Consider the following 72089-nt stretch of genomic DNA (forward strand, 5'->3'; position numbering starts at 1 on the left):
GAGGCTGTAGAAACTGCCCCAGCAACTGAGTGAGATGATATATTCAGGGGTCTTTCATAGACCGTAAATCTCTTCAGCCACACTGTGTGTTTTCATGATGATGATGATAAATACGGCTGCTAAGTGCATTCAGTGGATAATTAGTCCCAGATGATGTCCCTTGGAAAAAAAAATCTGTATGGTCAGAAAGAGTGAAGCTCTGTTAAAAACATAGGCTGCCATCTCACTCAGACTCAATGCCTTACCATGGTCCAATATGAGCAGTCTGGCCACGTCTCCAGTTCTTGCACTGCTATTCTTTTTTTTTTTTTTTTAAGATTTTATTTATTTATTTGAGAAGTAGCGTTACAGACAGAGAGGGAGAGAGAGAGAGAGAAGTCTTCCATTCTCTGGCTCACTCCCCAAATGGCCGCAATGCCTGGAGCTGGGCTGATCCAAAGCCAGGAACCAGGTCTCCTACTGCCAGTCTTAAGGCCCTCTGCCAGTGCCATGCTGGCCTTCCTGCTGAGCCTGGATTGCATCAGTCTTACGGTTCACTCTCAGAGCATCCTTCATGTAAAATCCACATGGGTCATCCAAGAAAAGATGCTCAGTTTCACCAATCATAAGGGAAATGCACGCCCAAACCTTGAGAGACACCTGCCACATCCAGCAGGAAGGCCATCTTCAAAGGAAACATAAAATAACAAGTGTTGGTAAAGATGTAGAGAAATTGGCTGATGGGGATGTGGGCTGACAGGGCTGCTATGGGAAACAGCAATATGGCAGCTCCTCAAAATTGTACGAACGATCTAGCAACTACACTTCTGGCACATCCCAAAGCACTGAAAGCCGGCGACCCGACAGATACTTGCATAACCTTGTTCACAGCAGTGTTATTCACAAGAGTCAAAGGCAGAAAGCCACCCAAGTGTCCAACGACGGATGAACAGAGCGTGCCATGTAGACGCGTTTGATGGAGTGCTACTCAGCCTTAAAAGGGAAGGGAATTCTGACCCATTCCACACCACAGGAGAACCTCGGAGACGTGCTGTGAGAAACGAGCCAGCCACACACAGACAACATTCGTGTGATGCCACTTACACGCAGTAAGTCCCAAGACAGAAAGTGGAAAGGTGCTTGCCAAGGGGCTGTGAAATGGAGGAGAATGGGGAGTTCATGCTTAGTGGGTGTGGAGTCTCGGCTCTACAAAGACAGGAGAGTTCTGGGGATGGATGATGGCCATGGTTGCACAACAATGTGAGTGAGTTTAATTTCCCAGGACTGCACGCTTAGAAATGGCTAAAATGGAACATTTTATGTTTTATATATATATATGTATAACATAAATGTTATATATGATGTATAATATATATGTATATGTATATGATCACAATTTTTGGAAAAGACCAAGGGGAAGCTGAGGATTCAGCCGGTCTCTGGTTTGCTGGCAGTCCCAGAAGAGCAGCTTTTTGGGAACTCTGAGCTGTGGGGCCACTGCTGAGGCCGCGCTGAGCAGGCTGCCCCCAAGGGTCAGACACCAGTTACCAGGATTCCCTCACCAAACTGTCAGGGTGTGTGACTGAATGAACTCAGAACCGACAGATTGTTTGCTGGTGTTTAGACAAAACTAATACTACTAGAAATAACGAGAGTGGCCTGGTGGGGAGTGTCGGTTCATGAATCACAGAAGTCAACGATGTCTTCACCGTGTGGCCAGAAACACCTCCCGCTGGATTAGAAGGAAGGAACTACTGATAAGCACGAAAACACGGATGAGTCTGAGAGGCACTTCACCGTGTGAAAGCCGTCAGGCCCCGGAGCCCTTGCTCAGCGGTCCCGTTCAGAGGAGGCTCAGGTGAAGCCAATCTGTGCTGAGAAAAATGAGAATGGTGGATGGTGGCAAAGGGGATGAAGGATGGGGGTGGGGACCTAGGAAGGACCATGAGGAAACCCCCAGAGGTAAGGGAAATATTTTGTATTCCCCCCACACATACATGTTATTATTTATTTATTTATTTGGCACATAGAAATACAGAGTTCCATTCTGGGGGCTCATTCTCCAAAGGCCCACAATGACAGGAACTGGGTTGGGCTAAAGCTGGGAGCCAGGAACTCAGCCCAAGTCTCCCCTGTGGGTGGTAGGAAGCCAGTTGGTTGAGGCTAGGGTATGCACTAACAGGAAGCTGGAGTCAGTAGCACTTCTGAACCCAAGTGCTTCCATGTGGGATGTGGATATCCTAACCGATGTCAGAACCGCTCATCTGAACAGCATCCCTGAAAATCTTTTGTATCTTGATGAGGGTGTGGGCTACGTGATTGCATTTTTTTATATTCATCTGACCTGACGATAGATCTACTCACTTCACTATATGAAATTGGAGCTGCAAAAGAGAACCACCAGAAAATATTGACCTGGATGAGGGTACTTCAAAAAACTCATGCAGGGGTGGGTGTTGTGGGGCAGCTGTTAAGCCTGAGAGCCTGGTTCAAATCCTGGCGACTCTGCTTGCAATTCAGCTTCTGGCTTATAGGCATTCTGGGAAGCAACACAGGATGGCTCAGGTTCTTAGGTCCCTGCCACCCATGTGGGAGACCCAGATGGAATTCCTGGCTCCTCGCTTCAGCCTGGCTCAGTCCTGGGTGTTGTAGGCATTTGGGGAGTGAACCAGCAGATGAAAGAGCTGTATCTTTCTATTTCTCTCTCTTTCTGCCATTCGTTCAATAAGTGAATGTTTGTAGAACTCATGGAAAATGAAATTAAATGACCAGTCTCTTTTCATGCAAAAAACTTTTGAACTCCATACATAGCTTTGTCATAATATACTTTTTCTATTAACTTTCTGAATACCACTCATACATATGGATTTCAAAAAAATGTTGCACCAAAACTGTCGCTCCCCGTCTTCGTGGGGGAACGACACAGGACCCTGCGCTGTTCTTTCGTCTGCTCGGCCCTCCCTGGGTTTGCTGCTGGTTCTTCCCGGGTTGGCTACTATCCCTTCCACCTCCGTGGAAGGGCAGTTCCCCCTGGCCACATTCCCCACTTCCGCAGGGGAGCGGCACACCGCCGGCCGGCTCTTCTCGGGGGCTGCACAGGTGTTCCTTCAGCTAGATGTTCCCCCTAGATGTTCCCGGTGCATGCCGTCTCTCTCCTCCTTTATAGTCCTCCTCCGCCAATCCTAACTCGGCTGCCCACACGCCGAGTACGCTGCTCTCCAATCAGGAGCAAGTCCTACAGTTTATTGGTTGAACTGGAGGCAGCTGTGCGGAAGCTGTTTACTTCTCTCCCAGCGCCATATTGTGGGAGAGCAGATGCATAGAATAAGTCCTAATTCCAGTAACTCAGTCCAGTCCGGTTGCTCCCCACACAAAACAAACTTACCTTTTGATTCCATCTCCTCAAAGGTTTTGAAGTACCCTCATAGCTAGTGTTTGACATGTATGCTGAAGTATTATAGGTAAAATGTGTTGATGTCTGCAACTTACTTTGAAACCAATCTAAAAATAAAATGGGGAGCAGCTGTGGGCAGTTAACCCAGCAGCTAAGATGCTAGTGAAGAAACTAGCCTCCCACATCAGAGTAATCGGGTTCAATATCCATTATGACTTCTGACTACTGCTTCCTGTGAATGCAAACCCTGGGAGGCAGTGGTGATGGCTCAAGTAGTTTTGTGCTGCAACCCTCATGGGAGACCTGAATTGAGTCCCCAGCACCCAGCTTCAACCTAGAAAAAACCAGCCATTCTGGGCATTTGGAGAGTCAACCAGTGAATGGGAAATCTTTCTGTGTGTCTGTCTCTCTCCGTCATTCTGCCTCATAAATAAAGAATTCCTGATAGCATTGCAAGACCAGACAGAATATTAAAGCTGAATGGCCATTTGATAGTGCCTAGAACAATTGCTCTCGAACTGGGTTCACCAGAAGTGTGTTGGGAACCAGCTCTGCTCCAGACAAAATAGCTCTCCTTTAATACCTTTTATATGTTGAGGTTCTGTGTACGATTTTTATTTGAAAAAAGGTGTTTTTATATTTAAGAAAATTGGTGTTTCTCATTGCCATGATATCTACACGTGTGACTAGTAGGTCTTTCAAGACTGTCCCTCTAACTGCTATACATTGGCATCTCTGATCTTCAACTACTAAAAGCCAGCAGCACCTCCACCATCATTATAACAATTTTAAATGCCTCCACCCCACTGATTTGCCCATAGTCACTCTGGAGTTAGTATCAAACCTAGTAACACAGCTCAATAGCTAGCTCTTCCCTGGGGTGGAGACAGTTTTCCTGCAATGTTATAGCACCTGAATTTCTTCTTGATGAGTACATATGATAAAGGGATGGGGCAAGTGTTTGGCAGAGTAGTGAAGATACCACTTAGGATGCCCACATGCCCTATTGGAGCACCTGCTTCTGAGTCTCAGACCTGTTTCTGATTCTAGCTTCTGCTAATGTGCACCTGAATGGGTAAGCTAATGATGGCTCCACTGGTTGGGTTCTTGCCAACCCATGCGGGAGACCTGGATTGAGTTCTTAGTTCCTGACTTTGGCTTGACCCAGTCGTGGTTGTTGTGGGAATTTGAGGAGTGAACCAGCAAGATAGGAATTGTGTGTGTGTGTGTGTGTGTGTCCTTTTCTGTCTCTGTGTCTTTCAAATAAATAAACAAATAAAAATTTTAAATGTTAAAGCAAACACTAGGAGACGAGTCTTCACCATTTAAGTACAGTTCATTTGTTATGGAGTCTCTCCCAAATTTCCAGACCTGAGAAGGTGCTTTCTCTTGGTGAATTAATAACCTCCAGATATGTCTTGGATACCCATACATCTTAACCTTGGGAAAAAAAAGAATGGCTGTGGTGATCATGCCGACATTTGTACATTTGGCCTGCATGAAAATTATAGTTTCTTTTCTCTCTTTTTTTAAGATGTGTTCATTTATTTGAGAGAGAGAGAGAGAGAGAAAGAGAGAGAGACCTTCCATCCGCTGCTGGCTCACTCCTTAAATGGCCACAATAGCCAGGTCTGGGCCAAGCCAAAACCAGGAGCCACGAGCTTCTTTCAGGTCTCCCCTGTGGGTACAGGAGCCCAAACAGTTGGGCATCCTCTGCCGCTTTTCCAAGGCCATTAGCAGAGAGCTGGATCGAAGTGGAGCAGCTGCGACACATACCAGAGCCCATACAGGATGCTGGTGCTGCAGGCGGTGGCTGTTCTACGCGCTCACTACACCACAGCACCGGTCCTCTACTTTCTATTATAAATGACTAAGTTGGCACTCTGATATTTTAAAAAGCCCTTTTACTAAAAGCTCACAGTGTTTAACATCCATAATGAAACTCAAGCAGAAGACTGAATGCTATGGGACATCCCTGAGTTACACCTTTGACTCACACCCTTGTTGGGGCAATCTCATGAGATAAGGGCAAGGGTCGGGCGTCACCCCCTACTCTCCCTGACAAACTGCAGTCACACCGTTTTCTTGTAAGAATGTGCAAATGGAAAATGAGTGGAAAGCAAGCCGGAACAGATGTCTAACATCATTAGAGCTGGCTCCAAAAGAATCCAGATCTCAGTTTGGTATATTAATGCTCTATTTATCTTTAAGCGCAGATGGATATTTTTATTGGTATTACTTTGTTTATCTGGTTTCAAGGAAGGTTAGTCCAGGGGGCAGATGCCTCTGTTATGAGAGCACATTCCTGTGAGGGAGTTGGGAGAGAGGGAGGCTTTTCAGTAGAACTTTAATTAGGAAAGCCCACTTTATAGATGTTGGCACTGCCTGCTGATCTAATGAGGCCAGTTGCAACAACAAACAGAAAGACAAATAGGACATTGGCAAGCTTGGGCTTTCCCATCTCTCCTCCTCACCCACCAAACAGCAAAACATACCAACACCTCATTCCCAGAAAAAATACTCCATGACAGAGCCCAGATTCTCAACACAGAGATGCTGTCTAAGCAGCTGGTTGTCACCTAAGGTATCCAGAGCAACAGGTCTGTACCTACTGTCCTAGTTATGAGCATGTGGGCCTTCCAGAAGCTTTTGAGCAAAGCAATTTCCATGCAGTGTATGGATTTGATGGCTTCTATTATGGGATAACTTAAGATCCTGGCGGCAATGCACAGGGTCTGTCCACCATAGTTCCCACTAAAGTTTGCGTTTCACTCAAATTGATTGCTAATGAAGTTTCTCTTTTTGGAGGAGTTAATTAGGATTATAGACCCACATGCACAGGAAATTCCTTCCTGGATTGGATTGGGGAGTTCATTGGCCTAATGATTTCCCCCAGGAATAACTGTCAATATGGACCCAGTGTGTGTGTGTGCTGTCTTCATGAGTAACCCATCACTTTGTTATTCCTCTTTGTGTTGGTTCTTTTTGCTGTCATCTTCTCTATACCTCTCCACACATGCAAGTGAATGTAGAAAAGGAAACCAACAGAGTGTTCTGAAGCCCAGAAATCTGGGCGGGAGAGTCAGTTCTACCTTCGTGACTAGGAGAACACACTCGCCTGCTCTCTGTCACAATCTTCCTACCTATAGAATGAAAATCAACAGTTTTTTTTTTTTTTTTTGACAGGTAGAGTTATAGACAGAGACACAGAGAGAAAGGTCTTCCTTCCATTGGTTCACTCCCCAAATGGCCGCTACGGCTGGCGCTGCGCCTATCCAAAGCCAGGAGCCAGGTGCTTCTTCCTGGTCTCCCATGCGGGTGCAGGGCCCAGGCACTTGGGCCATCCTCCACTGCACTCCCGGGCCACAGCAGAGAGCTGGACTGGAAGAGGAGCAGCTGAGACTACAACCCGGCACCCATATGGGATTAATCAAGTGAGCCACAGAGCCGGCCCCGAAAATCAACATTTCTAATGCACTCTCCTTACAAACTGATTTTGAGCACATGAATTCATCATGTCTTCGCCAGTCACTCAGCCTCTGATTACTCGTCCTCCCCCTCCCTGAGTGCTCATGTTGAGGTCCTAGTTCCCTCTTGCCCTCACTCCCAGGGTCTATCCACTGTCTCTCACAGACTCAACATGTTCTCTATCCTGAACGCCTCCTCTTCAATCTCAGGACCTGGACTTCCTGCTATTGCAGAGACATCCCCTGTTCCACCTGCCAGGGTTGTGTCTCCTATTGATCTGACATGCGCTGATCCAGGTGCAGCTACCTGATTTAAAGAAAAGAAATTTTCTCATTGCCATGGCTTTTAAGGGCTCCAACTGAGTTCCAGCTGTGGAACACTTTGCTGCATTGATCTTAACCCACTGGTTCAGGATTCCCCACATGGAGCTTCTGCCCTCACCTTTTCCTCTATAATGTTCCCAGACATTCCCCTTTGAACAACGTATGCAGGGCAGGCATTTGGACTAGCAGTTAAGACACCAGTTAAGATGCTGGATCCCATATCACAGAGCCTGGATTTGCTACTAGTTCCAGCTCCTGACTCCAGTTTCCTTCTAATGTACACTCTGGGAGGCATCAGTGATGGCTCAAGTAGTTGGGTCCCTGACATCCATTTGGAAGACCTGGATTGAGTTCCTGATGGCTCAAGTAGTTGGGTCCCTGACATCTTGAGTTCCAGGCTCTTGACTTTGATTTTGGCTTAGTCCCAGCTGTTATGGGCATGTAGGGGAATGAACCAGTGAATGAGCGAACAGTATCTATCTCTGTCTCTGTCTCTATCTCTCCCTTTCCCCTTTCATCCCACCACCTTTCTTCCTGGAATATATGATCAACCCACTATCTCCACAAGCGCATTTCCTCTTAAATTACACGTCCCATACAGCCTCCATGAAGCCATGCCTGTTCAGCTTTGCAGGAAGTCACTCTCCTGGTGAGTTCCGTTGTCTCTGCGTCTCATTACACATATCTCTCTCATTCACACAGATTTTTACTTCCTCTATCATTTATTTGTTGACTGCATGCTTTCTAATATAATAAAGTCCTTGAGGGTAAGACAACAGCACCAACAGTCCCTAGCACAGAGAAGCCCTTTGATAAGTAGACCTTTGTTATCAGGATGGGGTATTCTGAGCTGATCAGGTACCCAGGACTGGGAGCCCAGCATGTCTGGCCATGTCTTCCCCATGCCAGTTTGCAAAAGGAGTCGAGGAGCCCTTGGGAAAACAACCCATCCTAAGGGAGAGAAGGTGAGGCAGCAAAGGTTGGCCTCATCACAAAGCCTCAGTCATGGTGGCTGGAGCTTGTTTTTGAGTGGAGAATAATGTTTGCCTTTCAGCTTTGTCTGCCCTCCCCAGGGCTATTTACTAAAAAAAAAATCTAGAAGGTACTGGAACACAAACAGCACAATTTTAAAATCCCTGTGAAAACACAGGGAGTGGAGAGGAAAGCCTGCTGACTGCACAGAATGTGAAACACGGCTGATGCTCCAAGGGCTCCGGAGGACACGGGGGGCTGTCACATTGGTGCCTTAAAGGACACAAGCTCACTGAAACCCTGCTTGGAGTGGCAGAGACGAAGAAAAATAATGCAGGTGCTCTGTGAGACACATAGGAGGGACCTCTGGAGACATACACACACACACACACACACACTCAGAAGTAATTTGTGGAGAGCAGGGAATTGTGGAGTCTTGAGATCCTGCACCAGCAGGTGCAGACAAGAGCAGAGGAAAGGCAGATAACACACTGCAGGAATGAGGAGATAAGAGAATGAAGGGGTGTATACAAAAGAGTTTGTTAAAGCCCATACAGCTCCCAGGTTCAAGTTGTTATGATTAATTGGCTCTGTGGGTTTCTTGTGGTTATATAAACACAGTCTCACAATCTTTGAGTCTTGTCACGCCAGGATTAAACTGTCTCTCAGGACTTCCATTCCTGCTTACATTAAATTCTCTCTCGCTCTTGTTCTCTCGCTCTCTCATCTTCTCCCCCTTACGTGTTACATCTGTTTGCATCACCTCCTCTAGGGCTGCTATAAATAAGTCTATTGAGCTGGGGGAACCCAAGTGACCAGCCACAAAGACCTTTTGTTTGTCATTGCAAATATCAGCTATCAGATGCAAGCAAAGGGGAAAGTATGATGTATGTCTCTGGAGTTTGGGGACTGATGGAAATGGTGGTAGGAGAGAGGGAGCAGGGTTGCAAAGACAGACTGCCCGGCCTAACCGCTCCTCATTGCTCATGCCTCATGGTTATTAATTACTTTCATGCATTGCTACAATTTGCTAGTTTTCTGAGTAGGCGAATTACGCTTAGTCATCTTGGCGTTTTTAAATGTAAATGAAAAATCACCCAGCGCTCCGAGCCAGAAGCGAGAAAGATAAATAACGCCAGGAAACTGGTCGTTGCCCGTCTGTCATAAAATTTCATTAGTTTTGACAGCCTGTATAACACAAGCAATGAATGGATGCTAACTGTACTTCCTCGTTGGTCCGCCTCCCATAAGTCACCCGGGGTTGCACAGGCCGAAGAAAAGACGTCTGAAGACAGGGTGTCAGGATCAAGCACATCACGGTACATGGTATATGGTGACCCACAAGGAGAATCCTACAGAGACTGGGAATGGGAGCAGGCTGGGATGAGGCCAAGTGTGGTTGATTGAAGCCATGTCTATCACCCACATGCCCTGGGGGCCCAGAGCAGCCCTGTCCACGTGGGACAGCCCCACCCACCTGTGCTCTCCTCTAAGAGTCCTTCACAAAGCAAATGCTTTGTGGTCTTTTCCAGGTGCCAAAGACAGCACTGAGCGCTGGAGTGCTGGACAGGTAAGAATCCATGCAACAAATACACAATCAGATGGGGATCTATGCTGGGGAGGAAGACACGGCAGGCGTAGGAGACGAGGTCTCTGCCACGGCTGGGTAAAAGGCAGCATCGAGTTTTTTAGTTGCCCATGGAGCTAGGGAGCATGCAAGTTCTAGGAATTGGGGACAGCTTGGGAGTCCAGGGTCTGTTGTGGGGGACTAACCCAAATAAAGACAAGCAGCGGTGTTCCCACTTCTGCTTCCTTTCTCTTCCTTTCCTGAGCAATTCAACCTTTAGTCTATTGAGTGGATCAGGAAAAGAGACGGACATCATCCTCTCACCAATGGTAATATCCAAAATGTAAGGATTAGTTGTAAATTCTGTCCAAGAAAATCCAAAAATAACCATGGCTTAAGGCAAATATGAAAGGTCAGCACTGTGGCATAGTGGGTAAAGCCACCATCATGGGCACCCGTTCAAGACCCAGCTACTCCTCTTCTGATCCAGCTCCCTGCTAATGCACCTAGGAGGGCAGCAGAAGATGGCCCAAGTCCTTGGGCCCCTACACCTATGTGGGAGACCTGGAGGAAGCTCCTGGCTCCTGGCTTCAGCCTGATCCAATGCTGGCTGTTTCAGCCATCTGAGGAGTGAAGCATCAGATGGAAGCTTGCTCTCTCTCTCTCTCTCTCTCTCTCACTCTGACTTTCAAATCAGTAAGTAAATATTAAAAAAAAAGACAAATCCAAATGCAAATCCATGACTAGAGCCATAAGCAGTTCTTCTAACCCATCAGTATGACTAGTCTTTCCCTGTTGATTTGGGAATACATATTTGTAGCTCTTTTTAATTGAATCGGGTATGTTTTCCTACAACTTTCTAACCCATTATGACTTTAGTAAATCTAGAACGACACGTGGAAAGGGACCAATAGCCTCAGCTAATCATTAAAATGTGATTTTCATATTCCCTTCCAAGAAAGTAATACGGTGATGAGGCTGTCAGGGTAAAATAAAACAGAGAAGCATCTCCGTGCAAAGAGGTTTCATCTGAGAATAAGCAAAGCTAGGATCATGATCCGATACATACACACACAGTGTGCCATGATAGCCTCTGATATGTCTGAAGAACAACGAAATGGATGGGAGTTTTGGAGAGGACAGAGAGAAGCTATATAAGGTGTTTTCAAAGAAAGCTCATTGCTTCTCGTGGCTTTATGGGAGACCTGGCAAGTCTGACTAATGAATGGCTGCGGTGTTGAGCTAGAACTAGGCTGAAGACACAGCAAGTGGATCTACTGGGTTGGACTTATGAGACAGTGTGAGTGGCAGGTGTTCTGGGCATAAGTGATAGCATTCCTCATGCTAACTGCCCTTGTGTGACTCACGCAATGAGCTGTGGTCTGGGAAATTCTCCTGTGACCATGTGTGTAGCGACTCATTGCACCTGAGATCCCTCCCTTCAGGGCTTTCCCCAGCTCTGTTCTCTGGATTTTGACACTGCAGCTCCATTTCAGACCTAAGAACTTTCACAAAGCGATAATTTAAAAATTCCACTGCCTCTCAAAAATAATCAGGATAAACCACATAGACACGTATATTAGCTTATTTCTGAAAATCATAGATCTTATAAACAACATAAAGCTTATATTAAGTACAGGGAATCTCTGCTTCAAGAATCATCTTGGGGGGGAGCTGGTGCTGTGGCATGGTAGACTAAGCCTCTGCCTGCAGTGCTGGCATCCAACAAGGGCGCTAGTTCATGTCCCGGCTGCTCCTCTTCCAATCCAGCTCTCTGTTATGACCTGGGAAAGCAGTGGAAAATGGCCCAAGTGCTTGGGCCCCTGCTCCCACGTGGGAGACCAGGGAGAAGCTCCTGGCTCCTGGTTTCAGATCGGCCCAGCTCCTTGCAGTCATTTGGGGAGTGAATCAACGGATGGAAGACCTTTCTCTCTGTCTCTCCCTCTCTCTGTCTGTAACTCTACCTCTCAAATAAATAAAAAAATCTTTTAAAACGATAGTTTAAAAAATCATCTTAGGTTAATAGCATACAACGCATGCTCTTACCATTTAAAAATGCAAAGAAAAAGAAATGTGGAAAAATGTTCAGCATGTTTTAGGAAGATTCCTATATCTCTGCAGGTCAGAGATGTGCCCCATGTAGATGACCGGGTTTTCCTAAGGCATCCATGGGCAGAAACACGACTCCCGGGAGAAGAGCCCTGCTCAGTCCACCCAGCCCTGTCCCAAGGCGAGACGTCTCTCCTGCTTGAAATGAGAAGAGACGAGATGAAATGAGATGATCTGGGCTTTTTACACTCACCTCAAACATTTTCCCAAACCAGTCTGGGCTAATCACTGTTAAAGCATTGTCTTGTTTTTCTATCCAGTATTTTCCACTCGTACAGTGATAGTTTTGTAAATTTTCGAATGTAACACACACACACACACACACACACACCCTGAAGGAGGATATAAAAGAAAAGAGAACCAATACGAAACCACAGAATTTGGGGCTAACATTCTGTATAGTAATTAAGATGCCACTTGGGAAACTCACATACAATATCAGAATCTCTGGGTTCAAGTTCCGGCTCTGTTTCCAATTCCAACTCTCTACAGGTGAATACCTCAGGAGGCAGCAGGGTGATGACTCAAGTATTTCGGTCCCTGCCACCTATAAGGGAAACTTTCAAAAAAATTTTAATTTAATTTTTAAAATGTGTGTAGGACAAATTCCCCCATTCTGTCTTCTGAACAAAACTAGAAGCATGGCACCACAACAGCAAAGTGCATGGAGCTCCCAAATCCTGATTTCTAAAAGCCATTGTCCCTTACTAGAAACCATGGATCCTTAGAGAAGTGGTCAGAGTAGAGCACCTACAATGTGAACCAGCAAAGTCCTGCCATGTCAGAAAGCAAAGAAGTGTTCCAGTTTCTGGAACTGCGTTAAAATACTTTGTAAAGTTCTTGACAATGCCCCAAGTGGCCATATTTTGGGCGATTTGAGCACCGGAAAGAATAATTGCACTTGAATAAGTAAAAATTCATGATCCCCTAGTAATAATAGTAGAAAAAGGAAAGGAAAATTTTTTTTGGTGTAGATGAAAAAAACATGAAGAAAAGCTAACTAACAAAAACAACAATAACAACAAAAAAAATGAGTATTGTGAAAATCAAGATAGCAGCTATCCATAAGAAAAGGAAAACACAGCTGTCTGGTGGTTAATACAATTCACTTTATCTACATGTTTTATGGAAGTTTCCATAGGTATCTCCATTTTTAAGATAAAAACACCAACAAATTAAATCTGCCACAAAATAAATAAGCCATCCAAAAGGGCTAGGAAGAAGAATGGTCAAAATCCCATCATTGGTGGAATTTGGATGATTTTCAGTCCTCATACTTTTGCTTTTCTTTTTTCTAATTGTGTATGATGAATATGTATTAATTCAGTACGAAGAAGGAAATGAAGCTATAATGTAATATAGTATAATGCACATGAGACTGGCAGATTCCACATAGGATACCAGGAATTACATTTCCATCACTCTTTAATGATTTAATTATATGCACCTCTGTTTTTCTCTTACATCTTTCTTTCTCTTTCTTTCTATCAGAGACATACAGCAGAGGCAGAAATTTAGACACAGATGGCTAGATTAGTCACAACTCTGATTAATAACTTTCTACAGGTCTGAGTTTCATCTCTGAAGCAATATAAGAAAAGCAGGTATGAAAATGTATGAGATTGGGCTGTAAAATAATAACATTTAAATTTTTCCAATATCAAAATAGATCTAGGTCTCCTGCTAAGTTCTTCAGAGTTGATGGCACACTTCTTAAGAACCTTCAATAGCATAAATCTTCCACTTTGAGGGTGAAATTCATTTTTAGAAACAACCAAAAATCATCCAAGGCCAAGGCTAATGAATAATGTGGTTGATCAGGCAGGAAACTACCTTTTGGTTAAAAATGAGGCGCAATTTTAGGATGATGAGCTAGAAAATATAAAGTAGCTCAGAAGTCATTTCCAAGTAGAAAGCGAAGCATCTTGGGGCTCTTTGGTGAGGGTGGAGGGGAATGGACAGCCTCCCCCAGCTGAGTTTCTCTTAACCAATTTCTCTTAACCATTTCTCTTAACCAATGAGGACATAACGGCCTCCGATCCCATACCTCTTGAGGTCACCACTGATTCCCCCAAATCCTCACTTGGCACAGCAGTGTGCTCTCTGCCATCCTAGGAAATCATTTGAAAAATCTCTGTTTTCTCTCCAAGCTGTGGAGTCCAACCACCTATGAACACCTACTCTGCACTCAATGCAGGGTGAGTCTCTAGAGTTCCTTATATAGGATTTTTAGCAATTATCCCAACATCTTCAATGTTTTTTTTTTCTTTAAAATAAAACCAATCTGTTGCTCCCCCTCTTCATGGAGGAACGACACTAAACCCTGCCTAGGCTTCATATCCGAGTCACGGCACCATTATGTCACTCCCCGTCTTCGTGGAGGAACGACACAGGACCCTGCGATGTTCTTTTGTCTGCTCGGCCCTCCCCGGGTTTGCTGCTGGTTCTTCCCGGGTTGGCTACCATCCCTTCCACCCCCGCGGAAGTGGGGAAAGTGGCAGGGGGAACCGCCCTTCCACGGAGGTGGAAGGGATGGTAGCCAACCCGGGAAGAACCAGCAGCAAACCCGGGGAGGGCCGAGCAGACAAAAGAACAGCGCAGGGTCCTGTGTCGTTCCTCCACGAAGACGGGGAGCGACACCAATCAAAAGAGATTTTGTAGAAAGTCTCTTGGTTGGGTTAACCTGTTCCTGAAATCACTGTTCCTGAGGTCAGTTTTACCTACAATCTTCTCCCTGCAGAGCTGAACCTGGGGCCAGCAACACTCATGTTGGAATGAATGATTCTTTCCAACTTTTGATGCTGAGCAGTAATTGTTTTGCATCAGGGATCCTGGCCGCCAACGTCCCATGAATGCTTTCTGACTGGTTGCTGAGACAGAAATGGGAGACATTAATAGAAATCCAGCAGTCCTGGTCCCACAGACTTTTAGACTCTCTAACAAGGAAAGAGACCAGTGCCCTGGAGTATGATTGACCCCAAAAGGCTAAGATAAGTCTAGTATTGAGAATCTACTCTCTCCTTTCAGAATATCACATCAACAACAAACAAGCACCAAACAGGTAAATCCCAGCCTGAGCATCCATTTGGTGCTTTTTTAAAATAATAATAATAATAATGTTTCATGAAATGAAATATGTAGGATGGGTGAAGAGTACAAGACTGTCAAAGCCACCCTGACTGTGCGTTTTCTACACCAGACTGAGTATGCACTATTGACTGAACTTGGTTCTAGTTTCAGCAAACAGTATTCACTTCAAAGGCTCCCTTTGTTGTCAAGCTAAGTTTATAAACACAGCTATTTGCTAATAAAAGCGACCTTCACACAGCACTGCTCTAAGCACAGACACAGTCTGTGTACAGGAGGCTGCAGGGAGAGCGGAAGAGAGGGAATGCCTGCAGAAAAGCCCTGACGGAACCCGGCACAGGCTCTGCTCACTCACTCAGTCCTTAAACATTGGACGGCCCATTTCTTCCTCAAACTAAACTTCGCTCATTCTTCCACTTATTCAACATGCGTCTTTCTTAGTAATATCTGGAGTATCTGGTATGCATGCTAGGTGAATAAAGATACAACGCAGCATTAAGACATTCACACAAACAGTACTGCCCATGGCTGCATTGGAGCAGTGTGGTGTGTAAGGCAGCTGGATGAAGTCAGACTTCGAAGGGGAAGACCCACAGCTCATTCCATCTCATCCACGATGGGACAGATGGGAAGGCTTTGAAGACGGTGACATTTGAGATGGCCCTGGAAAGGACAGTTGTTATTTGAAGAGGAAGTAGATTGACGTTTCTAAGAACCCAAAGTACCCTACTACTTTCTGTCAAAAACGGAAGTAAAACAGGAAGTTTCATCAGAGAAGGTTGTTGGGTTGTTTAGAAAGTGAGAAGTTCAGTAAATGCCTTAACTTTCTCTCTATAGCTTCACACTCTGCAATCAACAGGGTTTTTTTATTCCTATTTTCATATTTATTTATTTTTAAAGATTCATTTACTTATTTGAAAGAGTTACAGACAGAAAGGGAGAGAGAGAGAAAAAAAAAAGTGAGAGAGAGAAGGGGAGGGGGAATCTTCCATCCTCTGGTTCACTCCCCAGATGGCTGCAATAGCTGGGGTTAGGCAAGGCCAAAGCCAGGCGCCAGGAGTTTCTTCCAGGTCTCCCATTTGTGCAGCAGGGGGCCCAGGTACTTGGGCCATCTTCTGCTGCTTTTCCAGGCCATTAGCAGAGAGCTGGATTGGAAGTGGAGTACATGGGATGCTGGCATTGCAGGCAGCAGCTTTACTATGCCACACTATCAGCCCCCAGGTTTCTTTATTTCTAAACTATTTGAAAAAAGGTAACAAAAGCCATGGCTCTTTCAGAGACTTTTGAAGACTAAATTGGACAGCCCTATGGCAAGCAAGTAAGATCATAATTCTGTACATCAATCATATACAGCACTATTGAGCAGCTCAAGTATATCAGAGAATATAGTCACACAGATGAATATGAGATTTAGTCCCTTAAGCCAAAGGAACTCTCAGTCAACAAAGGAAATATAATAAACTTTAGATCAATGAATTACAAGAAACTGTAAGTTGTAAGTGACATGTAGGTAGTTCTGACAAGGAGAATTATTTGAGAGCAAAGGAGCAGGTGTGTGGTTCAGCTGCTTGGGATGCTCATATCCCATACTGGAGCCCAGTTCAAAGTCCCATCTCTTCAGCTTCCAATTCAGCTTTTTGCTAACGCACAGCCTGGGTGTAGAAGGTAACAGCTCACATTGTTACCACGCATGTGGACAACCCAGATTGAGTTTCAGGTTTCTGGCTTTGGCTTGGCCCAGCCCCGGTCGCTGTGGGCATTTGAAGTCTGAATCGGTGAATGTAAGACATTTCTCTGTTTTTCTTTTTCTCTCTCTGTTTCTCCTTTCAAATAACAGGAAAATAAACAAATAAAAATGTAAAAAAAAAAAAATGATGTCCACTGTGTGTCTAAATGGTCCGACAAATTTTCCCGAAACTCAGGCATTACTTTAAAAAAAAAGTTACATTTCAGATTGGCAGGTGGGAGAGCTGTGCCCGTATTATTTCTTCTTCTTGGAGTTCTATTCTTCATGTGCCTGGCTCCGCAGTGTCACTCATGGGTCCTGCACTAAGGGTTACTTCTCAGATATATCTTCCTTAACTGCTAAATAAAGGAGTCAGCCTGTTAGTTCCAGATAGACTATCTGGTCTTAAACCTTGCTCCAATATGAGGGTAGCTCAAGAAGTTGGTGGAAAATGGAAAATAGGGGGGTTTTTGGGGTGTAAAAAATTTATGATATTCATACAGTTTTTTCATAATACTTGTTTTTCATGAATTTTTGAATATCCTTTGTACTTACTGATTTTTTTAGCCTAAATTTATTTGAAAGACAAGAGATAGAGACAACAGAGAGAAAGAGAGAAAGAGAAATCTTTCCATCTTGTGGTTTACCCCCTAAATTCCCTCAAGAGCCCAGGCTGGTTCAGGTCAAAGCCAGGAGCAAAGAATTCAATACAGTTCTTCCACATGGTCAACAGGGACACAAGTATTTGAGTCATCAACTGTGGCTTCCCAAAGTTCACATTAGCAGAAGCTGGAATCAGGAGGAGAACTGGGACTCGAACCCAAGCACTTTGATATTGGATATGGGTTTTTTAACCACTAGTCCACATGTTAGTCCCCTACTCTGTGATATTTTAATTGTTTTTACTTTTGTGTTTTTTAATCTGCTCCAGAAGTTCCAGAAAAGCAGTGATGGTGTCTTGTTCTATGGTGGTCACAGTTCCTTGAACATCACACTAGGTGTTCAATAAATATTACAGAGATGGATGAATGGGCAGGTGATAAAATGAATCATGAAGGCCGGTGCTGTGGCTCAATAGGTTAATCCTCTGCCTTGCGGCGCCGGCACACGGGTTCTAGTCCCGGTCGGGGCGCCGGATTCTGTCCCGGTTGCCCCTCTTCCAGGCCAGCTCTCTGCTGTGGCCCGGGAGTGCAGTGGAGGATGGCCCAAGTCCTGGGGCCCTGCACCCCATGGGAGACCAGGATAAGTACCTGGCTCCTGCCATCGGATCAGCGCGGTACGCCAGCCACAAGGTGCTGGCCGCAGTGGCCATTGGAGGGTGAACCAATGGCAAAAAGGAAGACCTTTCTCTCTGTCTCTCTCTCTCACTATCCACTCTGCCTGTCAAAAAAAAAAAAAATGAATCATGAAAATAGCATGAGAAAAGGCCTGGAAGAGCTTGAATGCAAAGAACAATTATCACAATGTGACAGCTCCAAACTAACGTGGATCAGTTACATAAAGGAGCAGTGAGGAGTAAAATGAACAAAGGATATAACATGCAATTCACAAAATATTGAACCAAAATATCAAATATATGACCTCATAAGTCACTGAAGGAATGCTAACAAAAATAATTAGCACTAAAATTGACATTGAAAGTTGGCAGAAGAATTTAAGAGGGTAAAGCAAAGGACTGGTAACCATTTCTCAAATTCAGCACTATCTCTAGAAGAATACGTGAAGTTCTGAATAATCTATATATCATTTTACCTAGCCATTCTACATTCAGAATTTATCTTGGGAAATAATTAGACAAAACTGAGTGTCTAAAGTATGAGTTTCAGGATTGTTTATAAAAGTGAAAAATTGAAAACTGCATGAATGTGTCACAATGGGTAATTAGTTTAATGGATTATGGAATATCCATGCAATAGAGCACCAGGCATCCATTAAATAGGTTGTTTTAGGCATGAAAGATGTTTATGACGCATTGCATAGTAGAAAAGTCGCTTACAAAACAGTTTAATATGCATAGTAGGAACCTAGTTTCATAAAAGCAAAACAATCAAATTTATGTGTTGAAAACAAACTGGATCGCCAAACCAAGATGGCAATAAGAACAACCAGCTGTATCTGCTAAATACAGTTCAATTAGGTTAGGGCTGAATTAGTGATAAGTGTAAAGATAATTAAGCAAACAATATGAGATGTTTATGAACTCTAGGAAAAACATAAATTAAATGCCCAAAGAGCAACTGCTTCCATGCAGAACACGACTCAGCTGTGAACCAACATTGCATGCTCTTAATGTTGCAAACACTGAACACTGAGAGCGACAAGTGTGACACAACCACACAAGAAAATGGGAGAGGAAGTGTGAGTTGGTGTATGAAAACTTGAGTCCCTTCTCCCAAAAGAAAAACAGTCAAGTGATAACAACTAAGAAAAAGTCAATAAATAACAGTGCAAGTGTAAGGATACTATCTAGTGGGATTTGGAGATTGTGGTGTGGCAGTTTTCATTGTCAGTCCTATAAAGATATTCAGTGATTCTTGCCTACATCAATTTGCTAAAAACTTTAAATTGAAGGCAGGCACTTAAGGATTTCATAAGATACTAGCAGTAAAGACACGAGTTAAGATGTCTAGGTCCCACATCATAGTACCTGGGATCAATTCCTGGCTCTGGCTCCTGATTCCAGCTCCCAGTGAAGATCTCAGGAGGCAGCAGAGATGGCTCAAGTAATTGGGTTTCTAACACCCATAGGAGAGTTCTGGATGGAATTCCTGGCTCCTAGCTTTGACCTACCTCCATATTTTTTTTAATTTCTTGATTTAAAATTGAAATAAAATTTGGGATATAGGCAGAAATTATTTTGATGTCTTCTTAACCTGAACTGGATAATATGCTAAGTTCTACTTTATAAGATTTGAAAATACAAAATTGGCCGGCACCGCGGCTCAATAGGCTAATCCTCCAGCTAGCGGCGCCGGCACACCGGGTTCTAATCCGGGTTGCCCCTCTTCCAGGCCAGCTCTCTGCTGTGGCCCGGGAAGGCAGTGGAGGATGGCCCAAGTGCTTGGGCCCTGCACCCAATGGGAGACCAGGAGAAGCACCTGGCTCCTGGCTTCGGATCAGCGCAGTGCGCCGGCCACAGCGCACCAGCTGTGGTGGCCATTGGAGGGTGAGCCAACGGCAAAAGGAAGACCTTTCTCTCTGTCTCTCTCTCTCACTATCCACTCTTCCTGTCAAAAAAAAAAAAAAAAAAAAAGAAAAGAAAACTTGCCAGATCAACAGCATTCAATCAAACAAAGGTTGATCTTTGTTTGATCTTTCTTATTTGCCTGCCTATCTACCAGCTTTGAGTTGGTGTTCTATGGCCTTAAGAAGCAAAGTGCTTCCATACTCTTGGGAATCCAAAGGAATCCCAATGAATCATACCAGAATCATTAAGGCATTTCCATCAGTAGCAGATTTAAGGGTCTGGACAGTCTCTAATTGCCCCCCAAATCCCAACTCAATGTTACAGTTCCTCAACAAAGTATGCTACCTCTCAGCTTCTCCAACAGTGGGACTGAGGGAAGATACAGTGGTGACTGAACAAATAAATAGCAAGAGAAGAGAAGATATACTGCATCAGCCCAACAAATACTTCTGCTGTGTACCAGGCAGTGTGACGGGCCCTGGAGGTACAAAGATCCAACTAACAGATATTTAACTAATTTCAGTGCATTGTGGCAAGTGCCAAGATAAAACTTTGGACAGGGCAGGGCAGGCATTTGACATGGTAGTTAAGTTACTGGCTAGGACACCTGCCTGTCATATCAGAGTGCCTGGATTCACATCCTAGCAGCATTCACTATTACAGTTTCCTGCTAGCAGGCACTCTAGGCAGCAGATGATGGCTCAAGTACTTGGATTCCTGCCATCTGTATGGGAGATTTGGCTTGAGCTCTGGGCTCCCTGCTTCAGCCTGGTCCAGCCCAAGTTATTGTGGGCATTTAGGGAGTAAGCCAGCATAAGAAAGAATTTCTTCCCCTCCCTCTCCCTCTCCCTCTCCCTCTCCCTCTACCTCTCTCTCTCTCTCTCTCTCTCTCTCTCTCTCTCTCTCTCTCTCTTTCTCTCTTTCTCTCCCACTTAAGTAAATCAATTTTAAAAATTGAAAATAAAACTATGTACAGGGCACAGTGGAAGCTCTCCTTCAAAAGACTAGCAAAATCTAGTTTAAGGAAGGTAGGATGAAGAATTAAAGATGAAGGTCAGATTAAGTAATGAAGGCAAAGAATGTGGACCCTGGAGCCAGGCACACCTGGAATCTGATCCCAGCTCCATCATTTGTGCAGTCAACAGTAAGTTCCCGAACTCCTCTGGGATTTTGTTTTCCTAGGTGTCAAATGGAGACGATACCCACAGTCCTGAAGGTTAAGAAAGAATGTGGGTGGCCGGTTCTCATTTCTGGAGCTAAACTCGGGAACAACCTGTTGGCATTGAAAGATGTCTGTCTCCAGGACCTCCCTCAAGGCAAAGGCCACAAGCACTCACAGAGGAAAAGAGTTACATTCACTGAGAAGCAGCTGGAAGACCTAAGCATCTTGTTCAGTAAAAACCCATACCAAATCCCAGCCTTCAGAAAGCAGTGGCCTCGATGACGAACATGGACCCCACAGTCTGAGCAAAACTCAAGAAAGCAAAACGTACTCCCATCAGCCCCCACTCGAAACTCAACACCAGCAACCCCTTGTGGATACAGTCAAAACCCACCCTTTCCAGGCCACAGTGGAAGGACTCTCCTAAGGACACCAAGTGGGGAGGTGGGGACTCATTTACACACATCACGTGGTGCCCTCATTCCATCTCAGCATCTGCCCCAATTTTAAGGTCCCCAGGGACCACTCAGGAGGCCACAAAATTATTCATTTCGGCTGCTGCCAAGGTACAACATCTATCCCATCTTGGATCCCAAAGAATATTCTCCAGGCTTCAGTTCTACTCCTGTTTCTTCTTTTGCACACAGTAGAGAGAACTGTAATGATTCCCAGACACAGAAATAGTTTTCAGCCATAAAGAACAAACTAAAGATAGAAGATAGATAGATAGATAGATAGAGAAACATACACACAGTGCCTGGTGACTAACAGGCACTCAAGAGTGCTTCTGCGCCTGGAGTTATGGTGTAGCAGTCTAAGCCTTCTCCTGCAGCACTGGCATCCCATATTGGCACTGGTTCAAGTCCCAGATGCTCCTCTTTCAACATAGCTCTCTGTTATGGCCTGGGAAAGCAGTAGAAGATGACTCAAGAGCCTGGGCCTCTGCAACCATGTGGGAGACCTGGAAGAAGCTCCTGGCTCCTGGCTTCAGATCAGTCCAGCTCTGGCCATTGTGGCAATTTGGAAAGCAAATCTGCAGATGGAGGACTTTTCTCTCTGTCTCCACCTCTCTGCAACTCTACCTCTCAAAAAAAAATACATTAAAAAAATTTTAAAAAGAAGGGGATGATGGACATGAGTGATAACTGTCGGAGTGAGGGACAAGAAGCCCTGACTTGACATGTTTCACCTATCCATCAGAACTCAGAGGAACCCTTGGAGAAGGGCTTGGTTAATCTAAGGCACCCCTTAAGAAGAATACAATTTTATTTTCTTTGATATCTAGAAGTTGAATAAAAGAGAAATGTTCTAGAAAATTCTTCTTTAGCTTAAAATTATTTTTCCCCACCACTTTCTCACCCTTTTCTGCAACAATGAAAAAAAAAATTAGAAACAAGGTGGTGATAAGTTCAATGAAAAAAATGTGGAGAGGAAAAGATATGATAAAAGAAGTCAGCACGCTCACAGAAACTTAGTGAAGTTTTTCGAATGTTGGGAAAAAAAGAACTGAGATGTCATTTTACCTCCATCATTAAATATCAGCCTCTATTAAACCCTGGTGACTTTTTTAAAATAAAGAGGTCTTAGCAAGCTCATGGTTATGAAATACACTTGGAAGGGACACAAGACTTAAGTGGAAAAAAAACAAACCAGCGTTTTGTGATCAAATATTTTCTTACATGGTGAGAAGCCAGTGATCTTTGAGAGAAAGTGAACCATTCACAGCAGATCTAGCGGATCTGTGCTTCCCAGCCTTAGAAAAGAGGGGCACCCCGTTTCACCCAGCGCCACCTGCCACACTCCTCCTTTCGAACTCATGGAGACAGAGGTAGGAGAGCAATGATATACGTGTGCGTGCTGGAGTGGACCTTTGTGGTCTCCGCTCTTCTAGAACAGCTGCCCAGGGTCTGGGATTGTCACATAAAGAACCTGAGGAAGAGAAAGGGAAGGGGGATTTATTTTTTAAATGTCCTGTCTGCTGATGGAGGTGGGACTTCCGGTTCTGCAAGAGAGCAGACTGCTCCCATATCCAACTTCCCAACTGGACAATTTCCACGTCCAATTTCCAACGTGTAGAAATGCAGGATGTTAACATTAAATCTTTTTAATCATCTATGGCTGTGCTCAGGGAAAGAAACTCTATGGCTGCGCCCATGTCTGAAGCTAGAAGAGAGCTGGGGGCAACTGAGGTCGGTGTATGAGCAGCTGCTCAGCAATTAGGAGTGATGCAACCTCAACACTAGGAACTTGGCCCTTACCGAGTCGCTAAGTCGGTGGGAACTGGCCAGTGAACTGCCCACTATTGCAGAGAGACAATAAGGAAGTTGTCTTAGGCGATGACTTTAGCTGGGAAATAGAGGGCTAAATCCATAAATAATTCTCCCATAAGAACTCAACAGCCCAGGCCTGTGGGTTTGGAGTTTATTTTACGTGACATTCACAGTGTAGGAAGCTCTTGAACTGAAAAGTAATGTCAAATTGGTCTTAGGTTGATGATGGCTGTGGGTATTGAGACAAAAGAAATGAAAATGTCTGGAGGAGCAGACATTTGGCCTGGAAGTGAGACACCTGCATCTCACATCAGAGTGCCTGGGTTCAAGTCCTGGCTCAACTCCGAATTCCAGCTTTCTGCTGATGTAGGCCCCGAGATGCAGCAGATGATAGCTCAAGTAAACTGAGTTCCTGCCGCCCATATGGGAGACCTGGACTGAACTCTTCACTGAAGATGTCATCCTGGCCCAGCTCCGGCCATTGCAGATATTTGGGGAATGAATCAGCAGATGGGCACTGTGTGCCTGTTTCTTTCTTTGTTTCTCTTCCTCTTACACACACACACACACACACACACACACAGAGAGAGAGAGAGAGAGAGAGAGAGAGAAGAAGAAGAACAAGAAGAACAAGAAGAATTCTTTAACAACTTATGCTGCCTAGATTTCCAAAGAAAAATAAAATTCCACATATAAACCCAAATTATAGGGACCGGCACTGTGGCATAGCAGGTAAAATGCCGCCTGTAGCACTGGCATCCCATATGGACACTGGTTCGAGTCCTGGCTGTTCCTCTTCCGATCTAGCTCTCTGCTATGGTCTGGGAAAACAGTGGAAGATGGCCCAAGTACTTGGGCCCCTGCACCCACATGGGAGACCCAGAAGAAGCTCCTGGCTCCTGGCTTCAGATTGGCACAGCTCCTGCCGTTGCGCCATCTGGGGAGTGAACCAACGGAAGGAAGACCTCTCTCTCTGTCTCTACCTCTCTCTGTAACTCTTTCAAATAAATAAAATAAATCTTAAAAAAAAAGATAAGGAAGGGTGAATATTTTTAAAAAATTTTCTAAAGAATTCAAAATTATAAAATGCATAAGAAAATTATTCATTTTGAATAAAAGGCAACAATAACAACAAAAAGAAAAACCAGAGCTCAAAGACGTAAGCTAATTAAAGAATAACTTGAAAGGGACTACAACTTGACGTGTTCAAGATGAAAATCATTAAAACTTTCAGAAACAAGAAAATCAAAAGAGAATTGATAAACTGGAAGTCAAATTTTAGTACACTTTCCAGAATACAGAGTGAAAGATATTAGAAATATCTGGGGGGGTGAACCAATGGAAAAAGGAAGACCTTTCTCTCTCTCTCTCTCTCTCACTGTCTAACTCAGCCTGTCAAAAAAATTTGAAAAAAAGAAATATGCAATTTAAAAGAGAAGATCAAAGACATTGAATATAGATCTAGAAAAATCCAACATATATCTACTAGGAATGCCAAAAACAGAATGAAGATGCTAGGAAAGAACCAGTATTCAACATTATGGTAGTTGAGAATTATCCAGACTGGATTTTAAAAAGATGAATCATCACATTGAAAAGCACAATAATGGGACAGGCATTTGGACAGCAGTTAAGTTGTCACTTGGGACGACTGCATCCCATCTCAGAGTGCTTGGTTGGGGTCTTGGCTACTCCACTTCCCACCCAGCTTCCTGATAATGAAGGAAGCCAGTAGATGGTGGTTCAAGTATTTGTGTCCCTACCACTTATGTATTGACCCAGATTGAGTTTGTGGCTCCTGGCTTCAGTTTGGCCCAGTCCTGAATGTTGCAGCATTTGGGAAGTGAACCAGAGAATGGATGGTATTGCTCTCTCTTCCATTCTCTCTGTCTCTCGCCTCTCTCCTTCTCTTTCAAACAAAATAAAGATACATAAATTGAAAATTTAAAAAGAGGGGTCCGGCGCTGTGGCATAGTGGGATGGGCCTCCCCCTGTGGCACCAGCATCCCACGTAGGCATTGGTTTGGGTGCCGGCTGCTCCACTTCTGAATCAGCTCTCTGCTATGGCCTGGGAAAGCAGTGGAAGATGGCCAAAGTGCTTGGGTCCCTGTAACCACGTGGGAGACCTGGAAAATCCTCCTGGTTCCTGACTCCCGATCGGCTCAGCTCTGGTGGTTGCAGCCATTTGGGGAGTGGGCCAGTGGGTGGAAGACCTTTCTGTCTTTTCCTCTCTCTGAAGGTAGATCTGCCTCTCAAGTAAATACATTAAAAAAATCTTTAGAGAACATTTTAAAAGATACACAATAAGTCAAAGCAATATAAATGAAAATAAATTCAGACATATTGTAGTGAAATTACATGAAACCCAATGGATTAAAATATTAAGGAATTAAAATAGATTATTTATAATAGAACAATAACCCAAATAATAACAAAATGTCTAGTAGTAGCATTATTGGCTGGCAGACACTTAGGAGCTTATCTTCAAAGTACTGAGGGAAAACAAACAGCAACTCAGAATTATTCTATCAACTAAAGTTGAAGAGTGAAGATAAAATAAAGATATTTTCAGAGAGACACTTTTAAGGTTTGCCCTTAACAGCAACAAGCAAATGTCAAATGCTCACAATTGGGCTAACACTATGGTTTATAAACCTGTAGGTAAATCTACACAAATATTGACTCATAACCTCAAAAAGAGAAACACTGAGTAGTTTGGAGGGTATTATTTTAAAATGAAATGCTAGAAAGCTGTCCATGAAAGAGGAAAGTGCACTAGAGGCTGGAACAAAAACATTTCAAGGTCCTTGTCTAAGGTCAAGTCATTGGTGCATGTTACAAAGCTATTAGCTACCAATAGAATAGAAAGGAACAGAATTTATAATTTCCAAAGAGAAATAAAAAATAATCCAATAAAGCTGTGTTCTGGATACATGGAGTTCATTTTAACCATACTGATCTTCACTCTAATCTGCATGATAGAATATTTCCTATAAATAATTAAACAAAGAACCTCATCAGCAAGCCAGGACAAGACAGAGAATATAAAGGAAAACTGAACAAATACAATAAGTCTTAGGAGGTTGCCTTACCAATGCAAAAATGAAAACTCTTATAATCACAGAAAATTTAGACATATGCTGTTTATAAGAAATATTTCTAAAATATAACAGAAAACCAATTGAAAAAAAGATGAAAAATAATGTACCTGGAAAATATTAACCAAGAAAAGTCACTAGCATTTACACCATATCATACAAAAGGATAATTAAGGCAAAAGATGCTCCTAAGGATACAGGGTACATTACATATTAATTATAGCAGAAACTTATAGAGATGTCATAATCATATATGTACCTAACAATTTAGCCCCAAAATATATAAAGCAAGGATTTACAAATCAACAGAGTGGATTTTTTTTTTTTTTGACAGGCAGAGTTAGACAGAGAGAGAGACAGAGAAAAAGGTCTTCCTTCTGTTGGTTCACCCCCCCAAATGGCTGCCACAGCCAGCCCACTGCACCAATCTGAAGCCAGGAGCCAGGTGCTTCCTCCTAGTCTCCCATGCGGGTGCAGGGCCCAAGCACTTGGGCCATCCTCCACTGCCTTCCCAGGCCACAGCAGAGAGCTGAACTGGAAGAGGAGCAACTGGAACAGAATCCAGTGCCCTGACTGGGACTAGAACCCAGTGTTCTGGCGCCGCAGGCAGAGGATTAGCTTATTGAGCCACGACACCGGCCCAGAGTGGATATTTTAATATTGCTTTCTCAGAATTGATAAATCAGTCATGGATAGATTAGACAGACAAAAAAGTTAGTAAGATAGATGATTTTGAAAATGCAATGAACAAACGACAAAAAGAACACATGCAGGACTCTAAGAATTAAAGAATGTACATGTTTTCAAATATACATGGAATTTTTAATAATAAATTGACCATGTAATATGTCACCCATCAAGTTCTGATGTCAAATAACTGATATTCTATAGGTCATCTCACAGTGAAATTAAAAGTTAACAACAAAATATTTTTAATATATTTTGAAATTAAAATGATACTTCTATGCAGAAAATGAGCAAGGAAAATAGAATTTTAGAATCAAATCATGATACAAACACTAAATAGCAAATCTGAGGAACAGTGATGTGTTCAGGAATGTTTCCCAGCAGGTTCCCAACGGGAATGTATGTTGTAGAGCAAGAGCAGGGAGGAGAGTCGAGCAGCTGATTGTAGCATTTGTCAGTGCCCACACTGTAGATACCTCACATGGTCTGTCCCAAGCTGCTAGCATCCAGTGTGGACATATTTGTAATCAACTAGCACGAGCCCATGTGAGCTACACTTGGTTCCAGCACACAGCTATAAACAATAGTACGTCTTGAGGAGTAAAGATTAGAAAAAGAACATCAGAGTAAACCCAACTGAATTAGAAAGGAGAAAATAATAAATATAAGAGCTAAAATTAATAAGATTTTTAAAAAGTTTCATTTGTTGTTTTTTGTCTTTTTAATGATAGCCATTCAAACTGAGATGAGATGATATTGCATTATGGTTTTGATTCGTATTCATTGAGCACTTTTTTATATATTTGTTGGTCAGCTGTATTACTGTTCCCTTTGCAGTGCAGAAGCCTCTGCGTCTGATATAATCTCACTTTTCTATTTTTGCTTTTGTTGTCTGGGCTTTTGGGGTCTTACCCTAAAATCATTGGAAAGATCGACATGTTGAAATGTTTCCTCTCTTCCCTTTTAGTAGTTTCATAGTTTCGGGTCTGATGTTTAAGTCTCTGATCCATTTTGAGCTGATTCTCTTTCTAATGTGGAAATTAAAAAAAAAAAAAAGTTGAACTGGATGCATAACAGTAGTTACTAGAGGGTGGGAGTAGAGGGGAGAGAAGTGGGAAGTGGGGACCAAAACACAGGTGGAAGTACTGTGTTCCAGGGCCCCCAAAGCACCGTTGAGGGACTCTGGTTCACAATAACCTGTGATGTAGTCTATGAAGAACCAGAAGAGAGGAATTCTAAGCCTCCAAATGTAAATAAGTAAGGAGATGCAAATGATAATGACCATGATTTGATAAATGCATGTTGTATAAATGTCTAGAAATATCACAGTGTACCCAAAATACATACAATTATTACATGTGTCAGTCAACAACATATACTACCCCTGTGGAATGTAAAAAAAATTAAAATGATTTTAATAAAGCAAAGACTAATGAAGAATATAAAAAATAAAATAAAACAGTTCTTTGAGAAGACAAAAACACATAAGCAGACATCAGGATAACTTGATCAAGCAAAAATAAATACATATAAAAATAAACAATATTCTGAATAGACGGTACCTAACAGAGCTACAATAAAAAGATAAATATTATAAGCAACTTAGTGGCAATAAATTTAAAAAGTTAGATAAAAGGGCAATTTTCTGGAAGACTATAAAAATACTGACTCATGAAGATATAAAAAAATGTGGACATGCATTATACTATCAAAGAAATTAAATCAGTTAACATCCCCTGATGCTGCCATCCCCAAACACACAAAAACACAATCTCTAAGCCTGGTTTGTTTTATAGGTAGGTTATGCCTTTAAGAAATGGATACTTTTAATATTATAAAATGACTTCATGAAAATAGAAAACCATAGAGAGCTATCCAGCTCATTTTATGAGGCCATTAAATCTTAAAACAAAATGAAAAAGAAAAACCACAAGTCAATGTCATATATGAACAAAGAGACAAACATACTAAATAACATATTTTAAAAATCTACCAACACTAGTATAATTTCTGAAATCCTACTAAGATGTATCCAAGAATATAAAAATGCCTTAGAAAATCTATTACTATAAATCATTATCAGATTAAAGAAAGGTAATTATTTGATTTTTCCTATAGATACAGATAAGGTGTTTAATGCAAATCAACACCAGTTTTTTTTAAGATTTATTCATTTATTTATTTATTTGAAAGGCAGAGTGACAGAGAGAGAGAGATAAAAAGAGAGAGGGAGGAAGGGAGAAAGAATGAGGGGGAGAGAGAGAGACAGAGAGAGGGAGAAAGAAAGAGAGAGAGAGAGAGAGAGAATCTTCTATCCTCTGGTACACTTCCCAAATGGGCAGACCAAAGCTAGGACTGTAGAACTCCCTCAAGCTCTCTCCCCAAGGGCTTGGACCATCTTCTGCTGCTTTCCCAGGTGCAGGATCAGAGAGCTGGATGGGAGACAGGGCATTTTGGTCTAGCAGGCAAGATGCCTACATTCTATAACAGAGTACCTGGGCTTGATACTGGTAACTTTGGGATCCGCAAGGAGGGAAGGCCTATAGTTCCGGGAATGGAGAGTCCCTACCTGTACTTCTGGGGAAGAAAAGTCCTTGTCAAGGTCCCCACGGGTGCCTGAAGGTCAACCAATGAGGATCAGACCTGCCTCGACCTTTAACCCCCACGCCCTGAATCTATAAAAGGAGCCCTCCCAACCTCTGACGCGCGACTTCCCCAGCCCCCCCACTCTGTAGGGACCTGGGAACCTCGCCCGGGAGCGGAATCCCAATAAAAGTTTGTGAATTAATTGATTTGTCTGCCTGGGAAGACTGTTATGTGCCAGACACCTTGCAGATACCTGGCTCCTAGCTCCAGCCTCTTATTAATGCAGACCTGGAAGGCAAAAGTGATGGTTCAAGTGATTGAGTTCTTGCACCCAGGTGGGAGAGCAGTGTGAAGTTCTTGACTTCCATTCTCAGCTCCTGTGGACGTGTGGGGAACAAATCGGCCAAAGGATACTTGGTTCCTCTCTCTTTCTCTCTCTCTCTCCCTCTCCCTCTCTCTCTCCCTCTTTTTCTTTCCAATAAATATTTTAAAAACCTATTGCAAATCAAAATTTGTATGTCAAAATCTAAGAATATCTTTTTATCTACTTTCAATGTTGTACTATGGATCCCAGCCAAAATAACAAGAAACATTTTTTTAGAAAGTTAAATATTACAATGTTTATAATAGCCTTGTTCATAATACTCAAAAAGTTCAAAGCAACTCAAAACTGATGGACAAGAGAATGAATAACCACATTGTGGAATATCCACATAATGGAGTACTATTTGGTCATAAAAGAAAGGACGGATTATTAATATGGGCACCAACATGAATGAATCTAAAAATAACTTAATGACATGCAAAAAGCAGCCCATCCCAAAATAATATACACTTTATGATTCCACTTAGATAAAGTTCAAGGACAGATAAAACGGACAGTTTCAGAAAGAAGACTGTTGGTGACCTAGGGTTAGGAGATGGAAATTGATTGCCAGGAAGGACAAGGCGACAAAGCATTCTGTACCTTGACTGGCTTATTGATCACATAAGTGTATTGAAGTTATCAAAGGTAATTGAACTGAATAATTAAGATATGTGCATTTTACTGTAAAGTGATTGCATTTTAATTTGAAGAAACACCATAGACACAAAAGGTTAAGATGGGGGCGGGGTGTGTGTGTATGTAATTAGTACACGATACAATTGTTTACACAGAATATCTAATAGAATCACAAATAAATATTAGTCCTAATAAGAAAGTCCGGCAAGACTGCTGGAAATCAATATACAAAAATCAATAGCTATTTTTAAAATGTAATTTTTAAAGGACATTATCAACCATGGCAATAAAAACTTTAAGATGTTCATAATAAATTTAGCAAATGGTGTGCATGATTTTTATGGATAAAGCCATAAAGCTTTATTGAATGAAAGAATTTACTATATTCATGGATGGAAGATCTCAATAATGTAAAGATGGCAATTTTCCCAAGTTTATCCATAAACAATATAATTTCTTCTTCTTTTTTTGGTAAGGATTTATTTATTTACTTGAAAGGCAGAGTTGGAGAGAGAGAGAAATCTTCCATGTGCTGGTTCACTCCCCAAATGACTGCAATAGCCAGGCCAAACCGGGAAGCCTGGAACTCCATCCAGGTCTCTCACATAGGAGGCAGGGGCCCAGCTCCTTGAGCCATCCTCTGTTGCTTTCCCAGCTGTCTTAGCAGGGAGTTGGGTAGGAGGTGGAACAACCCAGACCGAAACCTGTGCTCAAATAGGAAACGGCTTAACCATAGCTCCACAACACCAGCTCTTACAATTTCAGCAAAATTCTCAGTAGAGTTATTCAAAGAATTTGACAAGATGATTCTAAAATGCATATGAAAGAATAAGCTATATAACTGCAGAGAAGGGGGGGGAGGTAGAGGAAGAGAAAGAGAAGAAACAGTGGATTATTCTTTGGAATGTTAATTTAATCATTTGAAGCCATGCTGATTTAACTAGTGCAATATTGCCACAGGGAATAGAAAACTTAAAAGTAAAACCATTTAGGGGCTGGCGCTGTGGTGTAGTAGGTTAAGCCTCCTCCTTTGGCGCCAGCATCCCATATGGGTGCCAGTTCATGTCTTGGCTGCTTCTGTTCTGATCCTGCTTCCTACTAATGGTCTGGGAGAGCAGTGGAAGATGGCCCAAGTGCTTGGGCCCCTGTGTTCATGTGGGAGACCCGGAAGAAGCCCCTGGCTCCTGGTTTCGGATTGGCCAGCTCCAGGGAGTGAACCAGTGGATGGAAGACCTCTCTCTCTGTCTCTCCCTCTTCTGTCTGTAACTCTGCCTCTCAAATAAATGAATAAATCTTAACAAAAAAAGAAGAAGTAAAACCACTTAGGAATGTGAATTTGGAGTATCATTGAGATGACAGCAAAAATCACAGGCAGGAATGGAAGTTTTCAATAAATGATGCTAACACGTCACCATGTAGACAAGGATGGGTACAACTATATGGATGAAAGAGTAAAATTAGGTACTTACTTCATAGCATATGCAGACATCACCTAAATGTGTAAAAGACGATTTTTTAAAATATAGAGGAGAACATATTTATGGTATCTGAGTACCTCCATATTAGCGATGCCAAAAGCATAAAACATCTCGAGAAAAAAGAATACTCACAACATTGTTATCTTAAACTAAGAACTTCTGTGTGTCCAGACAACTATGGGAAGGTGGTTGCAACTCATATAATTGACTTTATATCATCAAAGTGTAACAGAATTTCTTAGAAAGTATCAAGACACAAAGTTAAGATCAAAGAAAACAGAAATAGATATCAAACATAAGAAAAGATGCTGTCTACCACTGTAGTGAGAAAAGAAATATTCAAATTAAAAAAAACAGTGAAATACCACCCCGTGCTTATCATATGGACTAAAACCAGTGAGTCCAACAACAATAAGAATGGAAATGGGAAATCTTCTACAGTGTTGGTAGGACTGCAAATTGGTACAATTACTTTGAAGAGCATTTCTGGAACAACTGAAAAAAAGGAGCAACAAGTTGATGATGTGAATGACCTACCAACTGGAAATGTGACTCTGATGGCTGCCTCAGAGTAACAGGTGCACAAAGAGATTATGTTTCAAGATTATTTATGCAATATTTTTTCTAGTGGCAAAAAAAAAAAAAAACTAGGAGAAAGCACAGATATTGTCAGATTATGTACTTTCAAAAAATAAACAAATCCATGGCCGGCGCCATGGCTCACTAGGCTAATCCTCTGCCTGCAGCGCTGGCACCCCGGGTTCTAGTCCTGGTTGGGGTGCCGGATTCTGTTCCGGTTGCTCCTCTTCCAGTCCAGCTCTCTGCTGGACTGCAGTGGAGAATGGCCCAAGTGCTCGGGCCCTGCACCCGCGTGGGAGACCAAGAGGAAGCACCTGGCTCCTGGCTTCGGGCCGGCGCGCGTGCTGGCCGTAGCAGCCATTTGGGGGGTGAACCAACAGAAGGAAGACCTTTCTCTCTGTCTCTCTCTCTCTCACTGTCTAACTCTGCCTGTCAAAAAAAAAAAAATCCTATGTGTGTTTATTGGGATGCATACATATTTACAGAAAGTATTCAATCATGCACAGCAATATCATTATAGCAGTGATAAATGGGAAAGGGTCCCAGGGCCAGATTGCTTTGGTTGGAATCTTTGGGTTGGTCACCAACAGTGTGGCCTTGTACAAATTACTTACCTAATGTTTCCTCCACCTCTCATCTATAAACACAGGGGATAAGAAGTTCTATGATATATATCTGCTGTGGACATTAAAGGACTTAGCATATGTAAGGTGCTTAGAATAACACCTGGCACAGAGTCAATTTGTGATGTTCAGTGATAAACATCAATATCATCATAATTATTGTTGTCAAGACAATGATTACCTCTGGGAAGTAAGAGGGAGGGATGGAGATAAATCCATAGTTTTATCTGCCAATAAATATGGCTACATCAACATATATTAAGCCTGAGGGGCTAGCATTGTAGTGTACCCTATAAAACAGCCTGCTGCAAAGCCAGCATTCCATGTGGGCACCTGTTTGTATCCTGGCTGTTCTACTTCCAATCCAGTTTTTTGCTAATGGCCTAGGAAAAGCAGCAGAAGTATTTGGGCCCCTGCTACCGATGTGGGTCACCTGGAAGACGCTCCTGGCTCCTGGCGTCAGCCTGACCCAGCCCCAGCTGTTGTGGCCATCTGGGGAGTGAACCAGTGGATGGACGATCTCTCTGTCTCTCTCTCTCTCTGTAACTCTGACTTCCAAATAAATAAATGAATCTGGAAAAAACAATATATTAAGCTTGTGTTTACAATGTATATGTTTGAGTGCATTATATGGTTGTATGTCATACAACTTTCTGAACTTTATCATGTGTTCTAAACAGTATACATATTAAAAGTAGGAGGTCTTTTTAAGGGAAAAAAAAAAGAATGGTCTGTGTAGTAGCCATGTAAAAGTGTTTAAACCACCTTGTGTACTGAATGCAAAAAGAAGCCACTGTAAGAACACACTTATGTCCCTTGGCCAGTTCACTCCCCAGATGCCACAACAGCCAAATCTGTCGCAGGCCAAAGTCAGTAGCCAGGAACACCATCCAGGTCTTTCACATATGTGACAAGGGTCCAAGTAATTGGACCCTCTTCCTCTGCATTCCTAAACACAGTCACGAGAAGCCAGTTTGGAAGCAGCTGCGACTTGAACTTGCCCTTCTATAAGGGATGCCAACATCACATGCAGAGGCTTAACCTGCTGTGCCACAACAAGGCCCCTCGTGTATGCTTTTTGTTTGTTTTTTGGGCTGAGGCACGCTTCAGCTATTATTGAAAAAAAAAAAAAAGAAAAAGAAAAAGAAGAAAATGTTTATGTTCCTTATGTGCATAGACCACGAGAAAAGGATTTTGTGGTTGTATCCCTAGAAGAGGATCAGGACGCTCTCAGCAGCAAGTAGCAACAGCTGCCTCAATATGGCTTAGACAATGAGGTTCATTGTCAACAGACCTGAAAAGCATGGCAGTTAGCAGTACCAGGGTTGATTCAGATGCCCAACAGCACCCAGTACACTCAGGCCCTGACTATCTTTTTGATCTTCCTTCCCATGAGCTGGGATGTTTTGCCCAAGGTCATGAGACAGCTACAGCAGCTCTAAGCATCATGTCTTCACACAACCAAGCTCAAAGGCAGAAAGTAAACAGACAACAGACTCATTACTCATCTCCTGCTTTATCAGGTAAGAAAATCTCTCCCCGGGGCCAGCATTGTGGTGCAACAGATTCAGAACGGTTGCCGTCCCAGCTGCTCTGCTTTTGATCCAACTTTCTGCTGATGCACCTGGGAAGATGGTGGAAGATGACCCAAGTACATGGCTCCTTGCCACCCTTGTTGGAGATTCAGATGGAGTTCCTGGCTCCTGGCTTCAGCCCGGCCTGGACATGGTTTTCACAGCCATTTGGGAAGTGAAGCAATGGATGAAAAAGTTACATCTGTCTTTCTCTCTCTCTCTCTCTCTCACTCTGCCTTTCAAATAAATCTTTTTAAAAAAGAAAATATCCCCTAGTAGTCCCTCAAGAGAATTTATCTTCCATTTCCATGGAGAGAATTGAATCACACAGATGTCCCTAAACTCAGCTGGGATGATCACGACTGTGTGAGATTCATCATTGGTTGTCAGAGTCTGCCTTGTGCTGCTGTAACAGAATACCATTGGCTGGGGAGTTTATAACCCATAGAAGTTGTTTGGCTCGTGCTCTGGAAGCTAGGAAGTTGACGTTTGAGGGGTTGCATCTGATGGGGGCCTTCTTCCTGCTCCCACCCATGGTAGGAGGCATTAGGTATTGAGAGAGAGCAAGAGGTCAAACTCGCAAGCTGTTTTATCAACTTGAATCCATTTCTGAGGGTGCAGACTACATGACCGAAATGCATCTCATCTTCCCCTACCTCCTAACGCTATTGCATTGAGTATTAAATTTCCAACACATGCCTTTTGGGAGATACTCTCAAGTCAGCATGAAGTCACTCTCATGCACCAGCATTATCTTTCTTTGAGCATAGCGCCACCAGTATCTGACCAGAACCCGCTTTGTGTCATCAATCAACGAGAGCCTCAAAGAAGAAATGGGCCAGAATTGACACAAGGAAAAGACAGAAAACAGAGCACACACAAAACTACACAGTATCTACTCAATTTTCTCCAGTACGACATTTGCCTGAAGCAAACACTGCTGGATGCACCTACTAGCCATTACTACCACCTGCTGTGGTTTGAGTATGTCCCCAAAAGTTCATGTGTTGGAAACTTAATCCCCTGTGCTACAGTCCTGAGAGGTGGGAACTTTGGGAGGTGGTTAGTGATGTACTGGCACTGGAGTGGTTCATTATCGCAAGAGGCGCTTTGTTGGACAAACCATACCTGCCCTCTCTGGCCATGTGATCTCCTCCATCATGTTAAAACACGGCAAGAAGACCTTCTCCAAATATGGCTCCTACATCTTGTACCTCTAGGGGTCCAGAAACATAATAAATAATTCTCTTTTCTTTATGAATTATCTAGTCTGGCATTCTGCCACAGCAACACCAACCAAAGACATAACCTTGGAGCAGTCACTTGGCATCAAAGTTAACACACTGTTTGGGATACTCTCATCTCATACCAGAGTGTCTGGGTTTGAGTCCTGGCTCTGCTTCCAATTCTAGATTCCTGCTAATGCACACCCTGGGGGGCAACAAGTGGTGGCTCAAGCCCTTGGCCCCTTCCATCTTCCATGGGAGACTCAGATTGTCTCCCAGCTTTGGCCTGGCCTAGCCCTGGCAGTTATAAGGGCATTTGGGGAGTGAAGCAGCAGATGGAGGACCCTTCTCTGTCTCTCTACCTTTCAAATAAATAAAAAAAATGAATTGAATTGAATTAAAAAATAAAGGCACTACTTTTTTCTTGCCAGGCCCACCAGATTTGTTTATATGTTGGGCAGCCACATTTCTCCAGAGGCTGGGCCCATCCATGGCCAGGGCTGACTCTGAAATGCTCTGCACCCAAGGTGCTAAATTCACTGCCCTCACCAGTGGCTGGTGTAGGGATGGGAATGTGGCACCAAGGGACGCCTTCTGTGGAACCCCCTGGAGAGGGGCAAGGGAAGAGAGGCCGTCTCTCTGGTCTTGGGACAGGGCTGTGGGAAGACGTCTTAGCTATAACCACTGCAGCTGTCTCATGTGCCTGTTGGATGTAGATCTCTGGCTACCATGGTGAAAATGGGGCTCTGGATGGAACTGTCAAGCCCCTACAGTCCTCAAACTTTTAATCACCCTATCCCACAATTTCCTATAGTAAGAGATAATAAATTATCTTATTTGATTATCATTTTTTTTTTTGGTTATTCACAAGTGATCCTGATAAGATATTGACTTTGGAAAACAGATAGCAAATAACTGAAGGGAGAAGGAGCTAACCAGAGGACATCTAGCTGCTTTAAACTGGTTCAGATTCACAGGCTCAGAATAATCAAATCCCACAGCACTCAAGGAGACCCTTGCAGTAAACATTTCCTACGTGCAAGATGCTTTTCTGAGCCCCACAAGCAGACAGAGACTGAGAGTAGGAACAGAAAGCGATGATGGGCACAACCCTTCAATTCATAGAGCTTGTAATACAATTTGGGAGAAATTTCAGTTGACTGCAAAAAATCTAAATTGCTACATTTGTTTTAAGGAACTGGCTCTATTATTTTCAAGAATGACTCTTATTATCAAACAAATAACGAATTTTATCATCCCTCCATTCTATATCAAATATCAGAACACCTCCCAAAATCCCCACATCTATTAGACAAAGCCTTAATTTGGCAAGACCAATCCTTCTTTTGAAATGGCTATTGATCTGTGACTAGATTTACTTTCCCCCAGTTCAAACTAAAAATTCATAGCCATAATGTCCAGCTTTTTTAGCTCAAACAATTTTATCATGTATAATAAACAATCATCAGAGAGACACTCAGTAGAGTCTAAATTAATGAATCCTCACCGTATTTGAATTTGAGTACGATGATTTCCAATTTGATGGTTGACCTTTAAATTTACTGAGGAAAGGAACGAGCACACAGAGATGCCAGAGAGCAGGCTGACCTATTCACAGTGGATGGATACACTTTGGTATTTGCGGGGAAAGTGCCCAGGGCAAGGAGGATTCTGAGCGGTGCTAAGTGTGCATTTTGCCTTCATCAGGCCCCTGGGGAGATGAAGAGTGCTAAGCCTGGGCAGGAAAGCAGCAACCCAGAGAGGAAAAACTACGCTTCTGAATGTGTCTACCAGAGCATAAATTGATTAAAACCCCATTTCAGACCAGAAGGCAAATGCTTTACTAAAGCAATGGTTCCCACAAGCTAAGTCACTTCTGTTTTTTGTTTTGTCATGGCATTTTTTTAATAAAAATGTGAGTAGTTTAGCAACCTTGTTTAAAAAAAAAAAACACTATTTATTGATTGATTCAATAGACACAGAGAGAAAGAAGACAGCTAGAGCTCCCACCAGCTGGTTCGCTATCCCAAATGGCTGCAATGGCTGGGGCTGGAGCTGGGAGCCAGGAATTCAATCCAGGTCTTCCACGTGGGTGGCGGGTATTCAACTGCAGTGGCTATCACCACTGTTTCCCAAGGTCTGAGTTAGCAGGAAACTGGAATCAGTAGTGGGAACTGGGACTTAAACCCTGGTACTCTGATGTGGGACACAGGCATCTTAACCAGTGTCTCAATCATAGGACAAACACCTATACTAGATTTATTTTTTTAAATGTTGTAGTGACAAAATATATTCAAGGTATACTTCATGATGATTTTATATACATATACATTGTATACTAATTACTCAAATCAACTAACATATCCATCACATCCAACATTTGTGTTGGGGGGGGGGGATTGAGGGAATTTAAAATCTGCTCCTTTATCACATTTCATATAAACAAAACATCTTTAGTTATAGTCAACATGTGTACATTAGATCCCCAAACTTGAAAATATATACCCGTAGCCAATACCACACATTCCCTGCCCCCTTCGCCCGCCTCCACATCCTGGCCCCTGGCAATTTGTCTGTAATTTCAACTTTTTTAGATTCTTCATAAAAATGAAATCATGCAGTATTGTTCTTTCTGGACCTGTTCTTTCCTCTCAAGATTTATTTATTTATTTTAAAGCCAGAGTTACAGACAGAAAGAGGGAAAGACAAAGAAAGAGGTCTTCCATCTGCTGGTCCACTCCCCAAATGGCCACAACGGCTTGAGCTGGGCCATCCCAAGTCGGGAGCCAGGAACTTCTTCTGGTTCTCCCATGCAAGTGTGCAGGGCCCCAAGCACTTGGGCCACCTTCCACTGTTTTCCCAAGCCACCATTAGGGAGCTGGATCAAGGGTGGAGCAGCCAGGACTCAAACCAGCATCTATATGGGATGCCAGTACCACAGGCAGAGGCTTAACCCAGTACACCACAGCGCTGGCCCCTTTGGATCTGTTTTCTCTTACACAGCACAGTATTTTCAGAGTTCTCTCATGTTATCACAAATGGCAGGATTCCCCTTCCTTTTTATGGCTCAATACTATTCCACTGTGCGTTTGCACCACGTTTTCATTGTCTATGCATTTGCTGATGGAGGCTTGCTTCGTTACCATATCTCAGCTGTTGTGAACAGTGCTGCACCAAACACAGGATGCAGATGTCTCTTCAACATACTGATGTCATTTCTTTCAGACATAAACCTAGCAGTGGGGTTGCTGGATCATATGGTAGTTCTGTTGTTGACTTTCTGAAGAAACTACATGTTGTTTTCCATAATGGCTATATCTATTTACATTCCCACTGACAGTGGACGGGGTTCTGTTTTCTCCACACCCTCACCAACACTGTGATCTCTTGTCTTTTTGGTAACAGCCATGGGGCACCAGTCCCACAAATGATTGTGGCAGCATTAGGGTGCAGCTAACTGCAGAATGGCCAAGTTGGGGCCTTTTCAGTAAAACCATTTTCACTGTGACTGTGTGTTGCATTTGTCTCTCCAGAAACCAGCACATCCAAACTCAGCCTGTAAACAGAAACTTCATTTATAGAGGATTGTCATTTCAGCTGATTGCCCGCCGAAAGACTTCAGCTGACAGGATCGAAGATGAGGAAGGCAGATGGAAGATGAGAGAAGTTTCAAGGGATGGGAGGGGGGGATTGAGGGGGAGGGAGAGTTCAGAGATCAGTGGGAGTAGGAGTTGAACTTCTCCAACTTCCTCCTCAGGGCAGCCATTTAGCCTAATTGAACCTAGTAATTAAGACATGTTTTGGAATGCCCGCAACCCATATCCAAGTGCCTGGGTTTGAGTCCCAGCTCGATTCTCAATTTCAGCTTCCTACTAATGTGCACCCTGGGAGGCAGTGAGAATGGCTTAAGTCCTCGCCACCCACATGGGAAACACAAATAAGGTTCCTGGCTCCCACTTCAGCCTAGCATAATCCTAGCTGTTGTGGACATTTGAGGAGTGAATCAACTAATGGGGTATTTCTCTTTCTGTCTCTCTGTCTCTCTGTCTCTCTCCCCCCTGTCTTCCGTGCCCCCCTCTTTGCCTCTCAAATAATTAACTAACTAAAAAATAAAGAAAGAAAACTTCCTCTTCATCAGTGTGGTTGCCTCCCACCACTTTTCATGGAATCCTGCAAACTTGAAAGAGAAATTATTACACTGAGGGTATTTTAATAGCACATCTTGATGTCAAGATCATGAAAGAGGGAGAAAGAAGCTGTCACATATTGCAGGAGACTGGGAGGATGTGATAACTAAATGCGATCCTGAGTTGACTCCTGGAGTAGAAAAAAAAAAACACACTTAGTCTTTTAGTTTTTAGTTAGCTGGATGTTAGTTTCTTCAGTTTGATGAATGTATCATGGTTATGTTAGATGAGACCCATAGGATATAGAGCCTATGGAAATACTTTGTATATCTTTACAGTACATTGTTTTCTAGACATTAAAATTTACTGTATCTGGCTAAATTTAAAGGTAAAACACTTTCAAGACTTTTTTTTTGCATAATAGAAAATGCAGTATATTTTTCTCCAGAGAAACAGATGATGCTTACAGACTGATTACTGACTGTAGAAACTATTTTTGAAGAAATCCAGGGAAATTATTTGACTTTATTTCATGAACATAATGACCGCTAGCTTAGCTGAGTCTCAGGTAAGTCTATGAGTGTGAGGATAAGGTTGAAGCACATGCTGGAAATGCTGTTACAATTAGCACTTTCTGTAAGTTAATCAGTTAACAAATCTTCCGAGAACTAGAGTTTTGGGAAGCCAGGAGACAGGACCACAGATTTATGAGAAAGTCACAGCTCTGAGCCTTGAGTTCCCAGATCTATGTATATAAAAACTGATGTCCTTCAGTCTATACTTTGTAGACTGAGTTTCTTTGTAAGATTTGGTGTGAAAAAAATTCTATTGTATGAATTTGTCCATGAAGGGGTGGGAAAAGGGCTCTCCTACATTTTTAAACTTTCATCACAGAAAATTTGAAATTTTCACAAAAGTAGAGTAGTACAGTGACTCTCTATGTCATCATCCTACTTCAACAAGTACCAACTCATGGCTGTTCTCCTGTTATCTGCATTGTAATCACTCCCCCACCCTCTGCTCCCACAAGATGATTGTACAGAAAATCCCAGACATTACATCATTTTATCTGTAAATAGTTCTCTGTGTGTCTCTCAAAGATATTACTTTTACAAAAAAATAAATAACCACAATAGCCTTATCACACCTAAAAAAAATTAACAATTGTACTTCATCAAGTATCCAGACCATGTTGAAATGTCCCTGATTATTCATAAGTTATTTTTACAGTTTGTTTAAGCAAGGCCCATGCCTTGCATTTGGTTTTTATGTCTCTTTAATTGCCATATCATCTAACGGCTCCCCTCACTGGATCCTGGGTTGTTCATTCTGCAGTTTTCCATGTCCCGGATTCTGCTGCTGATGTCCTGGTGGTGCTGTTTGACACATGGAACACGTTCCTGAGTCTACAGGCTTTTCCTCTGCTGATCCTTCCCTAAACACTTCCCTCCATGCCGGCCTCTGTTCTGGCCCCAGTAGCAACCTCACGCCTTGCTTATGGCTTCATCAGCCGCCTGGGATGTGCACACCCACTGCCCAGTGAAAATCATCCTTAGGATAGTGCATGTTGGCCTCCAATCTCAACAGGTCCGTCCGAAACATAATGTGCTGCCTTCTCTTGCTCCCTCCCTCTATTGAATCTTAATCCCTCCTTGCTCTCTCTCCTCTTCTGTGAGTGGAACCACTATCTGCTCAGAGCTCCAAGCTAGAAATATGGACACCATCTGTGATTCCTCCCTCTCCTATACTGCCCCCCATCCAACCCTTCCCAACCCTTGTCAATTCTACCCAGACCATGTCGCCCATTCACTTCTCTCCATTTCCAATGGCAACTCTCTTGTCTGTCATCTTGATGGCTTTACAGCCTCCCAAGTTCTGCTATCACAGCTCTCTCTCTTCATAAATTATTGTTCCTCCTGCATTTAGAATGGTCCCTCTAAAACAAATCAGATGGCATTATTCTCCTATTTAGGCCAAGATAATGGTTCTCCATTGCTCTGAGAATAAAATCCATTGTTAGTCACTAAAAACTCTTCAGGATCTGGACTCTGCTTACTATTTCAGAGTCATTTTTGCCTGCCACTCCCCTTACTTCCCATCCTGCACCCCTGTCATCAGGAACTCTTTCTCAGTCTCCAGACTCTTCTTGTGCCTTTCTCCATAGCCTTCATAGTCTTCCCCCTTCACCAGTGTAAACCGTACTTGTGCTTAGATTTCCTTTATGTTCATCCCCTTTACTGTAACCTCCCAAGGAATGTGTTGGCTGTTTCTGTACATGCTGTCTCAGCACCCTGTTTAGCCCTATCATATCACTGCTGGTATCCCTCACTACATAGCAATCTCCTTAAGAGCAGGGAGTGTGTTTTCTTCCCTTTTACATGTGCAGTACCTAACAAAGTCTTAGCACATAATAAGCACTTCATTAATCAATTGGCTGAACTGATAAAGATGCATGATGGTTAATTATGTAGCAACCTGACTGATTTCAGAGATATCCAAATAGCAGGTGAAATATTATTTCTGTGTGCTATTGAAGGTGTTTCTGGAAGAGATTAGTATTGAAATCACTAGACCTGGTGAGGAACATTTGTCACCAAAGTGGACAGGCATCATCCAATCTGTTGAGTATAGAACAAAATGGCAGAAATATGAACTTTCTCTCTTGTGAAGCTGGGATGTCCAGCTTCTCCCGCTGTTGGATATCAGACTCTAAGCCCTTGGATTATGGGACTTAACATCAATTCTCCCACCCTCGTCTAGTGCTTTGGACTCAGATGGAGAATCCACCAGTGACTCCCCAGGTTCCCAGGCCTTCAGAATGACATCGAGTTACGTCACTAGTTCTCCTGGTTCTCCATTTGCATATGGCACACTTTGGGTCTTCGTGGCCTCCATAATTATATGAGATAATTTCCATACAAGATCCCTCTTTGACAGCTCTCTACATCCTTAAATAACCTATTGGTTCTGTTTCCCTGGAGAACTCAAATAATAGTCATTAAGGAGTCAATGAGTGAACGAATGAATGAGTGACTCAGCCAACTCAGCCATCATTCAGTGAGTGAAAAAAACCAATCAATCAATCAGTGAGTGAAAACACTCAAGTAAATACAACCTAAATCTGAACAGACTAAAGGCAAGCCAGATCGTTATTTTATCTTTTTTTTATATATTTTGTTTACTTGAGGAGCAGAGAGACAGAAGGACAGAGCTCCCATCTGCTGGCTCACTTCCCAAATGTCTGGGCCAGGCTGAAGCAGGGAGAACACCAATTCAGGTCTCTCACAGAGGCGGCATGGACGCATGCACTTGAGCCATCATCTGCTGCTTCCAAGGGTGTGTATTAGCAGGAACCTGCAATTGGAAGCAGAGCCAGGACTTGAATCCAGGGACGCTGATATGGGATGTGGGCATTCCAACCAGCCTCTTAACTGCTGGGCCAAATGCCCACTCCAGAGGCTAGATAATTCTGATCTTCAAAAGCTCTTTTCAACAGGTCTTTTTTTTTAAAAAAAAAAAAAAGACTTCTTTTTTCTTTTTTTTAGATTTATTTATTTATTTGAAAGTCAAAGTTACACAGAGAGAGAAGGAAAGGCAGAGAGAGAGGTCTTCCATCTGCTGGTTCACTCCCCAGATAGCCGCAATAGACGGAGCTGCACTGATCCGAAGCCAGGAGCCAGGAGCTTCTTCTGGGTCTCCCACACGGGTCCAGGGGCCCAAGCACTTGGGTCATCTTCTACCGCTTTCCCAGGCCATAGCAGAGAACTGGATCAGAAGTGGAGCAGCCAGGACTCGAACCGGAGCCTATATGGGATGCCGGCACTACAGGCGGCGGCGTTACCCACTATGCTACAGTGCTGGCCCCTCAACAGGTCTTTTTGTCTTTTAGTAGCAGTAACTCAGATGAATGCAATACTTTCTTACCTTGCTTGACCGGCTTTCTTAAACATAGCAGAGGAAAATCATGTTCAAAGCATTTTCCCAACAAGTGATAAAGTTATAATACAGCATGTAAAATTTTATGATATAGCTGTTTGTTAATATGCTTCTATATTTGATATCTCTTTTGTGGATACACAAAATTAAAGATTTTTAGGACATTCTGGAAAGAATTCAAGTGCAATGTCATATTATTTTCTTTCAAAATACCAAAAGTATGCAATATTCCCCTGTTGTAGACTATTCCTATTAATATGAAGTTTCTGTGGCTATTTATAATATATGCCTCTGGATTAACAAAACCTGATGTTACTCTTTTTTGTAGCTAGGAGTAGAATTATGTATTACAATTAATAGGATGTGGGTTAAGCTGTACTCAAAGATAATTTTTTCAAAAATTTATTTATTTATTTGAAACTCAGATTATGGGGGGGGTGGAGAAAGAGAGAGAGCTTTTCCATCTGCTGGAACCACTCCTCAGATGGCCATAACTGCTAGCACTGGACCAGGCCAAAGCCAGGAGCCAGGAGCTTTATCCGGGTCTCCCACATGGGTGCAGGGGCCCAAGGACTTGGGCCATCTTCTGCTGTTTTCCCAGGCCATAGTAGAGAGCTGGATTGGAAGTGGAGCAGCCAAGACTCAAACTGGCTCCCAAATGGGATGCTGGTGCTGCAGAAGGCAGCTTTACCTGCTATACCACAATGCCAGCCCCCTCAAAGATAAATTTATTGCCTTAAACTCAGTATAACTAGGATTCCAGCTCAACTTATATTTTAGGATGTCCCACTATTTATTTGGTTGTGACTTGTTAATGACAACATGCTTCTTTCACTCTCTCACTTTCCCACTGGTTTTGCTAGGACACTTAATGGCTGTTCTTGCTTTTGATCAAACAAAAAATCTTTTTTAGCAGTTTTAGGTTTGCAGAGAAAAAGTTTAGGTTTGAGGGGAAAACACAGAGTTCCTACATGCTCCATCTCCCTCCCCACAATTTTTCTTATTAACATTTTGTATTAAGATGGTCCATTAGTTACAATCAACACACTAGTGTCAGTACATTAATATTAACTAAAGTTCATAGTTTACCTTAGGGTTCACTTTGATGTTATAAGACTTTCTGTGGATCTTGACAAATGAATAATTACATATATTCACTGTTAAAATAAGCCACAGAATAACAGTTTCACTAACCAAAAATTCCCTTGTGCTCTTATTTACTCTGCCTGTCTACTCCAAAATGTCAACCACTGATCTTTTTATTGTCCCCATAGCTTTTCCTTTCCTACAATGTCATAAAGTTGCAGTCATATGGCTTCTTTTGCTTAGTAATATGCATTTAAGACTCCTCTGTATCTTTTTCATTGCTTGACAGCTCATTTCCTTTTATTGCTGAACAATATTCCATTTATGAACAACATTTCAGTGTGTTTACCCATTCACCTGTCCAAGAACATCTCAGTTGCTTCAAAATTCCGGCAATTATGAACAAAACTTCTATATAACCGTTCATGTGCATGTTTTTGTGTTGACATAAGTTTTCAGTTCATAAGTTTTCAATTCAAGCAGTGTGATCGCTGGACCTTATGATGAGAGTATGCTTAGTTTTGTAGGAAAACACCAAAGTAACTTCTAAAAGTAGCTGTACCATATAGTAGTACCACTGGCAATGAATAAGAGTTGCTAGGGCACGTAACTGACCGAGAGTTAAGGTACTGGCCAGGAGTACTTGGGTTTGAGTCCTGGCTCTGCCCCGCATTCCACCTTCTGGCTGATGTACACCCTGAGAGGCCTAAGTGATGGCTCAAGTGTGTCCATGACACATGGGAGACCCGGACTGAGTTCCTTGTTCAGCCATTACAGGCATCTGGGGAGGGAATTAGCAGATGGAAGCTCTCTCTTTCTCTCAGGCTCTCAAATAATAATTTTTTTTTTAAAAAAAGTTACTTTTGCTCCATATCCTCACCAGCATTTGCTGTTGTCAGTGTTTTGGATTTGACCGTTCTCACAGGTATGTAGTGGTATATCATTGTTGTTTTAATTTAAAATTCCCAGGTGATATGGTGGGGATCATCTCTCTTTCACGTGCTTATTTGCTGTCTGCATATCTTCTTTGATCAGGTGTCTGTTCAGATCTTTTGCCCATTTTTTAATTGGGTTGTTTTCTTATTATTGGGTTTTAAGAGTTGTTTATATATATCAGATACCAGTTCTTTATCTGATATGTGGTTTACAGAGATTTTTTCCCATCTTGTGGCTTATTTTTTCATTCTCTTCACAGTGTTTTTTTTAACAAAAGTTTTTTTAAATTTTTATTTTAATTTTTAATTAGTTTTTAACAGACTCAATGTGATTTGTAGATGCAATTCTAAGAATATAATGAACAGAACAGAAGCATTAAATTATAATGAAATCCAACTTTTTTTTCTTTCATGGATTTGTGCCTTTGGTGTTGTATCTAGGAAGTCATCACTAAATTTAAGGTCAACTGGAATTTCTTCCAATGTTACCTTCTTTTTATGCTTTTATTTTATTTTATTGAAAACAAGAGATATTGAGATCACAAAGTGAAAGAATAATGACACTGATCATAACATGGTAAAAGAAGGTATATTACATACCCATGATATGATTCAATGAAGCAATATTTATAACTATATGCCAAATGATATGACATCTACACCATTTTTATACCATACTATACTAACTTGCACAAATAAGAGAAAACACATGATAGCAATCTTTCTGAGACTGATTTTTTTTAGGATTTATTTTATTTATTAGAAGGGTGGAGTGATACAGAGAGGAAGAGAGACAGAGAGAGATCTTCTAATAGCTGGTTCACTCCCCAAATGGCCATAACACCCAGGGTTGGGCCAGGCCAAAGCCAGGGGACAGAATCACCATCCAGGCCTCCCACTTGCATGGTAGGGCCCAAGCACTTGGGCTATCTTTCACTGTTTTCCCTGGCTCATTAGCAGGGAGCAGGATCAGAAGAGGAGCAGCCAGGATTTGCTTAACTCATTGCACCACCATGGCAGCCCCTCCGATGTTACCTTCTAAGAGTTTCATAGTTCTTTGTTGTACATTTAGGGTGAGGATTAATTTTGAGTTGATTTTTGTGAAAGAATTTTTTGCATGTGGATATCCAGGTGTTCCATCACATTTTTTATGTATATTTTTCAAACATTTTTCTTCAATGATCCTGTTTCTGGATTCTGAAAGAATCTGTTAAACTTTTCTTCCAGGTCTCTGATTAGATTTTCTGGACTCTCCAGTTTTCTGTTTCCTGCTTCCACTGACTTTGTATTGTGTGTGTGTGTGTGTGTTTTTTTTTTTTTTTTTTTTTTTTTTTTTTTACAGGCAGAGTAGACAGTGAGAGAGAGAGAAAGAGAGAAAGGTCTTCCTTTTCCATTGGTTCACCCCTCAATGGCCGCTATGGCCGGCGCGCTGCGGCCAGTACCCCGCGGCCAGTGCACCGCTCTGATCCGAAGCCAAGAGCCAGGTGCTTCTCCTGGTCTCCCATGCGGGTGCAGGGCCCAAGGACCTGGCCCATCCTCCACTGCACTCCCGGGCCACAGCAGAGAGCTGGACTGGAAGAGGAGCAACCAGGACAGAATCTGGCGCCCCGACCGGGACTAGAACCAACCCGGGGTGCCAGCGCCACAGGCGGAAGATTAGCCTATTGAGCCGCGACACTGGCCTGTTGATTCAAATTCACTATTTTTTTCTGATTCTTTCCATGTCACAGATTATGTCTGATGAATAAGCAATGACTTCATTAATCTTTTTGAGAATATGCACAAAATATTTTTGAATTTAAATATGTATAAATAAATTAGATGAACATATATTCTGTCTAGTCTCTTCATAACTGTTGTCCTGCCATAGCTATTAATAGTCCCATATAGAATATTTAATGTTCAAAAATGCTCCAGTTTAGGGGCTGGCATGTGGTAGCTCCCTGCTAACATGCCTGGGAAAGCAGTAGAAGGTGGCCCAAGTGCCTGGACTCCTGCCACTCACAAGGGAGATACAGACGGAGTTCTGTTCTGTGTGGCCATATGGGAGTGCTGCTTTCAGTCCCAGCTGCTCTGCTTCCAGTGAAACTCCCTGTTAATGCACCTTGCAGGCAGCAGATGACAGCTCAAATGCTTGGGCCCCTTGTTGAAGACCAGAATGGAGTTCCAGGCTTCTGGCTTCGGTCTGGCCCAGACCTGGCTGTCATGGCCATTTGGGAAGTAAACCAGCAGATGGAAGTGCTCTCTCTGTCTCATTTGTCTGCCTTTCAAATAAGTAAATATATGCTTTTAAGAAAATCCTACTCCTAAGAGCATGGTCCATGGACCAGGAGCCTTGGCATCACCTAGAGGTTTATTGGACATGTGGAAACTTGGACCCTACCCCAGACCCACTAAATCAAAACCAGCAGTTAATAACTTCCCTGGGTGACTTAGAGGCACTGTAAAGAATGAGCAACACCAGCCCAAGTACTTAAATATCCCTCGGGAAGTTTGAGCTGGGCATGATTTTTACAGGGCTGCTCTAGCCAAAGACCAGGCAAGCTTCCGTGTTTCAAGTGAAGACATGTCTGTTAATTTGCCAGTGTTGCCATGGACAGCACTTACATGCTACCAGGGCACATGGGTGGGGATAATTTACAGGTAGAGTTCTGCTTTCAGAGTTTCATTTTCTTCATCGTTCAGAAAACAATCTTAGGATCCCTCTTCATCTGATGAACCTCGTCCAGCGCCAGAAAAAAGATTTGGGTAACTTTGGTTGAATCTGCCCATTTGCCTTGAAGTCTGATGTAGTCACAGTCTCCTACCATGGAATTAAGTATAATTCCTGGGGGAAGGCAAGATTGTTGAATGCTAACGATAAAATATATGAAGACTCAGTGAAAAGTGTTACAACTGTACGTGGCTGCTAAGAGCTCTCTGGATGGCCTACATCTCTGGGTCTATCTCACACACACACACACACACACACACCCGTGTATCTGCTTCCAGGAGGAAGTTCTCTGTGCTGTCGGCTTCGTATGTCTACTGCTTAGGAACTGTGTGCTGTTCAAGCTCAGCTTTCTCCCTGCGGGCTCCTCCCGTTGCAGGGAGACGCTGTGTCTGTCCTGTGCTGAAAGCGGAGGTGGGTTCTGCCAGGACAGCCTGCAGTCCCCTCCAAAGCGTGCAGTGCTGAATGGAAGGAGGAGGGTGATACCGGGTCTTTTGTGATGTACCAGGAGTCTCAGACAGCTCGTGGAAAATGTGTTATGAAAAGCTATGTGTGGATTAATTCTTTGTCTCAAAAGAAATATATCTTTGAATCCAGGAACTTTTTGAAGTCCCATCATCTTGGCACGATAGGAAAGAGAAGGATCTCTTCCTGGGTATTGTGTTTCAAATGCTCAGAATACAGATTTTTGGAGGAAAGTTTTCTTCCCTATAATTAGAGAACAGTGGGACTTTAGGTGGGGATGCCCATTCCACCGCACAGCCCCTCTCCCCCATCACCGCCATCCAGGCCACTCACAGCTACTCAGCCTGCATGGCTGCGTTCCCTCCACAGGGGGCGCTGTTTTCTACTTGGATCATGTCTTTCTGGTGCCCTCTTTTTAATTTACCTTTTTTATTTTCTATTAATTTATTTTTCATTAAAAAGATTTTATTAAAAATTATAATTATTTATGGATGCCATGTGACATTCTTTTTCTTTGTTCTCCTACAAGTATTAAAAATTTAAGCATTTTTGAAATTTTGCCATATTCACTTCATACACAGATATTACATACATATACATATTACTCTTTTTCTTAAACACAGGAATATTAATATTATGTTAATATTATATTATTTTCAATATTATACTAATATTCATTATATATTAATATTATATTACTATGTGGGATTTGTGACTGTGATCATAAAGTGAGGAAAGTAGGGTGTATTGTCATGTATAATTCAGTGAAACAATATTTATAACTATATACCAAATAATATGGCATTCAGACAATTTTCATACTTTTTCTATATATTAACTTCCACATATGAAAGAAAACGTGATATTTATCTTTCTGTGTCTGACTGTTTTCACTTAATACAATGATCTCCAGTTCCATCCATTCTGTTGCAAATGTCAGGATTCTATTCTTTAAAAAAAAAAGATTTATTTATGTATTTGAATGGCAGAGTCACAGAGAGGCAGAGACAAAGAGAGAGAGAGGTCTTCCATCCGCTGGTTCACTCCCCAAATGGCCGTCAATGGCCAGAGCTGTGCCAATCTGAAGCCAGAAGCCAGGAGCTTCCTCCGGACCTCCCACATGCATACAGGAGCCCAAGGACTTGGGCCAGCTTCTAGTGCCTTCCCAGGCCATAGCAGAGAGCTGGATCGGAAGTGGAGCAGCTGGGACTTGAATTAGCGCCCATATGGAATGCCAGCAATGCAGGCAGCATCTTTACCTGCTATGCCACAGCGCTGGCTCCCAGAATTCCATTCTTTTTCATGGATGAGTAATATTCCATCACATAAAGATCACCTTTCTATATCCAGTTTCCAGTTGACAGACATGGGGGTTGATTCCATGTCTTTGCTATTGTTCATCGAATTGCTATTCCCCAGGTGACTTTTTCTAATATTCACAGAGAGAACTTAGATGCTCCCAGACTGCCTGGGAAATTCCTAAGAAAGATGCCCAATGTCCTGATCTTCCAGGCAAATAAAGAGAAGAGGCAGATTTGTGTGAGGCACTTGGGAAACATGAAAACCCTAGAGGAGTGACGGTCACAGGACACAGCTAAGCAGAAAGGGTCTTAGCCTCATGCAGTGCCCTGTGGCGAAGCAGGGAGCAGGAGAAGCAGGGAGAGTGCAGCACCTGGGGGGATCCCTATGAAAAGACAGAGAGACAACTCAGCTGTGACCTGGAGCAGAGAGGGGACAGGAACAGGTGAGAATAGCTTGGGACAAAATCATCACTCGAAGCCAAACTGCCAGCACATATGAGGGTATTTTGAAAAGTCCGGCCAGCGCCGCAGCTCACTAGGCTAATCCTCCGCCTTGCGGCGCCGGCACACCGGGTTCTAGTCCCGGTCGGGGCGCCGGATTCTGTCCCGGTTGCCCCTCTTCCAGGCCAGCTCTCTGCTGTGGCCAGGGAGTGCAGTGGAGGATGGCCCAGGTGCTTGGGCCCTGCACCCCATGGGAGACCAGGAGAAGCACCTGGCTCCTGGCTCCTGCCATCGGATCAGCACGGTGCGCCGGCCGCAGCGTGCCGGCCGCGGCGGCCATTGGAGAGTGAACCAACGGCAAAGGAAGACCTTTCTCTCTGTCTCTCTCTCTCACTGTCCACTCTGCCTGTCAAAAAAAAAAAGTCCATGGAAAATGGAATTGAATGAAAAGCTTCCACTGGCACAAAAACATTTTAAAATCTGGGTTGAGCATTGCACATGGTTAAGATGCTGCCTGGGACGCTTGCACCCTATATCAGAGTGCAGATTCAGCTTCCTACTATTGTGCACCTTGGGAGGCAGCAGGTGGTGGTTCAAGCTCTTAGATTCCTGCCACTCACATGGACTGAGTTCTAGGCTTTTTGCTTCTACCTGACCCAATCCTGGCTGTTATGGGTATTTGGGAAGGGAATCAGTGAATGGAAGGGTCTTCTTTTCTTCTTTCTTTTCTCTCTCTCTCTCTCTCTCTCCTCTCTCATCTTTTGCAAGTAAGTAAAAATTTTAAAAATCTTAATTCCATATACATTTTTTCATAACAGATTTTCATGATATTTTTAAAGACAATTTGCATACAAATATTTCAAATTTTTTTGCACCAAAATAAGCTTATCTTTTTTTCATTCAACTTTTTGAGGTACTCCCTCATTATTCCACGACCTGCCCCCTTCCTCCACTCTCCTGATAGAAGTACATTTTCTTAGAACGTCAGCTCACCAGGATTCAAGGGGGCAGGACCTTGGGAAGCTCAGTGGAGCTGGAAGGGGCAAATGTATTTTTCCCTCAAATCTGGTACAATGGAAACTTGAAATAGAATATAAGCAGGCAAAAAGGAAAAAAAAAGATACTTTCTAGTTTCCTTGTTTTCTGGCTGCAAATCACATCTATTAACATTGCTTTCTGTCCAAGTTGTACCACTGTGTCTTTTTGAGACAGAAATTTCTGATTCCATTCAACATGATGTTCTTAATCAGAACTAAGTTCTCTTTTTTCTTCAATGGAGCAAGTGATATGGTTTACTAGGAAAAGGTGGAGATCTGTGTTGTCTGTTTTTGTTTTTTCTTAATGGCATAGATCTCAAAATCAATTTTAAAACATTCTTAAGCAAATTCAACCTTTCCTGATATTATGTAATGAAACTATACTAAAGTCTTTATGCTGAACAGATACAATTTTCTAGTAAGACAAATATTTCATAATATCCTAGATTTAAAAAATCAGTATTTAGTACTGGCTATCCTATTAAGGTTTAAAACACCATAATTTAATTAAGTTCACTGTACTTGATTCCCCACTTTTAAGAGACAAATTGGTCTTAGACTGAAATGCAAAGGTATGAAAAAAATGTTTAAAGCAAAATAGGACACTTTGACCCATTTTAACAGCCAACAGCTCAGCAAATAAATACAACCATGGTAAATAAACTTCTCTGGCTATCGCTCTATGAAGCAATGCCTGGAAGAGGTGAATGAAAGTAATTTTTTAAAATCAGTAATTTTCCTATTTGGCTCCCTTTCTAGACTCTTTTCAGACTGCCTGCGTTCAATCCGAATTTGCGCCAATTATTATTTAAAAGGCGACGGTCACAAAGATGTGACGGGCTGTGTTCTAAAGTTTGCTTCTTAATTAAGATACACTTTTTTTTTTTTCTAACACAGATTGTTTTGTTCCCCTGGATGTTTCCTGCACAGCATCTCCCTGTTTACAGGTTACACACAAGGAAAACATATATCACTGAATTTTCTCTTCCACAAAAACACACATCTCACGTGCAGATTCAGGGACAGATGCCAAAATCTAAAATACATGACAGTCATTAACCAGTGTCGTTAGTAGAAGTCATTTGCACCAGTTTATAACTTTAATCACTTTATATTTCCACTGCTTGATCCCCTGGGTGCCCACTATCTCACCATGCTCTTATAATTTCATGCCCTTTCTCCCCACTGACATATACCTTGTGGAAGTCAGAATGCAAGGTGACCTCCTTCCAGAAAACTGGCCCCAGGGAATTAAGGACAACAGCCTCCCCTCTCCCCCTGCCCCATATCCGTGCCTTTGCTCTCCAAAGTCACAGCTATCCTCAGCCAACCATGGTCTGAAAATACGACATGGAAAATTCCAGAAATAAATGATTCCTCGCTTTGATAAATGACTCCTGAGCGCTGGCCTCAGTAGCATCATGACATCTCCCACCGCCCTGCTACATTCCACCCGGGACGTGAATCATCCCCTGGTGTTGTAGCTGCTGCCGGCCCTTCAGTCACTGGGTAGTCATCAGGGTCATTGGCTTGACTCAGTGGTTTGGCAGTGCTTGTGGTCAAGTAACCTTTATGCGACTTAGTAGGGGCCCCAAAGGAGGCATCGGGGCAGAGAAATGGAAGGGAATGCTGCAGGGAGTATGGGGAAAAGCCTAGAACACATAGTGTTCAGCACTGTCTGTAGTTTTAGGGATTTGCTGGGGGTCTTGGAATATCTCTATGGATAAGAGAGAGGGCAGGGAGAAGGGATTACTATATTCCATCCCCTCACAAAATCCTACTGTAATTTATTTCTTATCTTCCTTATTACCTTTAGATATTTAATTTCAATTGCATGTGTGTATGGAATCCACCCTACACCTGCTATTTGGCCGTATTTGGTTACATGTTCCTAAAGGGTAAAGACACAGTTGGGAATTCAGGACTTTATATTGCCCAGTGCTAGTGCTAACAACCTTCCCTTCTCTCATGGAGACGTACACCTGATGTCCCACATACATTCTCCTGCCCCACCCCCCTTTTGTGGTAACAGAGCCCTGGGAAGTGACCAACTAAAGTAATTCTATTCCCCGCCTCTCTGAAAGTTGCAGGACAGAAGGGGTGTAAATAGAAGTCATTAAGGAGGGGTCCTGGGAAAGCCCCTTTTTCACCTTTCTTCCCTCCCCTTCATTCTGCCCCAAGGAGTTGGAGTATGATGGCTACACCCTGTGATCTCAAGGAGTGAGTTCCTGCAGGAAGAGGGATTGGACAGAGACAAGGGGCTGAATCCCTCATGCTGAGATGGAACCATGACTCCCAAGCTGGGTCATGTACAGAATGTCAGAGTAGGATCCATTAGTGAAGCAGCACCACATGTGTGTGTGTGTGTGTGTGTGTGTGTGTGTGTGTCCCGGTTACAGGAACTGCACCGGAAGCACCCATGGAGCCAGTTAAACAATGTATGTGAGGAGGCTGTCTTGGAAGCTGATGCTGGGGGCCCAGGTAGCTGAGCAGGAAGATGGAGATAAGGCAGAGGAAAGGAATCTGATGGAACCCATAAGCATAGTCTGGAGCCCACAGGTATGGACTGAAGTCTGGGCCAGGGCCCACTCTCCATGATCTGAGTGGTGTGACTATTCTGTTCAAACAGGGGACATTCATCCTAGAGCTAGACACACATGCACACACACACACACACACTCACACACATGGCTCAAGAGGAGCCTAGTGAGGCAGGCCAGCTCGTGTGTGGTCACAAAATGTGAACTGCAAAATGGTGGCTGCACCTGTTCCCCCAGACTCTCCCAGGGAAACTACTGGACCCGTTCTGACCGGAAACATGTGGAAAAAGGAATTCTGGGATATATATTCCAGCACAGCCCCCATTGATATGTATCAAGGCCACCAAATTCTGGATTTCTTTTTTGTTTGATCTTGCTTTGTTTTTAAAAATTTACTTATGTACTTGAAAGGCAGAGTTGGCGGAGGAGGGAAGAAGGGAGGAGAGAGAGAGAAAGACGGAGAGAGAGAGACAGAGAGAGAAATCCTCCATCTGCTGGATCACTCCCAAATGACCACAATAGTCAGGGCTGGCTCAGGCCAAAGCCAGGAGCCTGGAACTCCATCTGGGACTCTCATGTGGGTGCAGGGACCCAAGCACTTGAATCATCTTCTTCTGTTGTCCAGGCGTATTAGCAGAGAACTGTGGAAGTGGAGCAGCCGGGATTCAAACCAAGGCTTATATGGGATGCCAGTGTTGCAGAAGGTGGTTTAATCCGCTGCATTATAACCCCAGATTCTCAGGATTTCTTTAAATTTTCTCCTGTTTAAAGTACATAATTTGATCCTCTGTTATTAACAACCAAATGTAATTCCTAACAGATACTGAGCCTCTATAAATAAATGTTGATCCACAGCCAAACTGGACCGTGAATCTGCTCTCTGGATCCAGATAACTTCAACAGAGAGACTTCTGTCTTGTTAACAGAAGATATGGACTTTTTAAAAAGTTGCTTTGGAGAACTTCCAAGCATAGCATATTTTAAGAGAAAAACGGTAAAGGTCAAGGAATCGATAGAGATTTGCAGAATGAAAGAACTGTGTTCTTCATTCCAGAAAGGAGACTGGGGAGGGAGGAGACCAGCGTCTACCGGGGCTTGAAGAGCACAGCTAAGGAACTCAAGGCTTGTAAATTACATTCTGAAATGTTAGCCCCAGGATGAAAGGACGGTCTCACAATGCCAAGTCTTGTTTTGAACATGGTTGTTTGGGGGTATGACACAATCATTTGTGATTTAAGCATCTATGATTTCAGTACTCTATCCTCCTGTTTGCAGGAGTTCTGCGGTGACTGTTCCTCGCTGGGAAGTGAACAAGTAGGTGCAAGATCTCCCCCCCCCAACTTTTTCAAATAAGTAAAAATAAATTTTTAAAAAGATAAATTAATTTTGGTGCAAAAAATGAAATCTAGGCATAGCTTTTCATAATACACATTTGCCACAAACACTCATTGGTTACATTGCTCCAATTTTTGAGCTGGCAGAGTTTGAGTTCACACAGACCCCAAACCAGAGAGGGGAATCTCTGTTGGCATTTATTCTAGCGTTCCTCAATCCTAGGCTCATGACTCTACTTCCTGTCTCTACACACCATCCAGGAGGATCATGCTGTCATATTTTCCCATGGCTACTCAGTCCCTGTCTGCCCACAACTCCCACCTCACCTCCTAGCATTCTGTCGGTCAGCCACACTGAGAAGCAGCTCCCTATAGCCTATAGCCCCTAACAGCCTTGCTTCCCATCTGTTTTCTATTTCCTTAGTAGATGTATGACAACTCAGGCTGGAAAGCTAATTGGCTCTGACTGACGAGAGCAAAATGACCACCTGATTTGCATCTACAGCTTGAGGGCCAATCAGTGGCTGGCTAAAGGCAGACTTAAATAAAAATCTGTACAGGCCAGTGCTGGGGAATTCCGGATCAGAAGGATATGAATTTACCCTTTACATTGGCCAGGCAGCATCTTGCACCACAGATATTGACCGGTTGCAGATTTATTCTCAAAAGGCACTCGTCCCTAATGATCTCAGCAAATGAGTAACTCATAACAGCTTATTTGGAAATTCCAGTATTCTGGAGGACTTTGTCTTTCTATCCTTTATATTTTCTACTCAGGATAGAGGCTCGGAAATAGTAACAAAATAAGCACAATGATTAAGTAACTGATAGATACAAAGAATGGCACTTGACTTTAGTGTTGTGGGTTTAATTTGCTTGTACTGTAGGTTGCGTTATATAAGTCCATTTTACAGATGAAGGTCAGCAAGTGTAAGTGACAGAAGATAATCAACTAGCTATCCATCCTGAGTTGGGACAGGTCTGACTCCCTAATCTTTTGCTCTCTTCTCTCACTCCACAATTCACAATTACATGCCAGGGTCTAAGACTCTGAACATGAAGTCCACATCTGCTGGCATCCGTAGTGTCCAACAGCTGCTGTGGGAGAGTGATTGGGATTAAAAAGAAAATGAGATTGGCCAGAGATGATAACGGCTGAAGCAATTAGACATACCCAGTTTCATTGACCCTTGTGTGTGTAGGGTAATTATTCTGAATGCTCACCCTTTTATATATTTGACTTTTTTTTTTTTTTTTGACAGGCAGAGTGGATAGTGAGAGAGAGAGACAGAGAGAAAGGTCTTCCTTTTGCCGTTGGCTCACCCTCCAATGGCCGCCACGGCTGGTGCGCTGCGGCCGGCGCACCGCGCTGATCCGAAGCCAGGAGCCAGGTGCTTTTCCTGGTCTCCCATGGGGTGCAGGGCCCAAGCACTTGGGCCATCCTCCACTGCCTTCCTGGGCCACAGCAGAGAGCTGGCCTGGAAGAGGGGAAACCGGGAAAGAATCCGGCGCCCTGACCGGGACTAGAATCTGGTGTGCCAGTGCCGCTAGGCGGAGGATTAGCCTATTGAGCCGTGGCGCCGGCCAATATATATTTGACTTTTTCCCTTATCAAAGCAGAAGTTGGCAGGAGTCATCATATTCTGTGAAGGCATTCAGTTGTTAAAAATGGCTCCCATCTAGCTGGGACATTATGAAGGTCCTGCCCTGACCCAACTGGCCACACACACACACACACACACAGGTGCTCCCAGTTTAAAGCATCTTCTAGCATAAACAGTGCAGATACGGATTAGCCATGGAGGTATTAACACAGAAGCCTGGGGACCTTGGTGTTCCCAGCACAAATCAGCCTGGACGAATGTTCCCTTTCCATGTGAATCACGGCATTCAGCCCCGCTCACTGTCTTATGTACCTTTTCATTTGCTCAAGCCCAGCCAAACCAAACCAGGGATCACCAGTGGAGAGAACTGTAAATGTTTGCAAACGGTGAGCAAATGAGGAGAAAGCCCTAGATTTAGAGAGACACGAATGATTGTGTGCAGATATAAATAAACATTGTTCTCAGCTCAGCTTCTGTCAACACCTCAGCACTCCGCACACATTCATCCGAAGATAAATGAGCTAGTGTTACCCAGAGCTGAGGAGCTCCCAAAACCACCTGAAGAGGCACACGCTGTGCTTGGCTAAGCCTGTTTGCAAAACTCAGTCCCTGGAATACAAAGCCACCGCAAAGTACGCAGCCAGCTCTGAAATATGTGTTTCCAGACAGCTATGGACGGCAAAACAGTCATTCCCTTTTGTTGTTCTACGCTTCACATCTTGGCAATGGGCACACCTGGAATCCCACATCGCTTCCCCCGCACCAACATTCTTTCCATTTTTTAATCAAGTAGGACGTGCTTATAACATAATATTTGTGAAAACACTATCAAAAAGAAAATTTTAAATTGCCTTAATTCTACCAGCCAAAGGCAACCATCCATACTGCTGAATGTATGCTTCTGGAATTTTTAGGGCATACATAAAAATTCTTCAAAATCAAAATAGGATCATATTATAGGTAATTTGCTTTGCTCATGCAAAGACAGCTTATGCACATTTTAGTGTTTTTTAATAAACCAGCAGTATTACCTCTGAATCATCTCTTTTATTGAGGATTAAAAATTAGCCACCCCCAGGGCCGGTGCTGTGGCTCACTTGGCTAATCCTCCGCCTGCGGCGCTGGCATCCCATATGGCCCTGGGTTCTAGTCCCGGTTGCTCCTCTTCCAGTCCAGCTCTCTGCTGTGGCCCAGGAGGGCAGTGGAGGATGGCCCAAGTGATTGGGCGCCTGCACCCGCGTGGGAGACCAGGAGGAAACACCTGGCTCCTGGCTTCGGATTGGTGCAGTGCACACTGGCTGTAGCGGCCATTTGGGGGGTGAACCAACTGAAGGAAGACCTTTCTCTCTCTTTCTCACTGTCTAACTCTACCTGTCAAATAAGTTAAAAAAAAAAAGCCACCTCCAAAAGGCACAACCCATCATAATGATAATGATCATTTTTCCACATACAGATATAAAACAATTTATTCAATCAAGATGTATTGCTTGATGTCTATCAAGAATTACTTTTGAAGATGTGTGGTTTCAAATTTGTACCCCTACAATTAATTTTTAGTGGATATTTTTGTAGATAATTATTTCTACAAATATATTATTATTTCTGTACAGTAAACTTTTAGAAATAGAATGCACAGATATGAATTTTTTGATGCTTTTAATACAATTTCCCTCCCGTCAAGAGTACACACATTTATATGCCTCATTATCCTGTACCCTAACAGCAAGTGATTTTCATTCCTTTTTAATCTTTGCTAAATCAATAGGTAGAATACTATGTCATTTTATTGGAATTCATACTTATTATAAATATTAATGATATTGAAGTTTCATTATGTTTGCTGAAACAATATACAACTAACTGTTACCAGAGAATGGCAGGGTCCTTGTCTTTGCGCAAGAAAGAATTCAGGCGTGAGACAGAGTAAGTGGAAAGCAAAATAGCAAGGTTTATTAGGGCAGGGACATTCATAAGAGAGAAACTGAGAGACAGTGCCCAGTCACTCAGACTGGGGGAGAGCGAGGTTACATGGTTGAGTGGAGAGAATACACCTGGCCAGGTCAGGCCAGGCCAGGCCAGGTGGGCGGCTCAGCAGAGAGGCAGAGGGCTGAGCATGCAGTCCAGTTGAGGCTGGGGGTTTTTAAGGGGATGGGCCTTGCCTTCCCCTCTTTTCCTCCTGGAACAAAGGACGTTTTGGATGTAAATACAAAAAATTCCTTTCTGAGTTTTCCCCCTGAAGTTATCAGACAGAGGGGAAGCCTGGCTGGCATCACCCCACCTTAGAGGAGCCTTAGAGGAAGGATGGTTATCAGGTAGAAGGGGCAGGGAGCATTTGAAGTGCAGATACTGGGCTGTACCTGGAAGGTTATCAGGATGACTTTGACATGCATATGCTGGACCTAGATGTCAATTCTTTAGGCCTTTGTCACAAACACATAAGCTCGTATCTGACTTCCTACCTAACATGTCCACTCATAATGTACATTTATTATTTATCTCTAAGATTATCCATTTTAATACTGGTAACTTCCTTTTTTATATAGGGTACAGTTTCATTTTTGATCGCTTTTTAACTTGATTTGTTGTTTGGGACACAGAAAAGTTTTAAATTTGGGGGTTAAAAATACTTGAAAAATTTTTAATAAAAATGTGTTTAAAGTGCATATTCCATTATCTTCATGCATTTGTTGATATGTCATACTTACATTGTCCATCCAAAACCTATATTTTTCTCCTATTAAATTTTTAGATTTCAAAGGCAGAGAGTGAGCAAGCAAGCTGTTCCATCTCCTAGTTCACTAATCAAATGTCTGAAATGGTTAGGGCTGGGCCAGGGCCCAAACTTCGATCCAGGACATCAATCTAGGACTCCCATGTGCATAGTAAGAATCCAACTACTTGAACCAAAACCACTGCCCCTCAGGTCCACATTAGCAGGAAGCTGGAGTCAAGAGCCTGTTCAGGTACTCAAATTCAGGTGCTCCAATATGAGATGCAGGTATGAAGGACTCCAACATGAGATGCAGGAATCTTAAGCACTAGGCTAAACACCTTCCTCTAATTTAAAAATTTTCATCTACTTCAAGTAAATTTTGAAATATTATGTAAGATCCAGATCACATTTTTTCTCCCAAGTGATGATTTTTGGTCCCTGCAATGTTTTTCATAAGAGCATTCTTTCCACAGTGATTTAACAGGCCTCCACTGCACACACTAAGTACTTACATATCCTTTGGTCTATCGACTTTTTATTTTATTCCAATGATCTTGTTTACCTATTCCTGCACAAGTACTACCAAATTATTTTAATTTTATAATTCATTTTAATACATTCATGGAGAGCCCTGCCTTATTTTGCTTCTAACTTTTCTAACTCCATCTGGGTCCCCCACATGGATGGCAGGGACCCAAGTACTTGGGCCACTTCCCACTGCTTTCCCAAGTGCGTCAGCAGGGAGCTGGATTGGAAGCAGGGCAGCCAAGACTTGAACTGCTACTCATATAGGATGCCAGCATCCCATCAATACTGTCCACCAGGTTGCATGTTAGCAGGAACCTGGAAAGCTGAGTGGCCCTGGGAATCCAACCCAGTCCTCCAATACAGGATGTGATCCAGGCAACCTACGGAGCATCCTAACTATTGTGTCACACCTACCTCAAGGATAAGGAAATGCAGATAATCTTTAGTGGCTTTAGCATGGACTTTGTAGTAGGCAGGACAAAAGTTCCCATAAGGATGTCAATGTGATGGGCTGGCCTGTGGCGCAGTGGGTTAACATCCTGGCCTAAAGCGCCGGCATCCCATATGGGCGCTGGTTTGAGACCCAGCTGCTCCACTTCTGATCCGCTGTGGCCTGGGAGAGCAGTGGAGGATGGCCGGCGTCCTTGGGCCCCTGCACCCGTGTGGGAGACCCAGAGGAAGCTCCTGGCTCCTGGATTCGGATTGGTGCAGCTCCAGCCATTTCGGCCAGTGGGGAATGAACCATCGGATGGAAGATTCTCTCTCTCTCTCTCTGCCTCTCCTCTCTCTGTGTAACTCTGATTTTCAAATAAATGAATGAATTAAAAAAAAAAGATGTCAGTGTTTTAATGCCAGGAATCAGCGAATGTATGAGGTTAAAAGGCAAAGGGCACTTAAAAGGTAGCGGATGGACCTGACTTTAAATAGGGAGATTATCCAGGCAGGCCCAATGGAATCAGCCAAGTCCTTAGCAATGGAAGAGAAGGCAGAAGAGGCAATGCCAAGTTGCGGGGCACGAGAACAACTTAGTCTGCCATTGCTGGCTTTGAAGGGGCTAGATGCCAAGGAATGTGTATGGGTGCCTTAAACACCAGAAAAGACAGAATGACTTCTCTCCAGCCTCCCGAAGGAACACAGCCCTGCCAACACCTTGACTTTAGCTCAGTAAAACCTCTTTAGAACAACTGGCCTCCAGGACTGGAAGATAATAAATGCATGTTTTTTGTTTTTTGGGTTTTTGTTTGTTTGTTTTGTTTTGTTTTTGTTTTTGACAGGCAGAGTGGATAGTGAGAGAGAGAGACAGAGAGAAAGGTCTTCCTTTTGCCGTTGGTTCGCCCTCCAATGGCCGCCATGGCTGGCGCGCTGTGACGGGCGCACCATGCTAATCCGAAGGCAGGAGCCAGGTGCTTCTCCTGGTCTCCCATGGGGTGCAGGACCCAAGTACTTGGGCCATCCTCCACTGCACTCGCGGGCCACAGCAGAGAGCTGGCCTGGAAGAGGGGCAACTGGGACAGAATCCGGCGCCCTGACCGGGACTAGAACCCGGTGTGTCGGCGCCACTAGGTGGAGGATTAGCCTAGTGAGCCGCAGTGCCGGCTTGCATGTTTTTAAAACACCAAGTTGGTGTGGCCTTGAGTCAGATGTGGAGTCAAAATTCTAATTTATGGTTCATTAATTATTTTAATATAAATACCCTTGGAAGAACTAGTCTAAATCTTGATTTCATTGCTTATAACATGGCTGTGATATCTTGCTTCAGGCAATGATAATAACAATAGCAACTTCATTAGCCGAGTACTACGGTCCTAGTAAGGGAGATAAGTAACCTAGGTGTGGGGGAATAGCACTCCTAGCTCATAACTTTTCTGTTAACTCACCAATACCACCTTCTGACACAAGTACTATTATGGTCTCTATTTGAATTGAGGCACAGAAAGAGTTAATCAGCCAAAAATTAGAGCCATTAAAGGACAGGGCTTAGATTTATGTGCAGGTGGAGTTCAGAGCCCCTGCTCTTAAACGGAGAATCAGGTTATAGTGGGTTGAGGGTCCACTTGCCGGGGAGATGAGCATCTGTTACAAGTAGGAGATTCCCAGCCTTGCCTATTTTGTGCTTCTAGCATACAGTTAGACAAGGCTCAGGGCAGGAGTCTCAACCCCCACCTACTCCTTCAGCTGCATGTCAGCTTTGCAATGGCTGTGGTTTCCTCTGCGTCGTGCAAACAAGCAACCAAAGGCTTCCATTAGCCTTAGTGTCAGTGCCTCATGCACTCACCCTCGGGTTCTGGCTCCGGATCTCTAGTTCCTCCTGGTTTAAGCATGGGGAGGAATGTCCTGGTTGAATTTTGCTTGGGGTGGGAGGGGTGCTCCCTCTTATCCCATAGATGAGTCTCATCCTTCATATGCCCCAAGTCACAAGTGGATGGGTCCTTTTCTCAATGTTCTAATATGCAAAATTATCCCACAGGGGATTGGTGCTAGGACTGCTGTGGATACTAAAGTATGCAGATGCTCAAGCCTCTTCTATAAAATGGCAAAGGATTTGCAAGTAACCTCTGCACATCCTCCCGTATGCTTTAAATCATCTCTGTACAACTTAGAATGCCTCGTAAAATGTAAATGCTATGTAAATAGTTGCTATGCTGTATCATATGGGAGAATAATGACAAGGAAATCATCTATACACATTCAGTACAGTCGCTAAACAAAATATATACTCTTATTTTTGGGGGGTGGTGGTTATAGTTGGTTGAATCTGAGAATGTGGGATTCTTGAACAGAAAGGGCTGACTATATGGCTAGACAGTTCTGGGTTTCAGATGGAGGCATGTTCTTTCTGCAGAGAATCTGGGAGAGAAAATCAGCTACATATGTAACTTCAAGTCATCGTCTTACGCGGCAGTCCTTTTGTAGATATCTCCATGAGAACTTGGAAAACACTCAATGGAAACCGAGACGTGGGTTGAGGGAACAAGTTCTACTCCTGGTCCTCTACCAGCGTAGAGCATATGGAAGGGAGTGGCAGCGCAACGATTTATTTTCCCATCAAAACTCTCATTAGCAACTGGAAACTATTGCAGTTGCGTTCAAATGTTTTTTTCCCTCGGTTGCAAAAAGCACAGAGTGCGAGCCAGAGTCTCATTTGCAGTTGATGTCCTTCTTGGTGCTCTGGTCCATTTCTGGCTCTCCAACACCCATTCATGGGTGAGATCTTATCTGTGGAAAAAGTTTTTCACTACTTTGGAGCAAACTGATATTAAATAAGGATTTTTGTTTCCATAGGCTAAATGATTCCATTTAAATCGCTCCCAGATTATATCCTTTTAATATTTGTTGGCCTTAAAATGATGTCTTTTATGAAATGATTACAACACTCGCTGGTAGTTTGATTTGATTTAAACACCCTTACAATGTTAAAAGCTGGCAATCCTCTGGTGGTTTTCAAATTATTTTTGAAATCTTTTTCTGGTCTGTGTAACCCCAAACCCTATGAACCACTGGAATGCATCTTCAAATAGTTTTCAACAAGTGGAATATTTTCTGAGCCCCTGGGTTTCTGAGAATGCCTGCCTGTCCCACGGAAAGACAAATTGCTGGTTATGACATTCTTAGCTCATCACTCCCTCCTCCCTTCCCAACCCCGCGGAGTCATTTGGCATCTAACTGTTGCAGAGGAAATGTATGAGACCAGCACTAACTTTTGTTCTCTTATAAATAACTTTTTACTGAATACTTTTCTTTTTCACTTATTACTTTCTTCCTGTCTGAAGGCATCATGCACCTCTCCCCCAACAAGCATGCAGCTGAGAGAGTATATGGTGACTGATGACCAAGGCACCAGGCCTTTTATCTTCTAAGTGCAGATGCTATGGGCATAAAGTACCTTAACCATTATTCCAAGTTCTTGTCCCCACAGAAATAAGAATTCAAAGCCAAGGCATAGACGCAGTGCACAAGTGAGAACTGGATTTATTTAAGAGAGAGTGGTGAGCACTGTGGGGCAGTGGGTTAAGTTACCGCCTATGACTCTGGCATCCCATATGAGCACCGATTTGAGTCCTGGCTGCTCCACTTCTGTTCCAGCCGGATCCACCCTGGGAAAGCAGCAGCAGATGACCCAAGCGCTGAGGCCCCTACATCCACATGGGAGACTAAATGGAGTTCATGGCTCCTAGCTTTGGCCTGACCCGGCCCCAGCTATTGTGGCCATTTGGGGAGTGAACCAGCATATGTAATATCTCATTCTGTCTCTGCCTCTGTGCAACTCTTTCAAATAAATAATTTTTTAAAAAATTACATTTACACAAGAGTGCGGGCAACCCCACAAGGGGAGACACCTGTCAAGAGTGGGCCAGAGTTGCCTATGAGAAGAGAGAGTAGGAGGAGGCCAGAGAAGGACCCATAAGCAAGGTCCAGAAGCCTAAAAGCACAGGGCGCATTTCCACATGTATGGGTCCCTTTTATGTGGTAGGCAGCGGTGCCCTAGTGGAATTTACAAACAGGTTCAGTTCAGTATGCATGAGGCTTTCTGGGAGTTTCATGGCACCTCCATGTGGAGCTTAACTTCTACATGACCATCAAGGCATCTCCTCCTTCCTGGTCCCAGATGAGACACAGGTGCATCATGGGAAAGTGAGTGTATTGGATTGACAGGTAAGGGGTGGAGTTATAGTACAGTGATACACAGAAATTATGAAAAAAAATTCAGCTCAATTATTCCTAATTAACCTCCCTGCCTAGTTTCCCCATATCACAAATCTAGTTTTTCTATACTAGCCACTGTACTATTGGACAGTTATGGGTTGAAGAGTATCACCCGTACCTGGGAATGTGATCTTAGCTGGGCATAGGATCTTTGTAGATGTAGTCAAATTAAGGTGATGCTATTAGGTAGAGGCTGATTCAGTGACTAATGTCTCAGAAGAAAGAACTTTGGATTCAGACACACACAGGGAGAGTTCCTTGTGCAGATAGACACAGAGTCTGAAGATGGAGGCAGAGGTTGGAGTTTTGTAGCCACAAGCCAAGGGGAACTACCCTGGGATCACTAGAAACTGGACGAGGTAGGGAAAAATCCTCCCCTAGAGGGTTCGGAGGGAGTAGGGCCCTGTCGACACTTCCAGCTTCCATAACTAGGGGACAGTACACATCCATTGTTGCTTTAAGTCACCCAGTTTGTGGTACTTTGTCACAGCAGCACTAGGAAACTAAGACAGATGTTGCAAACGCTTTGGATTTCAAGTGCTTTATCTGTAAAATGTGGGCAATAATGTGTTTTAAGGTTTACAGATGGTTGAGAAGATTAAACGTGACAGCAGGAGACAAGGTATGTAAATTCTGGCACATTCTGTCTACTAAATAGAATGGGTCGTTTTTGTTACCATCATCAGTGTCACCACTACCACCACCGCCCACACCTTCCTTTTTTTATGTTCTTGTAATTTTTACATACAACCTGCATGATTTTTATAAAATAATAAAATCACTTAAAAACTAGGGATTGCCAGGCCCACCATCAAAGACGTTTGATTCAGTAGGTCTTGGATGGGCCTCTGGAATGAGTTACTGTTTGAAGGTGTCCAGACATGAACTCTCATTAAACACTGAAAGTTCAACGTAATTTAAGTGGTAGACCTGGTATTACTGTCCCTGTTCTATAAATATGGAAATCAAGGTCAAAGGAAATTGAACCCAAGTCAGAAAATGTAAAATCAAGTAGTTTTTTTTTGAGGCTGAACTTCAATAACTTCACTGGTTTGATGAAATGTGAAACTCCAGCCTTAGTACGAAAAAATCCCAGATAATGAGAACTCCGTAATACATAAAATATGGGAGACAGTCCAGTAGGAGGATTAAGAACACATGCTTTGGAAGCAGACAGGTTTAAACTCTAGCCGTGGCACTTACTTTCTGTGTGAACTTGGAAAAGTTATTGAACCTTTTGAGAGCTCGGGTTCATCTGAAAATGGGCATAGCATCGATCAGGTTTCTCATGAAATGTGAACTAGGCACCATGATAGACCGTTATTTTTAGCACAGGGAGTGCTGAATGAATGTTACATTTATGCAGTGACGTTCATTTTTAAAAATCCATACTATCTTCTGCTATTGACTTGCTATAAAGATACAAATGCAGGGATAAAAGTCCACAGATGAGGACTAGGAACTCACTTTGGAAAACATGTGATGCTCCTGCTGTCCTAGTAGCTTAGATTATCATTCTGAAAGTAACTTACCTGGAATTCTTATTAATCGGCCTTTACCAAGGCTCCTTATGTCTTCAATTCTCCATTATTATAATACCAAAAGGTCATTTGACAGAGTACATACAAACTAATTTTAATAGTTTCTCATAGCTAACAAAAAAATGTCTTTAAGGATGCTTTAATGAGTAGGATTTTCTCAATCCGTAGTGCTCAATAGGGTTTGTTTCTGTCTATACTTAGAACATTCTACCGTATTCTTCATCAGCCTCCAAGACGCTGAGAAGGAGGAAGCAAAGAAAGGAATTCTTGGTAGAAAATTGGGCATCCTAACATCACCAAAAGGATTAGCAAGAAACAAGATAGGAAATTAACCTGTACAAACCTGCTTCTTCTATTTTTGTGTCATTTAAACCACTGCACATTTATCTTACGTTAGAAACAGCCACCATTTTCAGACTTGGTTTTGTTAAAGATTATATGCCTTTTGGAGAGCTGACATGATTCCAGTTGCTTCTCCGTATCACTTGCTGTCGTAATTTTTTTTAAAAGAAACATTCATTTATTTTGAAAAATCAGAGTTACAGAGACAGTGAGAGAAAGAATCTTCCATCTGCTGGTTCACTCCCCAAATGGCCACGATGCCCAGTGCTGGGCCAGACGGAAGCCAGGAGCCAGGAGTTTCATCCAGGTTTCCCATGTGGGTGGCAGGGATCCAAGCATTTGGGCCATCGTCTGCTGCTTTTCCCAGGCCATTAGCAGGGAGCTGGATCAGAAACGGAGCACTGTGGCATAGCAGCCTTAAGCCTCCACCTGCAGCACCGGCATCCCATGTGGGCACCAGTTTGAGTCCTGGCCACTCCACTTCTGATCTAGCTCCCAGCTAATGGCCTGGGAAAGCAGTGGCAGATGGCCCAAGTGCTTGGATCCCTGCACCTACATGGGAGACCTGGAAGAAGCTCCTGGCTTCAGATTGGCCCAGCTCCAGCTGTTGTAGCCATTTGGGGAGTGAACCAGCGAATGGAAGACCTCTCTCTCTCTCTGTCTCTCCCTCTCTCTTTCTGTAACTCTTCCTCTCAAATAAATAAGTAAATCTTAAAAAAAAAGTAGAGCAGCCACAACACGAACTGGTGCCCACATGGGATGCCAGCATCGCAGGCAGCGGCTTTACCCACTATGCCACAATGCTGGCCCCAACATCCAGATAAAATTTTGATGGCAAGTTGCTCAAACCCCTTTGCCACTCACTGAATGTCTCATCCAGGATGCAATGAACAGAGGACCATAAAGTAGCCTAAGCAACACAACACACCTGTAGTAGTTAAGTCTGCAGATGGATGTTCCTGGCTTCGTGCAGGGGCTCAACACTGTCTTTTAGAAACATGGTTCTATTTTTTCCACTATGCCTTCCTCAGAATGTTTTTATGTCCAAATGCTTGTGACCTCACAGTTGCAAGATGGCTGCCTGGTTCCAGAAGTTATATTCTTATCTCTGTTTCCTGAGAATGTAAGAGGAGAAAAGGTCATGAGAGCAGCACCTCTCTTCTCATGCCCAACTCTTTCAACAGTAGACAAAACTGTACCAAAATATCACCAGCAGGTTTCTACTATCTCTTTAGCCACAACTGGGTAATCTGACCATCTCCAGGTGTAAGAAACTCTGGGAGTATTATCAGGCAAGGTTGAGTAAGATCCCTCTGCTTGGGGCCAGCTTTGTGGCACAGTGGGTTAAGCTGCCATCTGCAGTGCCAGCATCACTTATGGGCACCAGTTCCAGTCCCAGCTGCTCCACTTCCAATCCAGCTCTGTGGGAAAGCAGCAGAAGATGGCACAAGTACTTGGGCCCCTGCACCAGATAAAGTTTCTGGCTTCAGCCTGGCCTGGCCCTGGTCATTGTGGCCATTTGAGGAGATCACTAACTCTCTGTTTCTCTAATTATGCCTTTCAAAGAAATTAATTAAAAAAAAAAAAAACAGACTCTCTGCTTGACTTAAAGCGATCATGATTCATCTGCTGGAGGTTGACATTTTGCTTCTCTTATCAAAATCAGGGTCTGTTTAGTAAAAAGGCAGAAAGTCACAGCAGTGAAGATAATTTGCTGGAGTGCCTTTCCAAGCCACCCTACTCCCCTCTTTCTCCCCTACATCCTGAATTGACTCTTTAGTATCCCCAAAAGTTGTGTAATGCCGTTGAGCTCTAGGGAGTAATGATGCAAAAGGGTAGCTGGCAGGCTATAGCTGCGGTGTGGGGTCTGATTGGAGTGATACTGAATTAGGATACCATCCTGATGCTATCAATCACCTTGGAGCAACTATCAAGAGACCCAAAGGACAGATTTAAGCTATTGAAGCTCACCAGAGGCTGACTGGAAACTCTAATCTGTACCCTTAGAGTGCAGAATCTAACCAAAGAACTCCCACCAGTTATCCACCCTGGTTCCATTCTGTGCCCAGATCTGGGGTTGTGCAAATGACATTGCCTCTGCCAAGAAGCGGCTGTAAGGTGGCAAGACTGGGACAGAGAGAAGGCACGTGTGCTTCCTCTCCCCTTCCTATCTGACCGCAGTTCTAGTGAGCGCAGCTCCAAGGCTTCTTGGCTCCTGAGAGCAACTGAGCCCTGTCTACAGCTTTCCCCACACTTAAAGAACCACCTTGAACTTGTCCCCCTCAGCAATAAAAGCACCACTGGTGTAGAGACTCTGGTGCCGGGTCTGAGTTTCAGCTCCTCTGTTTCAAAGTTGTACTAACTCTAACCTCTACCTATTGTTTCTCCAGTAACAGAGGTGGTCCTGGCTTCCAATATTGATAGCTCATTTATTTTTCACCCTTTGAGTTACCTAGCAAAACTTTTTATTATGTGAGCCTTCCTTCTATTAAACCCTCTGCTCAAGTAACTGGTGGGATTTCAGTCTTCCGACCCCCATGGCTGTTCAGTAGGGTGAAGTCATGAAGGTCCTGAAGTGCTCTATGCTTCCCTCTGACCAAGTTAATGTCCTTTGGTAGCAGCTACCTCCAATGTATAATTCACCTTAATGGTATATTGCTTTGAATTAAGTAGCTTGGATTAAGTAAGTGCAAGTGACAGAAATCCAAAGTAACACTGTATTAAGCAAGTTTGAAATTTATTTCTTCTTTATCTGTTTCAGATCTGAAATGGCAGTTCCACAGACACTGGGCATCTATATTCTACCCATCTTGTTATTTTTCTGGCTTCAACATATGGCTTGTGCCTCCTGTTCCAAGATGTTGTTCAAGTTCCAGCCACCTCATCTACATCCCAGCTAGCATGGAAAGATAGGACTGCTTCCATTACAGTTACTTAGAAGTCAAACATGTCACATATGTGTGCATCCCACTGTCCAGAATCAATTACAAAGTCACACTAAGGTGCAAGGGAAGCTGTGAAATGCCTTTATTCTGAACAGTTAGGTCTTCTACTCTTTGTAAGGAAGGAATAGCTATTGGTAGATGACAAGTCATCCATCTAACATGGTAATTGTTATTTCTGGTTTGTTTGAGTAATTTAATAAGCAGTTTATTGAGAGAAAAGTTTACATTCCATATAATTTACCTATCGCAGACAATTCAATAGTTTTCATTATATTCACAGTTGTGCGTCCTTCACCATAATCAATTTTATAACATTTTCATCCTCCCGCCACAAAAGCAAATTCTTTATTAGCATTCACTCCATTTTTCCTTCCTTCTCCATCCCTGTCATAGGCAGCCATTAAATTACTTTATTTCCATGGATTTGACTTTTCTGAACATTTTATACAAATGGAAGCATCCAAAATGTGGCCTTCTGTAACTAGTTTCTTTCACTTGGTATAATGTTCTTATGCTTCATTCCTGTTGTAGCAGTATCAGTATTTCATTCCCATTTTATGGCCAAGTATTTCCCTGGATGGATATAGCACATTTTACTTATAATCAGTTGATGGACACTTGGTTTGTGCCCACTTTTTGGCTATTATGAATAATGCTGCTATGTATAATTTTTTTGTAGACATATGTTTTTACTTCTCTCCATTATATCTCTGGAAAACAGATTTTACTGCTGGGTCACACAGTAGCTCTATGTTTAACTTACTGAGAAATAACTGAAATATGCTCCAAAGTGGCTATATGATTTTACATTCCCATCAGCAATATATAAGGGTTGGAATTTCTACACATCCTTACATTTGTTACTATTTGACTTTTTGATTACGGCCATTCTAGTGGGTGTGAAGTGGTATCCCATTGTGGTTTTTATTTGCCTTTCCCAAATGACTAATGATGCTAAGCTCCCCCCTGACTATGATAGATCTTTTTTGGGGAAAAATCTACTTGGATCCTTTGCCAATCTCTTGGTTTTAAGATTTTTTTAAGCTACATAGTTCTGTGTCACCTGGTTACATCTTGCATAGATTTTTGCCAGATTTTTCCCCTTAACTTTTAAGAGAAAGCTGGAACTTTATCTATTGTTGGAAATTCAGCAAGGCTTTGAAACATCATCTATTCGAAAGTCACAGCATGTGGTATAAATTGCAGATTTAATTCAGTATTATATATGTAAAAAGAATCTCTGAGGAGAAATTTTATTTGAAAGAAAATGGGTAGAGGGCTAGCATTGTGGCGTAGCAGGTAAAGCTGCTGCCTGTGACACTGCCATCCCATATGGGCACGGGTTTGAGACCTGACTGCTCTACTTCCTATCCAGCTTCCTGCTAATGTGCCTGGGAAAGCAGCAGAATATGGCCCAAGTCCTTGAGCCTCTACTACCCATGTGGAAAACCCAAATGAAGCTCCTAGCTCTAGTCTGGACCAGCTCTGGCTCTTGCAACCATTTGGGGAATGAACCTGCAGATGAAAGATATCTCTACCTACCCTACCACCCTGCAACTCTACCTTTCAAACAAACAAATAAATAAAACCTTAAAAAAGTGGGCAGCCAATATACAAGGTAAAGTGAGACTAAAATACCACTGCGTTTTGAGCCAAGTGCCAAAACAGTAGGGAAAATTAGAAGTCAACATCCAGGCTCTAC

The sequence above is a fragment of the Oryctolagus cuniculus genome, chromosome 17 (genome assembly GCF_051225735.1).
Source record: "Oryctolagus cuniculus isolate XC-2025 breed Fujian yellow rabbit chromosome 17, ASM5122573v1, whole genome shotgun sequence".
Taxonomy (NCBI): Eukaryota; Metazoa; Chordata; class Mammalia; order Lagomorpha; family Leporidae; genus Oryctolagus; species Oryctolagus cuniculus.